Consider the following 66908-nt stretch of genomic DNA (forward strand, 5'->3'; position numbering starts at 1 on the left):
CAACAGATAGTTTGTAGTCTTACTCCCCGAGTAAGCAAAAAACCAACAATTTAAGACAAAAGACTGAGGGTTTGCTTGATGATTTTAAGACATTCTCTCTCTCTCTCTCTCTCTCTCTCTCTATCTCTCTCTCTCTCTCTCTCTCATGTTTATTCGTGGTGAAAATTCTTAGGCTACAGATCTGGTCTCGGACCAGTTTCATCTTCAATTGATTCCTTAATTAATGTTCACATTTTCTGAAAGCAAACTAATTTATGCATGAGTGATTTACCAGTCTCCTCCTCTCCCTCCCCCCTCCTCCCCCTCCGTCTGTCAGTGAATTGATATATTTGTCCGTCGCTGGGGGAAGGGTGGATGATTACTTCTATCTTACAAAACATTTATTCACATGAAGGAAAAGGACCTAGTCAGGTTTTGAGAACATTGCACCACGTCGATATTCTCAAAGATTAGCTGCAATCTCTCTCTCTCTCTCTCTCCTTCACTCTCTCTCTCTCTCTCTCTCTCTCTCTTCTCTCTCTCCGAAGTGAGATACCTAATTTATGCACCGAATGGATAATTGTTTCATGGAACTATTATCTTTGTAAGACTTTATGGAGAGTGAGAGCTGCGTTCATTTCGTTCATTACGAGCCTTTAGAAGTTTTTTTTTTTTTTTCTTTTTTGGTGTGGTTTGGGGGGGGGGGGGGTGGTCGTATTTCTCTCACCCTCTCTTTCCTCGAACTGCCACCGATTTAAAACTTTAAATTGACTTAGCACAGCTTATTGCAGATGCTGCTTCGTTTAGTGGAGCGAATCGTCTCTTCCCCGAGACACCTAAGATGCAATTAGGTATCCTCATTACGTTGCTGCCACAACGAAGTTGTTGCAGATGCAATGCGTGAGGATCGGTCTTCTCCCACTCTAATACGATTGCGTTTAATGAACATGCGTTTAGTTATGCATTCAGGTACATAAGAGCCTTCGGCATTGATTAAATCTTTGGTTCAGCAAATGAGTCTATAGTGTCGAACGTCGCGGAAGTCTATGACGATAAAATATCATATATATTTTTTAAATGGTTCCATTAACTTAATCATTTAAAAGAAAAATGAATGAGAGTGAAAGTAAGGCTAAGAAGCCAAATGCTAGTGTGAAGATAAAGATATGATTGTTTCTTTGCATGGTGAGAGAGTCGATTTCATGCGATTAGTAACAAGGTTACTTGAGATTATGTTATAAACGATTGTGGCGGTGAGATGAGGAAAGGGAATGTGACAGAACGAGAATTAACGAGAGTTGCAGGATAACTGCTAAAGGGATCCCGTGAGGAATTGCCGAGGGAACAGAGCTCGAATTTTCAAAGGGTTTATTGATCCACGATCCCCTTTGTGAGCGTGGAGTGTTGATGGCGAAAAGGAATACGAGAAGTTAGGTTTAGTACTTAGTACAACTATATCTTAGTTTAATCAGACCACTTAGCTGATGAACAAGCTCTCCTAGGGCTGGCCCGAAGGTTTAGATATTTTTACGTGGCTAGGAACCAATTGGTCACCTAGCAACGGGACCTACAGCTTATTGTGGGATCCGAACTACAACATACCCATAATCTAATTTCTATCACCAGAAATGAATTCCTCTGATTCAGCGTTGACCGAGCCGAGAATCGAGCTTCGGACCATCGAATTGTAGTAGAGCGCGAAAACCACTCGTCCAATGAGGAACTAGGGAATATGAGAGAAAGATGTGCAGGTTAATGAGACTATTGCACGCTTAGTATCCGTGACGTAATTATGGGTGAAGTAATATGAAATAGGAAATTGTGGAGATGCAGTAGCGAAGTCAGTATATGAGAAAGTATTGATCTCTCCAGTAAGGAAAGAGAGATGAACGTAAAGTATTTATAGGGCCGAAGGCAAGATGTTCTTTATAAGAGTATGCAGATAGCCTGAAAATGTTAGTAAAATACAGGGGAAAGGTGCAGCGGGCATACAAGAGAACAACAAACACTGTTGCTATGTTTTTCCTTGTAGCCACCCACCCTCACATGGACAGAATAAATTTTCAACCTGTTTCTCTTAATAAGGATAATCGCCATAGAGATATATCTTCTGTGATTTTTAAGAATAAGAGTAGCTCGTGGACTTTGCCAATGGCCATGCGATCAGCGAAATTAAACGACACAGGCTCTTGGTTGGGTTACCATCAAAGAAGACCAGAAACCGCCGGCGTACAAGCCCTCGAGTATCAGCGTTGGAAGGCGTGTGCCTAGCAACGTCATCCGGAGAGACTTCTAAAAACCAGAGAAGTGATAGCTCATGCGCTGCTCCCCATTAAGCAAAGCAGGTTCTTAATGTATACCGGTTACGTGCTTGTGGGTGGCTGCAAAGAAAACATAGCAACAGGTATACAGCCACGGCGTAGAAAAGTTCACCAACATATGCACATCCTCCCTTCGACCTTATCATATTTCTTTCATTTTTCTTTTAGGATTTTTCACAATGAATTTCCTTTTCCATTTCTTTTGTCACTCTTTACGACGCCCACCCTTTTTAGTTGCTTTTAGCATTAAAAGTTGGATGCAAAGCTTCAATCAAAACTAACATTTACCAGAGTACTAGGAATGTTCAGCACAGGGGGATTTTGTATGAACAAATGGTTTGTTTGTTTTACTCGGCGAAATGTCCAAATAAGTTTTAATCGTATACATGAGTAGAGACCACGAATGGGAAATCGTAGAATTAAAACTTATTTGGACATTAAATGTTGCTTCTGACTAAGGCTTTGTATCTAACTTTTAATGTTAAATGGAAGTAATAAGGGCGGACGTAGTAAAGAATGACAAAAGATATAGAAAGCACAGTTCACTGTGGAACGTTATGAAAAGATATTAGAAAATAAAATTCATTGTGAACATTCTGAAAGAAATATGAAACAAATGTGATCTGCATCGTGAGATGAGGGTGGCCAGAATCCTTCATGTCTCCGAAATTAGACTTTGGTGTTACGACTTACTTGAAATAAACAGAAGAAAATCATGACGGCTTAAATCGCCAATCAATCAGTCAATTCCCTCTCGCTCCCTTTCATCACCTATATTACACCTTCAGTCGCCAATGAAGCAATTTTCTTTCATTATCGCCCATCCGTTCACAATTTTTATTATTCCGTTTTTTTTTTTTTTATAGAATATTCACCTGTCTTTTATCTATATATAAGGGGTTAAAATGAACTCATCAGTCATTCGTTTAGAGCTTCGCTGCTCTTTTCGACCTGGAAATGGAGGGTGGGGACTGAAGCCTTTACGCTCAGTAATGTACATGAGTGATTCTCTTTTGCTGCAATTTGTAATAAGCTAGGAAATATATTCATAGATTTGTCATTTTTCTATTTGGTTCCATCAATCGTACATAGATTTCCCCTTTCGTTGCTTTTTTCACAATTCCGTCGTTCTGTGAATTTCGTCTCATTCTGATGTTATTCATTTCCATCCTAGGTTAGCGCTCAGAATATTTCTTTTTTTATTATCATTTACATCAGGTTAAACTTACTTCACGTGGACAGGTTTATAGTATATTTCAGAATGATAGTGAATTAGATATATATATAGTATATATATATATATATATATATATATATATATATATATATATATATATATATATATACATATATATATATATATATATATATGTATATAATATATTATATATATATATATATATATATATATATATATATCTATATATATATATATATATTATATAAGCGTTTATTCTGTTTTGATGGGACTAAAGTTTTCTGAAAAATCCTAATCTGTGAATAAATGAGAAATTAGAACCCAATTTCGAATATAAATAGCAAATTCGCATCCAATATATTCTCAACGTATCAAAAATATTCGGACATTACTTAATCTGGATCGTGCTTTGTCATAAGTCTCTCATGATGGAAAGGTATCAAATGAAAAATTGAAGGTTTTTTGGTGAATATGTCACAGAAATGCTGTGCTTAATCATTTCGGCTTATAAATTTCACCCCTTTACATTGTTTTCATGCCCTTCTCAATTTCATACAATTTTTTTTCCCCCGCCCCCTTTTCATTCCCAAATTGGAAAAAACTCACCATTAGTGGAACTCATCTATGAAACAACATTGAACGATAATAATGTGGGTTAACTACATCAAGCTAAAGGAGGATAGTATATCTTATCACCAATCGTCTTAAATTTTGTAACGCTTCGTTTACTTCTACTTCTATCGAGTACCAAAACTTTTCACTGAGATGAGCCATTAGTCTGGCACACACAGTTGCTTCTGCAAATATTGAACAATATGAAAAACTATAAAAAGCCTGTGGATAATTTCGATTGAACCTCTAGAAAAGTTTAAAGAATATTATTACCGTATTATGCATAAGTACGCACACCCATAGAAAATACCTTCGGACGAGGATTAAAAAAAAAAAAAGTTAATCACTTGCATCCTCCATGTAGGACTTTGCACCAATATTAGGCTCAGGACAATTCGTCGTGAACTGCAGGCGTCTCATTTTCTGAACAGCGATCTCCAAATCAGATCCGGTTCTTATTTCGTGCGAAATTAATTAAACGACAATGGATATCATCATGTTCCGAGTGGCAACCATGCAGTTGTTTAAATAATTTGTGATGCCCAGAACCCTCCTGGATTTCAGAGGATGACGTCAATGGAAGAACTTGAAATGTAGAATTTCGCATATTATCTCCTTCGATGAACGCTTTAATATAGATAAGGTGCCGTCATGAGGAAGTTGTATTTAAAATAGTTTCGTTTCCCGATGAGTAATTTTTCTCTTTGTATAATGTCTCTTTAGAGATTATAAATAACTAATAAATAAAATAAATATATATATATATATATATATATATATATAATATATATATATATATATATATATATATATATATATATATATATATATATATATATATATTTGATTTTTAGATCAGTCTGTGGCCGCAAATATCTTATCCATAAAAAAAAGAGGTATGTGCGATGGAGTTTCATTTATAGATAATTAACTTATAATGTACAAATGTTCTATCGCAGGAACGTGAGGGAAATGTATCTAGAATTGGGGAAATATAGGCGACAAAAGTTAAGCAGTAGATGAATATACACTTCAGTTTGGGAGAGCTGTACAAAAAGCCAATTTTAAATGTTAGCAATACATTATGACGCTTTTGTTTAATCTTGGATGATGGAATCAACGCATGCTTATCTAAACCGGCTATGATTATCTAATATCGCAGAGAATGGGTCCAAAATCTGTGACTGTCTCGTTATACTGCGAAATATTCAGATGATCCTGAGACCAGTAAAGCAGACCCGCTAGATTTACCCCGCTTTGACAGCGTTTGAGCGTTACATACTCAACAAAAATTGTAATTGACAATTGAGGCATAAATCGTTTGTGTAGTAAACAGAATTCTTTTATAAGTGAGTACGTATGTAACGAGTATATGTTTATGGTGGGAGGTTGAAACCAACATTCTTTGGAAGCCTGAATTTCAAGTCGATGGCCCCTTTGGTGTGCGTGTTCCATGTGAATTGGTGTCATCTACTGAAAATAAATAATAATGATAATGACAATGTATGCAAAAACCAGTAACTACCAAAATTCGGAATTTGCAAGAAAGATAAACTTTCTACGATTTTGTACATGTAAATATTTTTGTGTGTAGTGACTATTTTCATGAAAGGTAATAGACTCATGATCCTAGAAAGCCAATAAGTATCACATTTTAAGGTTAGTGACGTTTAACGATGCATCGCTACGCTGCTAAATGAATTATAGATAAATCCAAGGAGCAGAGAACACAACCAGTCGCTTCATACATCCACACAAGCGACCTACCAACATAACACTGATTTCCCCCACACACTGCACTATTCACTATTCTACTTCTCGCATTCTCAAATGTTTCTTCTACATTAAAATCTTTCTTTTCCAATATTTCTCATGTCGCCTATTAGTTCCATACATGCAGACCACCTCATAATGATCTGAGCCATACATTCCCCTGCATCTGTCAGTTGTATCACTTCTGCAAATCTGCACATTTCTCACCAGTTCAATTCTTTTGCAAAAGACTCTGTCACTTACATATTTTTGTGCTTTCTTTTCCAGAGACTTCCACCCCATCTCCAGCCTCCCGTCTCATTGGTATTATCCAAGTAAGTAGAGATTATCAACAGTTATGGTGCCTTTGGTGCCAAAAGGAGTCGGCTAACCCTGCCGTATAATATTTCTCTGAAAGTGGCACGAAGGACTCTCCCTTACTGCATCATTATCTCATCTGCGCAAGAAATGTTTTTAATGTTCCTCACTGTATCATTTCTCGTCATATCCAGTCATTTTATCCCAGTACGACAAAACCTCTTAGTTTCTTATTATGACACGACTCCTCTCCGCATAGGAAGACTGAAGGCGTCAGACTGACGCACAATGTTACGTCCATATGGAATTTCACTCCTTTTGGTTTCAGATCTCATTCAGTGTACCCATTGTTTGATTCGCCTGTGCCATACTTCTAATAATTCCAGATCAATAGAACCTGTATTGGATATCAGTGGTTCCAGTTACTTGAGGCTCGTGAATCCTTTCTCTACTATATGTATATACAGTCTCAGTAGTGTACTTGCTTATTACGCTATATGGCAACCTACATATGATGTTATGATTATATACAACGATTGGTACAAAAGAGCAAAAAAAATAAATAAATAAATAAATAAACTAATGAATAATGTAATGGTCCGATGTAGAATTTATCAGTTACAGTCATCTTTGCTGGACAAGTGAAAGAGTTACATTTTATGCACTGCGGACAAGACACAGCCTGGAACATTCAGTTTAAAAGAACATGGAACCTTGTTTAAGATGGTTTTCCAGCTAATAGAAAAATGACGTAGAGTGTGTCTACTTTAATTCATGATCTCGGTATCACCTTTCTCCACTTCGTTATCTTAAACATAAAATTATCATTAATCCTTTGCACACTTAGGCCTCAACACATTATTGGTGCTCAAATTTACATTGAATTCTCCAGTTATTTGCAGTAGTATATTCTTACATTGTCCCTTTGATCTAATCAAAGTTGTCGGGCACATATGACCCTAGTTTGTGGTTGCCCTTCCACAGCGTTGAAGCATCAGTCTTCCCAAAAAAGGAAAACGCCCCTTTAGATATTAATCGAACACTCAACTGAAGTCTGTTTCCATTTTGACCGCGACGTCAAACCACAAGACCCTGGAATCGCATCGCCTTATCATCGATGATATAATCCTTAACTGGGAGAAATATGGCCAGATGACCAATGTAAAACTAAAAGTATAATTACTATGAGACTCGATAAAAGTTTACTAAATTGTTATTATCTCTCTCTCTCTCTCTCTCATCTCTATCCGCTCATCTCTCTCTCTCTCTCTCTCTATCTTTGAGGTCGTGTTATTAAGCTCCAAAAGGAACCACGCAGGGCAGACTTACAAGTACCTGTATATCACGAGGCATTTTAGAGGTTCCGCCCTGTGACCACCGGAAATTATACCGTGATGGAGAGAGTGGGCCTGAGTTCATGACCTTATATAAGAAGGCAATGCGATCGGCTCTTATTTTATTCTCGCTAGAAAGGGAGCAGTTAACACGCAAGCTCTGACTCATTTATTAATGGTTAGTTATTGATTTAGTCATTTCCTTTATTCACTTGTTTACTTATTCAGTAACACCCGCTCTAACACGCCCTTGAATCACTGTTAGGAATAAAGTTATATATATATATATATATATATATATATATATATATATATATATATATATATATATATAAAATCAAAAGGAAATAAGGAAAAAACTGCTTTCTCCTTTATGGTATTGATAGCTTGAGAATTTTCAAGCATTTTTCCTATTGAGGATTTGTGTATCTTTTTATGTATAGTCTTACGAAAATGGGTTGCAATTAATATTTCTTTAAGTAATCAGTAAAATAAAAGTATATCTGAGTTTTACCAGACTACTGAGCTGATTAAACATCTCTCCTAGGCTACCCAGAAGGATGAGATATTTTTACGTTGGCTAGGAACCAATTAGTTACTTAGTAACTTGACCTACAGGTTATTGTGCGGCCAGGGATCCGAACCACATCACGAAATAAATTTCTATCACCAAAAACTAAGTTCCTGGACCCTGATATTGGTAGTCAACCACGTAACTAACTCGTCCAATGAGGACCTTATGCAATCAGTAAATCTCAATAAATGAAGCCAATAGCATTTTCATCAGTAAATCTAAAAAAAAAATAATCAGTAAATCTTAATACATAAAACCACTAATATTTTAAAAGAACAAGGCGTCATCCGACATCCAACTTGCTTGAGGTGCGTGCTAAAATCTATGGTCACATAAAGCATTGGTTCACCAACGAAAATCAAAATAAATACACTATATTTTATTAGAAATAATTTTCCTGTACTATTTAACATGCACATTATTTTTTATTTTTTTATTTTCATTCTAATATATAAATCATAAATATCCTATCCTAAAATTCCTGTATCTTTAATTTTACACCTTTTTCAGATATTTTCAGGCTTTCCTAACCACCCAACAAAAGGAACAACAGCAAGAACAACAACAACAACAACAAATTAGTTTGTAGGCTCACTCCCTGAGTAAGCGGTGTATTGATAGAACCATTTTCTATATGGTTTTTTTGTTTTTAGAGGTAGCAGAGAGAGAGAACTGCACATCTAAATATAGAAACCAGGGAGATTAAAACACACCCTTATATGAACAAGTACAAAGCAAAGAAATCTTAACGTAAAGTAGTTCACATATTCCGAAATATATATTCGAACATATACCTCTAGTCAGTTGGAATGATGATTATATTTTTATTGCTTACTCGGTGAGTAAGCCTAAAGACTACTTTCTTGTTGCTATTGTTGTTCTTGCTTGGGGGAATGGTTAGGAAAGCCTAAAAAGCTCTGGAAAGGGTGTTTCCTGTTGACTTAAGATAAAAGAATTTTTAGGATAGGATATCTGTGATTTATTTATTAGAATGAAAATGTATATATATATATATATATATATATATATATATATATATATATATATATATGATATATATATATATATATATATATATATATATATATAGTGCGCATGTTAAGCAGTACAGAAAAATTATTTCTAATAAAATAGTGTATTAATTTTAATTCTCGTTTGTGAAACAACTCTCTTGCATTTCCTTGAAACTTACATGTTTCTGAATCGTGATTGCTGTTGGTCTTAGAAAAAAGCTTGTTTTGGGGACATTTCATCATCACGGTTCCATAACCATTCACTAGTTAATTACCTGCCTTGGGTTACGACTCATTTGTACCCCAGGTCACTGGAATCAGGATTCCTAACTGGAATGTCTCAGGACACTAACCTGAGAGGAAATAACCCTCGTAGTCACGGCAGCTATAGATATATGTAGGGAATTTCGAAATCTTTTAGTATCTTTCTAGGGGGGAGTTTTTGAAGCCAGTTATGCTATGTAAGAGTTCACAACATCTGGAGTTCATTATGACTTCTTCCGGAGTAAATATAAGAACGTCGCTGTTCATCGTCTGGTGATATTTTTTTTTTTTTTTTTTTTTTTTTTTGCAGTTCTCCTCGGAATGGTATATAGCCGCTGAAGCTGTCTCTGGCTTTCTGTCAGTCACCCTTTAATACACACACACACACACACACACACACATTTTATATATATATATATATATATATATATATATATATATATATATATATATATATATATATATATATATATATATATATATATATATATATATATATAGATATATAATATATTCCTTTTTAATTAGTAACTTTTTCCATCTTGTGTACACCCTTGGAGACGCCATCTTCAATCAAGAATAAGGCATATAAGTCAATTCCTGGGATCAACGTCATTTTCCCAATAAAGCTCAGCCTTCCACTGAACTGACTCGAGATACCTCGGTGTGTGTGTATGTGTGTGTGTGTGGTGGGTGAGCTCGGTGGTGGCGGATGGGGCGTCAGGCTCGTTACTGTGTATACTACGAAGATGTTTGTGTTACGTGACTTGCATGTTTTATCACGGGTGACATGAATCGTGTTCGGCAGTGGATCGTTTTACACAAAATTATGTTATCTCTGTCTTTCAGTCTCTCTCTGGATGGCTGTCTCTCTTTCCCCAAAGAACCATTGGTAATAAACAAAGAAACTCTTATAACGAGATGAGAGCAAACACGGATTTTTGTTTTTTCATCGCTTGTTTGTTTTCTGAGAACATTTGCTTCAATTTATCTTTGTGGCCGTTGGCCTGCAGACGAATATTGACTCGGAAAACACCGAGGCCATTAGGAGTCAGCGAGTGACTACCAACTAGCTTTGTAATTCAATAAAAAATCCTTCTTCCAAGGTAGGAAAAAAGGATCTATTAGGAGAGAGAGAGAGAGAGAGAGAGAGAGAGAGAGAGAGAGAGAGAGAGAGAGAATAATGACTAATAATTTTTTTTTCTTTAAAACCCGAGCTGGTTAAAGCAAGACGCTACTGGCAACTTGTGAATATCTTCTTTTCTCATTTACATCTCATTATCTCACCTTACAGAAGAAACCTTTGCCAGAATCGTTGTCTGAACTTTGAGAAGCTCTCCTTAATTAACTATGTTTGACCTACTTAGCAATTAAACTAATAAAAGAAATGAAAATGAGAAATGAAATTCCAGTGAACTTAATTTTGAAAGCTTTGATGAGGGCATTAGAAATCTAGAGATGATCGGTCTATTAGTAGTATAACTCTTTTAATTTTGTGTATATATAAAAAAACTTTTACATATACACAAAAGGCTAAGGACTATATATATATATATATATATATATATATATATATATATATATATATATATTATATATATATATATATTACCCCATGAAACATGAAAAAGCGATTAATGATAACTTGTTTCTACCCAAAGCAAACATGAAAATTCACCCATCTCCCATTACTCTGTGATTATTGGTAATAGGGTAATTGGTCGATTCCCTAATTATTCACCATCCGTTCGTTTAGACATAGATGAACCATTATAGCTAGAACAGTTATTTAGCCTTCAACTGAAATGCCTCATTCAGGTTCAGTGCTCTATAATGCCTTATCATCATAATTATATCTTTACATAGAGAAGGTAGAAAAGAGGAGGTGATTTAGCAACTTTGTATTTGTTCTTAGTTCGAAATAATGGTTAAGTTTATCATCAGCGAAGTATCAATTTGTTCATCTGGTAATGCACAGGGTATGGCTCTGAAAACACCGTTTTTTTTCTTTAGGCTTTACTATTACATTATTATATGTTTATAAAATAACTTCACTCACTTAATGTAGGCAAAGTGTTTTTTTGAGAACACACTGTAAAGGTTGACGAATTTATAAGTGTTGTATGTAAGCTTGTAAATATCTACTAGGTATTTTATATAGTTTCGAATGGCTGGATATGATATAAAAATGCAAATAAAATCTTATTTCATATACAAATTGTTATGTATGCGGTTAAAAACCCTTTTTATATGTGAATTGTAAAGCAAGGATCTACATAACTACGTCATTTCGCTGAAATAATTCTGTGTAATAAATAATTTTTGGAGCTGTAAACAACTTCCAAATCGTTTTTTATTTGTAAAAGAATTGAAAATATTTTCGTTATATTTAGATAGCATCACTTCTACTTGTTGTTCTACATTTTCACATTAATTTTTAGAAGCTTTGAAAGAATTATCCCAAGTATGAAGTAAGTGCTTTCATAAGCCATGAAAAATATGTATACAATATATATGTATATATATACATACACACACACACACACACACACACACACACACATATATATATATATAGAAATATCATATTATATATATAAATATAGATAATACTATATATATGATATATATATATATATATATAATATATATATATATAATATATATATATTATAAGACATGTATATATAATAATAATATATTATATAATTATATATATAATATATAATTATATATGATAACTTGATCACGAAGTATATAAAACGTGATGCTATGTATAAGTAAAGGTTTTCTGCCACGAAGGAAAAAGTGAAAAAGCGAGATAGCCAAGTACTTTCGGTAAACTCAGTAAAGGGTCCGAACAGGACCGAAAGTACTTGGCTATCTCGCTTTTTCAATTTTTTTCCTTCGTTACAAAAAACCTTTATTTATATATATATATATATACTATATATATATATATATTTATATCTATATGTGTGTGTGTGTGTGTGTGTGTGTGTGTGTGGTGTGTGTGTGTGTGTGTGTGTGAGTGTGCATTTGGCCTAATTCCCTTTGTAACTTAAGCGGTAAATAAGCTCTACGGGCTTACCATACCCCATAAAATATATTTTTTGAAACTATCAATTATTACAAAAAGAATTCTTTAAACGAATGACTTACATGATGTACATTTTTACTCTACAATTTACCTGTAAAAAGTTGTTTAGCTCATTTGCATATGAAATGAGAATATATATATATATATATATATAATATATATATATATATATAATATATATATATATATATATATATATATATATTATATATATATTATATATATATATATATATATATATATATATATATATTATTATGTGTGTGTGTGTGTGTGTGTGTGTGTGTGTGTCTGCGTGTGTGTGTGTGTGTGTTTTATTTTAATTTACATGAAATGTGCAGCCATTATATAGAATACGAAGTAGATTTTTACTGGCGTACATACAATATATATTTGTCAACCTCTACAGTATGTTATCATTACTCACTGTTTTACATATTCATACATTGTGAGTAAATTCGTATATAATTATGTCTCGTCTGAATGCCATTTTATAATTCCCGAAGAAATTGGTTAGTCTGATGACGCTGAGTAATTAATCGACAAAAAGTCTGGGCCGCTCTTTCTCTTCTCAAATGTGATCTGGGAAAAATATAAATAAAACGGAAAGGACGCCCCTGTTTATCTCGTCTATATCTCTCATCTCATAATTTGACAGCCAGCGTTCTCATAAAAATGAGTTTGTGAAGCAATGAGGCCCGGGTCTCATTAGATGTGTTTACCTCACGCGGACGGGAGGCGTTTCCATTATTGCAAGATTGCTGCTTTGAAGCTTGAACTTACTACAATTCCTCTCGTGATAATATGTCGATGTTAACATAGAGAGATTTTAAGATACCAGGTGACATTCTTCAAGATGTTAATGAGAACTTTATGTGATTTGAAACCGCCTATATCAGTGGAGTTAAACACTGCACTGTATTCAATTTGAAGAAATTCATGTATATTTTTGGACGGTCATTTGAATGCTTGTTAATCTTTTCTTTTATTAAAATTTCTCAGAGAATAAATAGTACATTAGGATGAAATGTAACGATGCATTCGGTACCATCATACAAGTCAGGCCAAGTGATTTCCTAGTCCTCACTAACTCTGCACGACGTTCTCTTAAACGTTTTAAATGCAATAACACAGCGAGGGAGGCACTAGGAACTAAGATCTTATTTGTAGGCTGCTTCAACTGAGCGTTGGAGTGGAATTACAATTGTTTTACTAAACTGCTCTGACGTCGCAGATCTAGAGTATCCTCAAGATATAAGGTATTATTTGAAACTTAATTAAAGTCTCTCTCTTCTCTCTCTCTGGTTTCGAATAGAATTCTTTGGCAATTGATTTTTCTAGGTCAGCATACTCTGTTAATGTTATATCTGAAGATAATGTCAATTGCTTTACCATTGACCTTCAGAAAGCTTTTACAAGATGCCACCGAAGTCCATAATAACATTTTTTTTTTTTTTTTTATCTTTTATTTTTTTTTTTGAGGAATGAAACATAGTTGGTGATATGCCTTATATTTTTGTTTTATTGTTTGCGTTTTGCTACAATTTTTTGTTTCTGTGTTATTATAAAAGCAAATTTTCCCAAGATATTATTATTATTATTATTATTATTATTATTATTATTATTATTATTATTATTATTATTATTATTATTATTATTATTATTATTATTATTATTGTAAAAACCACTTTTTTTCAATATATAAAATCTGTGTCTTATGAGACTCACAATTAATTTTTTCTTCTATTCATTCATCGTGGAAAAAGAAATAAAATTAATGCAAATAGCAAAGCACACCACTAAGGCATGACCCGCACCATCACATATCTTCGCAGGGGTTGTTACGCTGAAGCTAAAACAACCAACGTTGATTGATGTTCTCTCTTCCCGTTTGAATAATTCATCAGATACTGCAACGCAGCGTTACCAAATCATAACGATATAAGGCCTGGAAATTTCAACTTTGGTTGTCAGGTTTTCCTTCCTCATTCTTTTGGTATTTTGAAATTTATTTTCTCTAAACTCTTTGCAGATGTACATGAAAATGGTATATTGCGTTTAATGTAGACTTGCTAACAGTATGTCAACATTTAAAAGAGCACACACACACACACACACACACAGAAAGAGAGAGAGATAATCCGATGTGATGAAGAAACCGAGTACCCACTGTAAGCTGTGTTGGCTAATTTAATTATTATGATAGGAGATTGATTTACCAATCATCACATAAGCCCTAATAGCAACCAGTTATATTAGGGCAATTTCCAAGCTGATTTTTATGCAGGATATGCGGCTACACTTATAGAGAAAATACACTTACATTTTTTTTTTTAATATATCCTGCATACTATGGTTTGTAAATTGAGAGATAATCAGCTTTTCTTTACAGGTTTGTAATGTTTACATGAGCAAATTGTGAATGATTTTTTTTCGGAAACAGACCTAACTTACATGACACAATATCAGTATCAGGACTCCATGGAGAATCGGGTTTTGAACACACACATATGTATACATATATATATATTTATATATGAATATATATGTACCTTATAAAAGTTAATGCTTGTGGTTATGTTTGTGCACTTTAGAAATCCGAACCGCTCAACCGATCCAGACCAAATTCGCCTCATGGCCATCATTTGACCCAACTTAGATAATAGAGACGGTTTTAAAACCATACCTCCTTCCCCTCCCCCTTACTCCCACCTCCCTTACATTTGCAACTTATGCAACAAATAAACTCTACGGTTATACCATACCTCATTTCACGAACTTGATACCATAGAATTATATTATTGAAAATGCTTTTTTTTTCCTTTGATTAATAATTCTGTAAAAAGGCTTGTGTTTAGGTTTATTGGCAGGGGAAGGGGGCCGTGTTTAGGTATAGTGGGGGTGTGTGTTTAGGTTTAGTGTGGATGTGTTTAGGTTTAGTGGGGGGTGTGTTAGGTTTTGTGAGGGGCGGGGGTCCTTTGTATATGGGATAGTCACAGTAATGTCTGGATAAAATGGACTGTCATCACAATAATACTTGGATAAAATTGACAGTCAGCAACAGTAATACTTGGGGGACAGTAACCAGAGTAACGTCTGGGTAAAATAGATAGCCACCACTGCAATATCTGGATGAAACTGATAGGTGAAACGCATCAGAAAGTAACCTGAGTTAACTGAACTTCAGAATCGAAATTCTTGTAAAATGAAAGAGCAGTGAGATGAAATGCATGAATTCATGTTAAAAGAACTTCGAATATTTCTGTCTCCGACTTCCGTTTTAGCCTGTCCCCAATTGCCTGGAAATTGTCCACGGTTATTCAAGAAGTGCTCTGAACCAATTGCATTCAAAGGTGATGACTCCTTCTTAAAAGAAAAAAAAACAAAGAGAACAAAGGCTGGAGTGTGTGTGTGTGTGTGTGTGAAAAGGGAACATAAGCAAATGTTGTCTTGGCATGAAGAATTCTGACGGTATTCAAGTTTTAAACAAGGAAAATTATGGGATTCATTTTACTTTATGCTAATTAAGTGAATTACTGAGGCTAACCGGCAATGTATTTCCTGCAGATCGTAGCTCTTATTTTTTTATTTCCCACCTACACCTCTTGTAAAGTTCCTTCGTTGTTTGATACACGGATTGTTTAAGCTATTATCTAGCCGTTAGGTTTTCCTTGGAGAGTTTACTGTGATTGAATATACGTATACACAATTGTATTGCTTTTCATTTCAGTTCATCTTTTGGTGTACACCGGTCATCACTGCGTTCCGTCTTATGTATAGTTTTCTTCGAGAGATGAGAAAAATTTAGTTCGTAAAATTTCTCAAACTCTACTTTTCCTTGAGCTGTGCTCTTCATTTTCCTCGAATCTTCCACAAAACAAACAATTAAGATAAGGATTTTAACTTTTCGTTAGTTACATCTCTTTAAGAAGAGTTGTTTACCGAAAGTTTTCCCGCAATTTAAGCTCACTGATTGAAATATTATACTCTTTTCTTAACCCTCTTGTTCTGCAGTTTTTTGCCTTGGACTATTTCGCGTTTTCTTTATATAAGACTAAAGTTTCGTGCTCCTTTACTTTTTGTAACTTTATGCTCCAAGTTTAGAGAATTGTTTTCTTGTAGTCAATGCCCCACATAAAAGTAACATGTAATCTGTTATGGTCAAAATGATCCCTACTTTAATATTCATTATAGATATTTTCGGCTACTGTGCATTTCATTGCTTTGTCAAATTGATTTTCGTCGATAAAATCATCCCAAAGTATCGGGTATGGATCGTATGTTGGAAATAGCAATTTAAAGCCACAGTGTAATTGGCAGAAATATGCAGTGATGTCTTATGTTGATGATTAAGGCACTTGTCAGGGTAAATCAAAGAAATTTAAAGGGAAACTTAGCTAAATCTAACAGACTCATAGTTAGACTCATCATTACTGAAGGCCCGCCCACTCATTAATAATGCAGTATGACTATTTTACTAGACCCCCAGCCCATATGCTTTATGAATGAAGACTCAGATGTTGTTAGAAGTAGTAAATGTAATTCTTATATTGTTTCACACACTCAAACACCTATTTATTTGTTATTTATATTCAAGTTACTCATTCTTTAAATTTCAAGGTCTTGCTTATTGTACAAGATGTCATAGTTTACGTCACAACTAGCCTCTCTCTGAGTTTCCCTTGTAATTTCTTTGAATACTCTGATAAGCGCCTTAATTGTCCACACTGGACATCACTGCATATTTTTGCCAATTAGGCTGTGGCCTCAAAAATGCAATCCATATCCCATGTTTTGTAAAGATAAATCGACAGTAATCTATTAGACACGGCCCTGAAACGCAGTCATCCATGTATTCGTTGTCTTTAACTATAAGACATTCATAAGAAATTTCTCCTATTTGTTTACCAGGTGGAAGCCCTACAGTGAAAGAAGCTACTGTAAACCTTTCATAGGAAAATCCATCGACCATGAGTAAGTAAGCCTTTCTGTCCAGGTAATATTGTTTGCATCAACTTATAAACACTCACGGGGGTATAACGGTATTAGGGGGTTGCAGATGGCAAAGGACATTTGGAGTATCTGGCATTTCTTTCATGTGCCAGACAGTCCCTACCTGTTACAGTAATCATCTTTTATGGTCAGGATAATGTTGGCAAAGGAAATGATTTTTATATATATATATATATATATATATATATATATATATATATATATATATATATATATATATATATATATATATATATATATATATATATATATATATATATATTATATTATATTATATTAAGAAAATGTAGTAAGTGAAAGTGATCTTTACTTGGGTGGTTAACTCTATAACAGTAATCCTGATTAAGAACAAACTTCGCCAAAGAAAAAATTTACTACCAATAACAGTAATGTATGATTTGCTGAAGTAAACGCGCTAATAGGCAGGAAATGGCAAAAACTTTTGTGACCAAAATCCTGGAATCACCCGTCCATGCGGCACTGAGAACTCCAGACATATCATCTGCAGTTGAATTGTTCATTACCCAAAAAATATTAAATTTTATTCTAGAAATTACAAACAAAACTTTAGTGGCATTTTATGAACTGCAACTTCAAGCAGGTGCTATTAAGATATTCCAAGCTATAATGCATATAAAAACATTTGTTGAAGCTTTGTAAGTTCATTATATTGAAAGACGAATCGTCTGGAGCACCAAGGATATGCAAGGACAAACTGGATTCCAATAGAGGTGTTCGGAATGCCTGGGTAGAGAGGTTCGTTCTTATGTAAAATACATCATCAACCGTTTCCTTAGATAAACAACTGGCTCCCTTCGGATAAAACCTGACAGATACAGCTCTGGGCAGTGTGTTACGCACTCTGAAGTATAGAATGGTCATAAAGATGAGTCAGTGTAATGTGAATGTGGGAAACATTCAAAGGAAGAAATGTATTCTGTGATAACTTTTCTTGCAGCTGAGGCTTAGCCAAGGAACTGGAAGCATGCAAGCAAATCGTCATTAAAATCAACGAGGCCCGATTGAGTTCTGCAACCCTAAAGGAAGAACCAAATACTCTACCCTTCCGTGGTACCATGAAGACGTCGTTATTTCATTTTGGTTCAGAAAATGTTATACTGGTAATGTTGCGTAGCGTGCATGATTTTGTAACCTTCACTGACAAGGGACAAAAGACACTCAATAAAAATGACTAATAGAGGTCAACTAATGTATTGTTGGGTATCTAGGCAAGCATGTTACTACTTTTGGATTGAAGCCTGCAAACCGTCAGACTAAGAGATAGCCTATGGTTTTGTTTTATTACATAAACTAATAGTTCTGCTTTTACTGTTTTCGAACTATAGATGATAGTGTAGCCAAACTGTGACAGCATTTTTTTCCCATTAATTTCGACTGGTCTTGGTACAACTACTTTTATTGTTTAGCCTTGCTTTGCCATTTACGCCATATGCACGGAGAGTGACTGAAATGGCAAGACCTTTGGTGGATGTTGACCACTTACAAAAGCTGCAATAATACGTTGCTATATTTTAAAAAATAACGAAAAAAATACCGGCAATTTGTTCTGTATTCAAGAAATACACGTAAGAAACAAAAGAGTAGCAACATTTAAGAGAAATAATTGTAACAAAATCCTGAACTTCAGTAATGTACGGTGGCTGGGATGGTGTGATCTAAATGAGTCACATCCTCGGAGCAGAGTCAGGGCATGCAAAATAATCAATAAATTGCTTAAAAAAAATCTCAGTTTAATGCAATGGGCCAATTTTGACTCGATCATAGTAGATGTTAGAAGATTTGGACAGAATAGAAAGGTTAATAAAAGGAATTAGTGAACCTTGTATATATATCAGGTAGTTTCTATATATCTGTTTCTTTCTTTGCGTAAATATTCGTTAAAAGATCGCACGTTTTCATGGTCGCCTTTTCTTTACAGAATTAAAACAAAATAACTCGTTCATCGCTCCTATTCCAGTAACATACCTTATGGAATTTTAGCAAACTAAAAATTATCCTTGCTTTCGTTTCTAACCATCTCATAAGCCACTTTCCCCCCTACTTTGAAAAGTGTTCTTCAAGAGCAGTATGCGTTCACCAACTAATCTTATTACTTCCGATAGGGTTCACCGACCTTCAACCTTCTTAAAAAACAATTGAATAATTCCCCCTTATCTCAGGCAAAGATGGTGAGACGATATTCCGACGTGACTGGGTATTTGCCGTAAAATTATTACATCTGCAATGCGATTCTCACTAACAAGGGCAGGGATCACTCATGTAAACAAACTTTGGTATTTTGTCAGGAACAACATAGCATTCAACCGAACGGAAAACCTTTGCTACCACCTGAGTCCACGCTAATGAAATGTAAATTCAGACGCCCTGAAATAACTCCTCTCTTCTTTGCAACAGGACACCCACGGATCAAAAGGGGATGACATCCGATTGATTGCTCAGTAAACTCTGAGTTTGTTTTGCGTGCTCAGCTGATTCTTGCCTGGAAATATTGTGTTCAGGATCTTCAAGTGGACCGTAATTTAATAGACGAATGTTAGTCGTGGCCTTTTTCATTTAGACCCTTGTATCTGTAACATGTTTAAGAATGACCTCAAACAGATAATTACTGGATTTTAAAAAAAAATCAGGTTTGCCTTAGAGTTATTTAAATTTTGTTGTAATGTATGTCTGTCATGTTTTGTGAATATGGTTTTTGTTTACCAAGTTCCGAATAGCCTGTCCACCTATAATCCTTTAATTGTCTGGAAATTGTATCTGAGATGATTGTCTTAAACCTTTAATTGCACCCATTGTTTATGCTTGTTTGGGAAGGTTTCTTATCTTCCAGGTGTGTCGGATTCTAGGTACCAAACGCCTTTATAATCCCTATCTGTCAGTTATACGAACCTTCTTGTATTGTCTTTTCTCGTATTTATGTCAGTATCTGCTCAGCAAAGGACTTTTAAAGTCGAAAGATCTTGCAGACCTCCTTCGTTTATTTTTCCTTCGTGGCATTTATCTTTATATATATATATATATATATATATATATATATATATATATATATATATATATATATATATATATATATACACATATATATTATATATTATATATATATATATATATATATATATTAAATAAATATAAAATATATAAGTATATATTTTTTTTTTTTGGGGGGGGGAGGTTTGGCGGGCGGGAGTGGGAGCAGATATTCTCTTTCACAATTTTTGCTGTAGGCGATCGCTTTTGGTGTGGCATTGACTCCTTTGCTACTGACTTTTTCCCGTTTTCTCACCCTTACTTTCTTCAAAATTTTGGGTACAGACACACCGTCGGTTGTGGTTTCCATTTATTTCACTTGCCACGGTCCGTTTTGCCTGTATCGCAGGTTTTGTCAAGCAAGAACTAAGGTACAATTACCTCCGCCATTCAATTTATAAGTACAAGATGGAAGGTAGTTTCGATTTGGGTGTTGCTATTACTTTTAATTACCATGCTTAGTTTACTAGGCATTGTAATTACATAAACATGTTGTTACATAGGGCAACTACATGATTGCATTAGTTTGAAATTCTACTTTTAGTTCTCTTATTGTTAATGAAATTTTTCATTTGTTTGGCCGGGTTCGTTTTGGTGGTGACCTTTGCCCGTCTCCTGTCCTTGGGGCGGTAAGAGGACGGGGCCATAACTCATTCTATCTGAACGTTTAACAGCTTCTGTTGTTGTATTTTTATTCTAGTGTTGTCTATCAGTTCTTGTAACGATGGTTCTTGTCGTGTTTGTCTGTGTCGTGTTGGAAGATGGCTCCCATGTTTCTATGCGCCATTAGCTGCTGTCTAAGGGTAATTGATGTCCTATATATATGAATTTTAAATCCCTATCCCTGTGAGTTAGGACGACTTAGGGCTTAAAACCGACTTTTACCAAGATTATATATTATTATCCAAATAGTTTTTTTTTAAATCCCGTTTTTGGGAAAAAACATCACCCCCGGCCTAAAAATTAATTTTACTTACCATATGAACTTTAAATTCCGATCATGGAAGAAAGACCTTCTCTGGTCCTGAAAATGGAATGAGGAATATGAATTTTTCATATTATTTGGGACAATGACATCTCACTGTCTAAAAATGGGTTTTTCGAGATCTTTGAATTTTAGAATTCCTTTCTTTAGGGAAAAGGAAAATTCCTGGACATATGAATTCCAAATTTCCTATTTTGCTGAAAAAAAGCCTCTTATCTCCTAAAAATCATTTTTACGAGGAATATGAATTTGTAATATAATGTTGAAAAGTTAATTTTTAGTAATAAAGATGAGGTAACTTCAAGATTGTCAGATATCCATCTGTTTTGCTAAAGCTTCCTCTCTCTCTCTCTCTCTCTCTCTCTCTCTCTCTCTCTCTCTCTCTCTCTCTCTCTCATAAATCTACGATGTATCGCATTGCGTAAGTTCCATTCCATAAGCAAACTATCCAAGATTACTATTTGCTGTAGCATTAAAGTCACCAAACCTTCTGTTACCGTAGGTTGTTGGGTTGCTCAGATATAAATAGATTTTTTTATATCAACAAACAACCAAAAGTGCCTTGCACACCTCTCTCTCTCTCTCTCTCTCTCTCTCTCTCTCTCTCTCTCATCATCTTATATATATTTTATTTATATATATAAAAGTGAATGTTTGTTTGTTTATCCGTATAGAAATCTGGACCGTTTGACAGACCCAGACAAAATTTGGCACGTAGCCCTTATGTGACCCCAGGAAGGTTATAAATCAAAATCAGCCCCCTGCCCCGTGACAGACATCAAACACAGACAAATTGAATGCGATTGTTGTGTTTTGTAATTCCTTCAGGTTTTCCCCTTCAATTGCCTTTTGGGTTAATGGTAATTTTTTGCCTGATCACTCCAGGTTTTCTTTCAGGCGCTGTCAGACGTATGATTAATCTGCAACAATAAATCTTCTGTATACATCAATTTTTTATCAGAATTTACGTGAATTTTATTCATGGTTTGTGATAATTAATAGTATAACTTATCATTTAACTTGATAAAATCAGCATTGAAAGCATATAACGATAATTTTTATAAGTAGATGTCCACTTTCTGCAGCCCAGAACTACTTCATCAGCACATTCATAGTAACTGCAGGCTAAACCTGCTGTGTAAGGTGTGCGGTATTTTATTTTACTTTCTTTTAATTCAACTGCGAATTTCCTCGTTAATTCGTTCGTTTCTTCTTCGTTTTTACCTTCGGAATTAGCTATAGCGACTGCCTCGTGACGTTACGGTGACATAGGGAGAACTACCAAATGGCCACCATTTCACTCGAAATGACCATTTTTTCTCTCGATATTTAATTGGTGAAACAACAATACAATTACATTTTTAAGCACACCATTCAAAAGATTAAGTTTCAAACTTTTGAATGGTGTGCTTTAAGATGTAACTGTATTGTTGTTTCACCAATTAAATATCGAGTGAAAAAAGTGGTAATTTCTAGTTAAATGTTGGCCATTCGGTAGTTTACCCGATTTTATTATAAAGTTTATAATAATGAGGTCAGAAATTAACTATCGGGTAGTGTGGCAACACCACCACCATGCACAGTAACTTCAACATGACACAACCACCTCTCTCTCTCTCTCTCTCTCTCTCTCTCTCTCTCTCTCTCAAGATATCACTGAAACAATCTGAAGCGAAATTTATCAATGAGGTTTTTAACTAATGCAAGAAAATTCATGCTTGCAATCTCTCTCTCTCTCTCTCTCTCTCATTTATAAATTCCCTTTATGAATGGCTTTAAATAATAAGTCATACTAGAAATAAACCTGATACTATATGCCACTGCAAGTCTCTCTCTCTCTCTCTCTCTCTCTCTCTCTCTCTCTCTCTCTCTCTCTAATTCACTTTCACCATTTCAATCAGATAAGTACCCGGATATATGTATACTACATGTAAATATCATGTTTATTTAAAGTAGTGAAATCAAGATAGAATTATTAGTCACAGAAAGAAAAGTATTTTCAATAATAGTAGTCCTACTTTACACAACAAAACAATTCAAAAAGGAAGCAGGACAATTTTTTCTGAGTTCTTCTAAGATCTCTATCTATCTATCTATCTATCTATCTATCTATCTATCTATCTGTACACACACACACACACACACACACACACACACACACACACACACATATATATATATTATATATATATATTATATATATATATATATATAGATTATATATATATATATATATATATAGATATATGTTTATAAATATATATATATATATATATATATATATATATATATATATATACTATATACATATAAAAGTGAATGTTTGTATATTTCTTTGCTATAGAAAGCCGAATCGTTCAACAGACCCCGACAACATTTGGCAACTCGACCCCTTTTGTGACCTTTGTGACCTCAGGAATGTTATAACTCAAAATTAAACCGCTTCCCCAGCCCCCACCACCCCCTGTGTCAGACATCAAACAGGACAAATTGAATAAATTTTCTTTTCACCAATTACGTCAGGTTTTCCTTGAAGGGCTTTGTGGGTTAATTGTCAATTTTCGCCTGACCGTTTTCGGGACTCATAATTATCAATTGGAACATTAAAGCCTTGAGAAAACAAATTTATACAATAAATTTCTTTCCTTGTTTAACGATATTAGGCGTCAATTATAATGTAAATATTTCTTATTAGTTATAAATATTATTGATTAATGTCATGGAGTGTTATAAAGGAGATGATATAAGGATTCGGTTTTGATAAATAGATATTTGTAAGTATTACTAGAGCCAGTGATGCCAAGCGTAGGGGATTCCCTTCTGTAGAAGAAATCTGGTGTCCGTAGGGGTAGGGGAAACCTGCGGGGGATATGACCTTTGTTTAGACGGATATAGGGGAATTTCACTTATTTCTCTTATAGTATGTTTTTACTTCACTATTCTAGATAAAAACAAAATGAAATATTATTAATATAAATCGTATCGGCGCTAAATATTAAACAGCCCTGCATAGCAATGATAATATTAAAAACCAGTATTTCCTCATTTTTAAGGAACATCGTGTTTCAGGTTCAGACTTGTGATTTTGAATCTCAGTTTAGCTTCAGTCTAGCCAGTTTCCGATGAGGACTGTGAGAGAAGCTTTATTATTAATCACATAGACGTTGTATTGGGATATTTTGTAATTACGGCTATAGTAACTGATAAAGGTCACGGTGCCCAAGGATATAAGAAGGACTGGGAAGAGGGGAGCTGAAGTTTAGGAAAGGTTTCATTGCAGAATATGTGCTAAAGAATTTGTTTCAGGATAATCGGAACCCATCGTTCAAACGAAATCGGCCTCCCATATGCGTTCTGCAAAAGAAGTGACTACAAATCTGTTAAAGTGACTGTTTATTGAAGTAAAGGATGACTGCGGGATCAAAGCAGAATTAAATACTGCTGCAATAGTAGTTAGAACAAAAAAACTTTCGTTTAATTGTCCTGCAATGTCAAGGTTCTTTGAAAAATATGCAGACAGTGAGATTAATTAAATTCTCAGTGATTGAAGAATTTTTTTTATAATGTTACATCAATACTTTTTAGTAATAATCTATAAGTGTATTAACATTTTTCTTATTAACGTATTTTCATAGGTTACAACTATGAGATTCAGGGCCTCTGTAACACGGTTTTTTGGACTTTGCTCCTTGTCAAAGCATCGGATGTAGCTGAAAATTGACAATGTATATTTTACAACCACGCACAAATTTTGTCAGCATTATCAATAACCTAAACCCAATAGTTTAAATTTTTATAGAGTAAAAATTATCTAGCCGACGCCATGGCCAATGATTACGAGCCAAGAGTCGAAAAACATTCATTACGTAAGCAAAGTAAACACCTTTTGACGAAATGTTGCCCTGCCCATCCACTAGACAGAAACTCATTCTCTTTGTTCCATCGGCTCTGAAACCCGAAGACTTTATGAATGGCGGAACGATACATAGTAGATGTGGGTGGAGTATCTGTGCTAGCATAATAATACTACTGTAGCAGTAGTGCCGCAACAGTATATGCGTAATATACATGAATTAAACGTTTAGGACAATTGCTGGGATCTTTGAGAATCATTTAGCACTTCTTACAACTACTCGAGAAATGAGTTTTTATAGCCAGAAGTTAAATTTTGTAATCCAACAATGCCCATGATAGCCTTCAGTGTTATCCTGAATTATAACGAGGCCAAAGTGGGTGGAGCCTCATGAAGTTATCATTCTGACGATAATTACTAGTGAAGGTTTAAAGCCAAAATACAGTACCGGCTATTTTTTTCAGTAAATAGGTAGATAAGCCAATAATAAAATTGCTTGACAATTGGATATAGCAGTTATCAAATCAAGCTTGTCTACTATGTTTTTGAAAATTACCAACTATTCCCTACATCTTGTCAATCTGATTGTGGCCTATAAAGTAGACTGTAATTTCTTAGGAAACTTATTTTGGGAGTTAGACTAATAATCGAAGTGTTTTTGTATTTATTAACATATTTTGTTGGTTTGTTCATTATGAAAATTATCAGTGGAGAGGTTTCAGAGTTCATAAAGGTGTGCTGCATTGGTTGTATTTAAATTTGTTTGTCATTGTTGCCAGAGGTATAGCCTTCGTTACGTATAGCCAATCATCCATCGAGAAAGAGGGAAGAAATACTGTCATAAGTTACGTAACGAGTGCGTTCGAAACCTTTTCACTGAGTAAGTTGGTCCGTCTTAAAAAAAAGTCACCTTTACATTGTAAGTACAAAATTTATTCAACCTGCGTAATGCAGAATGCAGTCAAAATTTATGTGTACATATAATGTGTATTCTTAATAAGCTTTATATTTATGAAATGCATAGATAAAAAGTTATTGCGAAAAAACCGTGTTACAGAGGCCCCGAATCTCATAGTAGAGTACCGTCCCTGTGTCATTTCTCATTGATTAAAAGCATTGCTGTTTTGCAGTAAAACAATCTATAACCTGTTTACATGCATTGTAAATTCAATATATGTGTATAATTGTTCTTGAATCTAAATTTTCCTCTTTAAAGTATACAAAGCTCTGTGACTAATTCTTAGAAGTGACTATTTTTTTCGGAGTGAGATAATTTACTATCCATTTCCATTTCATATAAATGCATTACATTTTTAAATACAATTTCTTTACCGGCGTTAATTTTTTTTACCTTAGAGTTAGAATGGTTACTTTCACTGTAAATTTAAACTAAAACTAATACTTCATTTTCACTTGTCCTATTATTACATTTGGTGCTTAGGGAATGTAGGGGAAAATGTAGGGGAAAACGGTTTCCGTGACGTGGCACCAAAGACTGGAAGTTTGGAACGGCCACAGGCCCACAACAGAACTGCAGAGTCTCGTAGAGTCAGGCTGCGCTCCTCCACCAAACCTTGTAATCTTATCTACTAAAATTTATAACATCAGCGTCACGATAATTTCGGAGAACTCCTAAAATAAGGGTAAGATAAAGTATCTATGCCCGCAGCTCCTGTATATGATTTTCGGTAGCTATTTTCATTATTCATGATTTTACATTTAAATGGAAAAGTTTAAGTAAGAGCCTAGGACCTTGGGTCACCACCCTTGCGACATAAGGAGTCAATAATAATGAGTTATGTTCATGTTTTAACAGGAAAAGGAGAGGTTAGGTAAAAACTGAGGAACTTATAATAATTAGCTATTTTCATGGTTTTACACGAAACAGAAGAGTTCAGGTAAGAACCTAAGACCTTAAGCCAACACCTTAACATAAAGGTTAGTACCAAGACTGCCTTTTTTTTTAGGCTATTTACTTATTCCATTGCATAGGGTCGCACGCAACATCTATATTTGCGGTCATAATAAGGTTTACTTTTGGTAGCTGCCATGAATTCTTAGGTTACCACTCGAGGTTAGGTAAATACGAAGGTTGTCATGTTCAATGTGATTTTGATATTCAGTTACTTATATTTATTCTTGAAGGCACCAAATCATAGATAAAGTTAATTGTGAAGGTAATGTCTTTTGTAAAATATCTTGAATTTAAATGCAAAAATCTAAATCATTTGTAAGCCTTAATATATCAGTGATCCATTTATTTTCCAGAAAACCTACAACAGGCCTTCAGACTGCACTCTTCTACAAAACACTGTGGGTACTAATTTTACTATATACATTGAAATTTGTAACATCAGCATCTGGGTAACTTGTTAAACTTCTAAAATAAAGGTAAGAAAAGTATCTATATTTGAAGGTATAAAATTTTAGATAAAGTTAAATGTGATTGCATTTAAAATGCGCCATTGCCATCGATTTAGTGTTCAGGTTTAGGCGTGACTTCCAAGTGAGTTTCTTTTGGCCATATGTGTCTCTCATATTTGGGTAGGCTGTTATGAACCTTAGCATACCACCCTAGGTTAGCAATGCATGAAGGTGGTCGTATTAAATGCAATTTTCACATACATTTTACATAGAATTGCTTGCAGTATCTGTATTTGAAGGCACCATAGCTTAGATAATCTGAAATGTGAAGATATTTACTTATTTTCATGATTTTACACGAAATAGACGAGTTTATGAAAGAGCCTAGGACTTTAGGCCAACACCCTAGCTTAGGGGTTAATTCAAATGCGGCCATTTTCTTAGACCACTTGCGTATGCAATTACATAGGATTGAATAAAGTATCTATTTATTCAATTTCATTAGTTATTTTCATGGTTTTACACGAATCTGAAGAGTTTAAGCAAGAGCCTGCCACCTGGGGCCAGCACCCTAGCTTAGGAGTTAATACAGATGTGACCATTTTCTTAGGCCACTTGCATAGTCATTTGTTCATACTTACCTGTCAGATATATATATAGCTGTATTTTTCCGAATCCGACAGAAATTTAAACACTTACGACACACGCAGTGGGAGTCAGGTGGTTAGTACCCATTCCCGCCGCTGGGAGGCGGGTATCAGGAATCATTCCCATTTTCTATTCATAATTTTTTCTGTCGCCGGTGCTGGAAACACCTGTTTGCAGCACCTCCGTCCAGATTTTGGAAACTTACTAGCTACTTGAGTATCCCTTTTGGTTTTTCTTTGGTATCTGAATTGGATCGGTGGCTTGGCACACGTTGACTTTGGTTTGATTTGAATTTGGTATTGATTTTTCTTTGATCAAGATGTCAGGGTCTAGTTCTGCTAGCGCTAGATTTTGTTCCTTGTCTGAATGTAGAGGTAGGCTACTGAAAGCTTCAGTAGACCCACATTCTGTTTTGTAAAGTTTGCAGGGGAATGAATGTACGTTTGAAAGTCGTTGTAAGGAGTGTGAAAGACTAACAGAGTCGGAATGGAAGGCGTATGAAACCTATCTTAAGAAACTTGAGCGAGATAGGTTAAGGAGGTCTTCCTCCAGGAGTGTTTTTTCAGGTAGGCAAGATTTAAATTATTCTGCCTGCTAACCCCTCCTTCTGTAGATTATGCTCCTACCCCTGTAGTGTTGCCTCCGGCCCCTGAGACAGTGTCGGTAGAAGGTAATACATTATCGCTATTTCTTGAATCGATTCGTAACTTAGAATCAAAAGTGTTAGCTCTGGAGAGCAAAAGTGAAGAGAAGTGCAGTGAAAGTGCCCCTTGTGTAGTGGAGGGTGCGTCAGATCGGCCTCATTCCGCCTCTAGACCTAGACCTCTGCTTGACTCCCAGATTACGGGGAGAGAGCATGTCGAAAGTCGAAGGAGGGTTACGAGGAACCCCCACCGATCTGGCGTGCCTTCGGCAGCTTCTGACGAACATACCCAGACTGCCAAGGAGCGTGCGCGTGCACGTCTTCTCAAGGAGTGCTTTTCTTCTTCTGAAGCTTCCTCCCCTCGCAAGGGGTGGAGCTCTCATACCGCATCACGTCCGCTGAAAAGGACGGCTCGCGTTCGGGACGCTTCACGTCCAAGTTGTTCTCCGGAACTTTGCTCGTCGCCTGATAGTGCGTTTGCTGCTTTTCCTCCGCAGAAGAAGCGTAAGGATTATTCGGAGGCGGAATCTTCCCTAGATGTTTTTTTCTTTCGAGCGCCGCAGTCGCTCTAAGGTCGTGAAGCGGCGGTTCCTGGGAGTAGCAAGAAGGCGTCCCCTCGCCACTCTCCTGCTCACAGGATCAGCCCCTCCCCAGAAAAGGAGGCTTCACCTACAAGCAAGATTCTCCAGTCTCTTCAGCAGCAACTCGAGAGATGTTTTTCCTTCGAGAGAGACTGTTCCACGTCGCCGTAAGAAGGATGACAATCTTCCTGTGAAGAGGTCGAGGCGTTCTCCCTCTCCCTCTCCTCGCACGTCTCTCTCTCCGTTTGAGTCTCCCTCTAGAGTTCGTTCTGCTCCCCAGCAAACTTTCTAGAGGAGGCGAGAAATTAGTTTCTCGCTCTCGTTGAAGCGGTTGTTTCCGCTGCTACGAAACTTGTAGATAAGAAGCGAGTTTCTTTAGATGCCGAGCGCGCTTCTGTGAAAGTCAAACGCGCTTTAGTGGACGCCGAACGTGACTCGGTGCAAGTTTCGCGAGCGCCAGTGGACGCTCAGAGAGTTTTAGTGGACGCTCGCGTGCACCAGTGGACGCTCGGCGCGCATCAGTGGACGCTCGGCGCGCACCAGTGACGCTCAGTGCGCACAACAAGTGGACGCCAGGTGTACACCTGCGGCGTTTGAGCGCGCTTCTGTCGGCGCCAGTAGATTGGCTTCGGACGCCAAACGCGCGCCTACGGACGTCAGTTTTCCACTTCCGCAACGCACAAGCGGAGGCGGGAACTCTTCCTGTTCGCCGTTCTTTCTCTTTTGAGAAAGCTCGGGACTCTTCTTTACTTCCTCCGACTTCTCCAGTGTCTGAAGAGGAAGTTAGTGACGCTTTCGTCGAAGTGGACGAAGAACAGCAGTTGGCTCCAGTTTCGACGGACTACAAGGTTTTGACTCGTTTACTTCAGTCAGTCTTTGCAGACACTTTCCAACCTGAAGCTCCACGTACTCCTCCCTCTCAGTTTTCGTCTTCCAAAGCTGCTAAGATCTCGGGCTTTGTGAGAATGAAGAAGTCGCTTTCTACGAAGCAAGCTTTTAGAAAGGTCCATGATTGGATGGAAAAGAGGAAAGCTTCGGGCAAGACCTCTTTCGCTTTACCACCTTCAAGACTCGGTGGCAAAGCTGGTATGTGTATGAGACGGGAGAAAACGTCGGAGTCAAGCTTCCAGCCTCAGATCAAGGAGACTTTGGTAGCATTGTAGACGCCACCAGAAGATCTTTTTTGTCTTCCTCGAAGGTCTCGTGGACACATAGCGAGTTTAGACTTTCACCTTAAAGGCCTCTTCAGGACACTAGAGGTCTTTAATTTTCTTGACTGGTGCCTGGGAGTATTGGATGCCAGGTCCAGGAGTTCTGATTCCATCAGTCTGGGGGAGCTGTCCAGTGTATTGTCTTGCATGGACAAGGCCGTCAGGGATGGTTCTGAGGAATTGGCTGCTCATTTCAGCACGGGACTGCTTAAGAAAAGAGCACTTTTTTGCAATTTTACTGCAAAGTCGGTCTCACCAGCGCAAAAAGCGGATCTTCTTTTCGCTCCTTTCTCAGAACATCTCTTCCCCCAGTCTATGGTAAAGGACATAGCTGCTAGTCTCCAGGAGAAAGCAACTCAAGACCTTCTGGCACAGTCTTCTAGGAAGCCTGCTACTTCTTCGTCTTCTGGGTCCTCTGCTTTGAAGAAGTCGAAGCCCTTTCGATCCGCTTCTTCCTCGAAGCCAGCCCCTCGAGGAAGAGGCTCTTTCAGAGGCAAGACTCCCGCTCCTTCCAAGAGCAAGAAGTGAGAGGGAAGTCCTTCAGACACCGGTAGGAGCCAGGCTTCTACATTTCGCGAAAGCTTGGGAAGAGAGAGGTGCCGACGCTTGGTCTCTGGACATCGTCAAGAAGGGGTACAGAATTCCTTTCCTGATGTTACCCCCGCTGTCTTCGACACCAAAGGATTTGTCTCCGTCGTATCAGGGAGAAAAGCAGAAAGTGCTTCACGATCTACTAGATCAAATGATCGAAGCAGGCAGTGGAACAGGTCTTCGACCGGAGTTCTCCGGGGTTTTTACAACCGTCTGTTCCTAGTGCCGAAGCAGTCAGGGGGGTGGCGCCCCGTTCTGGATGTCAGCAGTCTAAATCGCTTCGTTACCAAGCAGAAGTTCAAGATGGAGACACCTCAATCCGTGCTTGCAGCTTTAAGACCGGGGGATTGGATGGGTCTCGTTAGAACCTTCCAGAGGACGCATACTTTCACGTCCCCACCCCATCCATCCCGATCAAGGAAATACCTGCGGTTTGTCCTGAAAGGGAAGATTTTCCAATTCAGGGCACTCTGCTTCGGTCTCAGCACGGCGCCGATGGTGTTCACCGTTCTTATGAAGAACGTTGCGAGGTGCCTCCATCTTGCGGAAATAAGGATCTCTCTCTACCTAGACGACTGGCTTATTCGAGCCTCATCGCAAGGACAGGTGTCCTGAAGGACCTTCACACGACTCTGTCGTTAGCGAAGTCCTGGGACTCTTCTGGTGAATCTCCGAGAAAGTCGCATCTGACTCCTTCTCAATCCTTAGTCTACTGGGGATTCAGATGGACTCAGTGGCTTTTCGGGCTTTTCCGGGGTCCAGGGGCGACAACTTCAATGCCTGGACAAGTGTCGGCCTTTCTAGGGAAGGAAACATGCTCGGTGAGCGAATGGATGAGTCTGCTGGGGACCATTTCCTCACTGGAGAAGTTTGTTTCTCTGGGAAGGTTGCACCTCCGACCACTTCAGTTCTTCCTCTCAAGCAATTGGTCACGCAAACAGGATCTAGAAGAGGTCTTGTTTTTGACGGAAGAAGTGAAAAAGCACCTCAAATGGTGGTTGGATCCAAAGAAGCTTGCGGAAGGACTTTCGCTCAAGCTTCGGAACCCCGACCTAGTGTTGTTCTCCGACGCGTCCTCCACGGGTTGGGGAGCAACACTGGAGGGAGAGAAGTGTCAGGCACCTGGAGAGGGGAACAGGTGTCCTGGCACATCAACCTAAAAGAACTCTCAGCGGTTTACCTCGCTCTAAGGTTCTTCGAGGAGGAAGTCTCCAGCAAAGTGGTTCAGATAAACTCGGACAACACCACAGCCTTGGTTGGCATACCTCAGGAAAACAGGGGGGAACTCACTCTCATTCTCTGTTCGTCATCGCGAGGAATATCCTGATTTGGGCGAAGTCGCAAAACGTCACGATTCTGACAAGGTTTGTGTCAGGCGTGGAAAAACGTGCGAGCGGACCTTCTCAGTCGGCAAGGACAGCCTCTGCCGACGGAATGGACCCTTCATCATGAAGTATGCCAGGCGCTATGGAAGCTGTGGGGACGTCCTCATGTGGACGTTTTCGCAACTTCCCGAACGAAGAGACTTCCGCTGTATTGCTCCCCAGTTCTGGACCCGGGAGCAGTGGCAGTAGACGCCCTACTGTGGAATTGGTCGGGACTAGACATTTACGCTTTTCCCCCATTCAAATCCTCGGGGAAGTAATGAGGAAGTTCGCTGCATCAGAAGGAGCGAGAATGACCCTCATCGCCCCCTTCTGGCCAGCGGCCGACTGGTTCACGGAGGTGATGTCCTTCCTAGTAGACTTTCCGAGGACTCTGCCCCTAAGGAAAGATCTACTCAGACAGCCCCACTTCGAGAGGTACCACAAAAACCTCCCCGCTCTGAGTCTGACTGCGTTCAGACTATCAAGAAGTTGGCCAGAGCGAGGGGTTTTTCAAGACCTGTGGCAACGGCGATTGCCACCGCAAGGAGGCCCTCCTCAATCGCAGTTTACCAATCAAAGTGGGCTGTCTTTAGAAGTTGGTGCAGAAGGAAGGGCATTTCCTCCACCTCAACCTCTGTGAGCCAGATAGCAGATTTCCTTCTTCACCTTAGGAAAGAAGCGAAACTAGCCGTTCCCACGATTAAAGGCTACAGAAGCGTGCTTTCTGTGGTCTTCAGATAGAGGACTCGACTTAGCGAATGATAGACATTCATGATCTCATTAGATCATTTGAGACTGTGAAAGTTCTCCAACCTAAAGTACCATCGTGGAACTTAGACGTGGTACTGAAGTTTCTCATGTCGAGTCAATTTGAACCGCTCCATTTAGCCTCGCTTAGGAATCTTACTAAGAAGACCATTTTCCTAACCGCTCTGGCGACGGCGAAGAGGGTTAGCGAAATTCAAGTCATAAGCAAGCATATTGGGTTCAAGGATCATAGTGCAGTTTGTTCCTTAAGTCCTACGTTCTTAGCAAAGAACGAGAACCCTTCCAACCCTTGGCCGAGAACGTTCGAGATCAAGGGGTTGTCGGAGCTAGTGGGACCTGAAGCTGAGAGTCCTGTGTCCTGTCAGGGCTCTCAAGTTTTATTTGCAGAGAACCAGAGCAATGCAGAGGTTCTTCTGAGAACTTGTGGTGCTCTGTGAAAAAACCAGATCTTCCGATGTCGAAGAATGCACTGGAGTTCTTCTTAAGAAGTACGGTTAAGGAAGCCCATGAAAAGTGTAGTGAAAGTGACATGGAGCTTCTGAAAGTGAAAGCCCACCGAGTTGAGGGCTATTGCTACTTCGGTGGCTTTTCACAAAAATATGGCAATCAAAGACATTTTGGGCGGTCCACTTATTGGCGAAGCAATTCGGTGTTCGCTTCACACTACCTGCGGGAGGTGAAAGCAACATACGAAAAATTGTTACTCGCTCGGACCATACGTCGCTGCAGACACTGTTTTGGGGGCAGGAGGTAGCGCTCATCCTATCCTTAATGGTTTAGGGGAGTTTTTAACTTGTGTTATGGTTGTGGGGTTGACCGCCTGCGGCGGATCTCCCTTCCATTAGCTTAGTCTATGTGGGATACTTTTGGTAGGCTACGCCAGGTGGTGTTTTTGGTTTTTACTTCGTTGCCCTCATTTGTATGGTCAAATGGTCATAAGTCACGTCGTGGTCTCGCCCCCTGTTGACAGATCATCTGGAGTGCACCAGCTATATAGGTCTCTACCTCGCTGGCAACTCTAGTAGCACAAGCAGACTTACGCGGCAGTAACCACGAAGTCAGCTATGCTAACAGGTAAGGAATCAAGATATCAATTATCTGCATATATATGTTTCCTAAAATCTTCTATTCTGTCTACTCCCACCACCAAAGGTGGGCATTCAGCTATATATATATGACAGGTAAGTTTCATGAACAAATGATATTGTAATGATACAATTAAGTTTGTTCATACTTACCTGGCAGAATATATAATCAAGTACCCACCCACCTCCCCTCAGGAGACAGTGGAAATAAAAAAATTATGATAGAAAATGGGAATGATTCCTGATACCCGCCTTTCCCAGCGGCGGGAATGGGTACTAACCACCTGACTCCCACTGCGTGTGTCGTAAGTGTTTAAATTTCTGTCGGATTCGGAAAAATACAGCTATATATATCTGCCAGGTAAGTATGAACAAACTTAATTGTATCATTACAATATCATATTGCATAGGATTGCATTGCAACATTATTAATGAAATTTTCATTAGTTATGTTCATAGTTTTACATGGAATAGAAGATTTTATATAAGTAACTTACCCAGTAATTACTTAGCTTAGAGCTTCTACTCGACGACAGCTTAAATTTTTTTTGAAAGCGGTGGAGCGATTGGCTTTTGTTCATGTAGGTGACTGGACACCCCACCCATTTTTGGGGTAGGGGAGAGAGGAACAACTCGGCCAAGAGCTCCGCAATTTCAGCTGGCTTCAGACCAACAAGGTGTTGGAAACGCAGCTTGCTTATGGTTTTTGGCAGTTCTTCCAAACTTCGTAAAGTATTCTGTGCCTCGGTAGCCTTTGGCTTTTGTTTTTGGGAGGGATTTTGATTATGGACCCTCCATGATTTTTGACTTCAATTATTGCCAGAAGACGTACCAACTTTTGGTCCTTTCCTTGACATCCGTTAGTGGATAGTTAGACATATCTGATTCTAGTGCATCAAGTATTAGGTATTGCACTAGGTTCACTAAGGCTGGCTATGACCCACATATGTTAGGCACAACATGTAGGGGTCAAGTTTGCACTAAGAATTTGATTTGTGAGGAGTGCAGTGTATAGGAAGAAAAACAGTGGAAGACTTTAGCTTCACATATTAACGAGTTAGAGAGAGATTATAAAAAAAAAGCGGCTTCTAGAGCTGGGACTAAATCTTTAGTTACGCAAGATGTGACTAAGAAATCAGGTGCTTCTGACATTTCTTTTTGTCTCTCCCTGTGCTAAACCAATACCTCCTATTCCCAGTCCTCCTCCAAAATCACTGTCTCCTATCCCTGGTTCACACCCCCGAACCAGATCGCTACACCAGCCTCAAAGAGCTTCCACAGTGGCCCCAGGTGAAGGTCACTGCCATACTCTCTCAGCTCTGGGAGGAGGCATGCTGGAGGCCCAAGGGAGGTTGGTCTGCTCATGGGCAGTCGCCCCATAGTCACACCTGGAGCGTCCAAGGTGCCGACAAAAGACGGTTGTTGGAAAGGCATCATAGTGAGATGATATGCATCTTTTTCCACAGAAGACAGTAGAGGAGATAGCTTTGCATTTACACAAAAAATCAATGCAGGATACTGCTGCACCCAAATCATCCTCTCTGTTACAACTTCCCCCTTGCGAGGCAAGAGACAGAGAAACCGTCTAAGCCTGCAACTCACAATTGAGGGTCCTATTCTTCATGCACCGGTGGTGACAAGACCACAGTCGTTTTGGAAAAATTGGGAACAAAAGGGTGATAAAAAGTGTTAAAATAAGGGTATTCCATCTTCGGGAACAGCCTCCCTTATCCAGCACTCCTATTTCATTAACAGCCTACTCAGTAGGATCAAGGAAGTATTTGGCCCTCTCCAAAGAAGTCACAGATCGTGATAGAGTTAGTCGAGAACAACTCTGGGTTTTCATACAATCAACTTACCTGTCAGATATATACATAGCTAAGACTCCGTCGTCCCCGACAGAAATTCAAATTTCGCGCCACTCGCTACAGGTAGGTCAGGTGATCTACCGGCCTGCCCTGGGCGGCAGGACCCTAGGAACCATCCCCGTTTTCTATCATATTTTCTCTGTCGCCGGTGGTATCAAACATTGTTGCTATTACCTCCTGACTTAGATTCTTATTTCATCCTTTGATCATCGTTTCTCGGCTTTTTGGTGACGTATCTGGATCGTGTTTTTGGCATTCGCTACTGTGGACTGTTTTTTTGAATGAATGCTTTTTGGATTTTTTCTCAGTATGTCTGATTCAAATGTGAGTGTGAGAATGTGTGTGAATGTAGGCTGCAGGGTGAGGATACCGAAAGCTTCGGTTGATCCTCACACTGTATGCCGTAAATGTAGGGGGTTTCAGTGTTCTGCTAATAATACTTGTAATGAATGCGAGGGATTAAATGCAGAAGAGTGAAGACTTTAACTTCTTATTTGAAGAAGTTAGAGAGGGATAGGGTTAGACGTCTGAAAGGTGTGAGTTCAAGGCCTATTGAGCCTTTTACTGATAATTCTAATCCTCTGATTTAGATTCTCCCTATGTTTCTCATTCACAAAAGTGTACTTTCGGAATCGGCCTCGGAAATCGCCGATCTGAAAGCTACGATTCGAGACATGAAGTCCAAAATGGCGGACTTACAAGGTAAGGCTAGTGGAAAGTGAGCATTACAGTGAAGTGAGTTCTCCCAGTGTTGTGGAGGGGGGCGTTTGATCGTCCCTGTGACGCTCCCAGGCCTAGACCTCTTCCAAGCTCCCATGCCCAGAGGAGAAGGAAAGTCGAAAGCCTTAAGGAGGTCGTGGGGAATCCCCAACGGTCAGACGTCCCTTCAGCTAGCTCTGTTTCGTGCAGGCTGCTCAAGGGCGCTCTAGAAAAAGCGTCCTTCGTGAGTGTTTCTCATCCTCTCCCTCTCCCTCACCTAAACGAGGGTGGAAGGAGTCGAATTTATCGAGACCTCTGAAGCGTCATATGAAAGAACCCGAAATTGATTCGAGCCCAGAGCGTTTCTCAGATGACGCTCCCTCTTCTATTAAGAAGGCGAAGGTGGCGTCAGCGTCACCCGACGAGTACGCAGAAGTACACTTTCCTACTTCTCCCCCACGAGTGATGACGAAAGGCGTCATGCAGTTGATGTGGGAGAAGCTTCAAGGAGAATTATTATGGCAGTTCAAGAGCAACTGACCTCTCTAGTGGGAGTTTTTTTAGCGCCTCGTAGGAAGGACGTTTCGCTTCCAATCAAGAAGTCTCGTCCTCTCTCCCCTGCTAAGCGAGAAGCGTCATGCAGACGTGAAGCTTCTAAACATATTACAGAAGCTTCGGGTTCGAGAGCAAGATCGGTTGCTTACGAAAGTTACGTAACGCCAGAGAGACGTGAGACGTCTTTTAGACATGAAGCGTCTTTGAAAACTGTTGGTAGACGTGAAGCTCCAACCAATATTTTGGCGCCAAGTAGGACGCCTTTTGAGAGCGGAGCGTCTTCCAGGCGCGAGGCGTCATCCGGACGTCAGCAGCCAAGTAAGCGGGAGGCGTCAGCCAGGACCGCTTGGCGGACGAGAAGCGTCATCCAAGCGGGAAGCGTCTTCTATTTATCAAGAGAAGCCTGAGCTTTTGGCACCTTCCAAGGCCTTCCCAAGGTATTAAAGTCCTCCAAGGCATATAAAGGCGAACGAGGAAAGAATATCATTCCCTTAGCCCCTCTCCTATTAGGAGTTTGTCTCCTCTAGAGGAGGAACGTACAGAAAGGGGAGCGGAGACTCATTTAGATCCCGAGTTGGAAGGAAAAACTCGGACTGAAGAATATCAAGGAAGAGAAGGACTGTCGAACTATAAAGTTTTGACTGCCTTGCTTCTAGAGGAGTATGGAGACGAATTGACTCCTGCCGCTCCTCCTTCTCCGCGCTCTCTGTTTTCGAGTGCTAAGACGAAGAAGTCTTCGTCTTTTTCTCAAAATGAAGCCCACCATTTCAATGAAGAGGGCTCTACAATCCTTAGACTCGTGGATGAAGTCTAAGAAAGACTTAGTAAGAACGGTCTCTGCATGCCTCCAGCGAGACTAGCTGGTAAAAGAGGCATTTGGTATCAGACGGGAGAGAATATGGGTATTGCTCTTCCCGTCTACGTCAGAAGCAGACTTTTCGACCTTAGTTGACGCTTTCACGTCGACAAGGTCTCAACTCGGCACGGATTACGTGGGGCATTTCTGAACTGGACCATCTCCTCAAGGGACTCTTTCATGTATTGGAAGTTTTCAACTTCTTAGATTGGTCCCTTGGGGTGATGTCCAAGAAAGCCCATGATTCGGAAGGAATCGAACCGGAAGCCCTTTTGTGCATATTGTCTTGTATAGACAAAGCGGTACAGGATGGCTCTTTTGAAATCTCCTCTTTGTTTGGAGCAGGTCTTCTAAGAAGAGGACGGTATATGGTGCCTTTTTAACCAAGGCAGTCTCCCACGCTCAGAGGGCAGCGCTGCTGTATTCGCCTTTGTCTGACTTTTTGTTCCCTTCTCAGTTGGTGAAGGACATTGCTCATTCATTGACTGAGAAGGCGACTCAGGCATCTTCTGACGCAGTCAGCAAGGAAGAAGAAGCCTGCTTCTACTCTGACAAGAAAGGACCGAGTACATCGGTTCAGCCCTTTCGAGGTGGTCCGACCTCCAGACCTCCCGCAAGAAGGAAGGCTCAGGAGAAGAGAGGTAGGTCTGCCTTTCGTCCCTTTAAAAAGGGAAAATGAAGCTTCTCTCCTCCAAGCACCAGTAGGTGCCAGGCTCCTGGGATTTGTGGAGGCCTGGACACTTATAAACGCAGACTCGTCATCATTGGCTATAATAAGGAAGGGATATCGTATCCCCCTTTCCTGAACACTCCTCCCCTAACGTCAATACTAAAGGGAACTAACAGCCAAGTACAAGGATCCTGTGCGAGGGATACTCTTCGATCGATGGTGGAACAAATGTGGGACAAGAGAGCGATAGAACTAATACTAGATCAAAACTCCCCGGGGTTTTACAATCGCCTTTTCTGGTTGCGAAAGCCTCGGGAGGCTGGAGACCAGTACTGGACGTCAGCTCTCTGAACAAATTTGTTCGGAAGGAGAAGTTCTCCATGGAGACTTCTGCTTCAGTCCTGGCGTCATTACGACAAGGAGATTGGATGGTGTCTCTAGATCTCCAGGACGCCTACTTTCACGTCCCGATCCACCCTTCATCGAAGAAGTACCTCCGTTTCATGGACGGGGGGAAGGATCTTTCAGTTCAGAGCCTTGTGTTTCAGCCTGTCCACAGCTCCTCAGGTCTTCACAAGCCTGATGAAGAATGTGGCGAGGTTTCTTCACCTCAAAGGAGTAAATATCTCTGTATCTGGACGACTTGACTCCTCAGGGCCAGATCAGAGAGACAGTGCTTGGAGGACCTGAAGTTAACTTTAGATCTGATCAAAGCGTTGGGATTGCTCGTGAACCTCGAGAAGTCGCAGCTGACCCCCAGACCCAGGACTTAGTCTATCTGGGGATTCGGATGGATTCTCGGGGTTTTCGAGTATTTCCTTCGCAAGAGAGAATCGCAAAAGGTTTGCGGATAGTCTCTCTAATTTCTTAAGGAAGGAACATACGTCGGCGAGGAATGGTTGAGCCTTCTAGGGACCCTTTCCTCGCTTCGAACAGTTCTTCCCGCTAGGGGGGGGAGACTTCATTTACGTCCGCTTCAATTCTTCCTCAAGAAGTCTTGGAGTTGGAAAACTGGACAACTTTCGGACGTCTTTCCCATTCCAGTGGAGATAAGATCGCACCTGGAATGGTGGTTGCCCCCTCTGGTAAGCGGAACAAAGGGATCTCTCTAAGGACACAGAACCCAGGACCTAGTGTTGTACTCGACGCGTCGGAGAAAGGTTGGGGAGCAACATTAGGCTCGAAAGAGGTGTCAGGCACCTGGGAACCAGCACAGGTGACTTGGCACATAAACTGCAAAGAGCTCTTCGCCGTGCATCTGGCTTTGAAGAGTCTAGAACCTCTGGTGTCGACAATGTAGTGCAAGTAACACGTGGACAACTCCACCGCACTTGCATACATTCGAAAACAGGGAGGGACTCACTCCTCGTTCCTTTACGAACTGACGAGAGACCTTTTGCTTTGGACGTCTCACAGGAACATCTCCCTTCTGACAAGGTTCGTGCAGGGAGTAAAGAATGTGAGGGCGGACAGACTCAGCAGGAGGAACCAGGTCCTTCATACAGAGTGGACCCTACACGAGGAAGTGTGTCAAGATCTCTGGTCGCTGTGGGGGACACCTCATGTGGATCTCTTTGCCACATTCATTTCCAAAAGGCTGGCAGTCTTTTGCTCGGTCGCGGAAGATCCAAGAGCTCTTATGGTAGACGCCTTCCTGCTAGATTGGTCTCGAGTAGACGTATATGCTTTTCCTCCATTCAAAATCCTGGGATTAGTAATGAAAAAGTTTGTGGCGTCAAAGGAGACGAGGATGACATTGATAGCCCCCTTTTGGCCGGCCCAAGATTGGTTCACGGAGGTGGTAGAGTGGATCGTAGGACTTTCCAAGATCCCTACCAAGAAGGACGGATCTTCTCAGACAACCAAACTTCAGAGGTACCATCAAAACCTCCCGCTCTCGCTCTGACTGCCTTTCGACTATCGAAAGACTCGTCAGAGCGAGAGGGTTTTCTCGCGAAGTGGCAAGCGCGATCGCGAGAGCACGCAGAACCTCCACTACGAAAGTATATCAATCGAAGTGGGAGGTTTTTAGAAGGTGGTGTAGATCTAAGAAGTTGTCCTCCTCCACTACCTCTATAGCGGAAATTGCTGATTTCCTTCTATTCCTGAGAGAGCGATCTCATCTAGCTTGTATCCACAATAAAGGGATACAGAAGTATGCTCTCGGCTGTCTTCAGGAATAGAGGATTAGATCTGGCAGATAATAAAGATCTCCACGATCTCATAAGGTCATTTGAGACTTCAAAGTCAAAGGAACCGGTCCCTCCGAACTGGAACCTAGACATGGTCCTCAAGTTTCTTTCATCTGAAAGATTCGAACCTCCTCATCTGGCTTCGTTTCGAGACATCACCAGAAAATGCCTATTCCTATTATCTTTAGCTACGGCAAAGAGAGTTAGTGAATTACATGCTCTGCAAGATAAAGTAGGTTTCAAGGGAGACTCCGCTATTTGCTCGTTTAAGACACTGTTTTTAGCTAAGAATGAGAATCCCTCGAATCCCTGGCCTAAGTCATTTGAAGTCAAAGGCATATAGAGTCTCGTAGGAAGAGAAGCAGAAAGATCTCTATGCCCTGTAAGAGCTCTAAAGTTTTACATTTCAGAGAAAGCATCAGATGGGAGGCTCTAGACAAGGTCTTTGGTGCGCGGTAAAAGACCCCACAAGACTGATGTCCAAGAATGCGCTGGCATTCTTTGTGAGGAACGTCATTACAGACGCGCATAAGGTCTGTTCTGACGAACAGTTACGACTGTTGAGAGTTAAAGCTCATGAAGTGAGAGCAGTAGCGACATCTCTCTCGTTTCATAAGAATATGTCGCTTAAAAACATCATAGATACGACATTTTGGAGATGCAACTCAGTATTTGCATCTCATTACTTGAAAGACGTTCGTGTGACATATAAGAAGTGTTTTTCTGCGATGGTCCTTTTCGTATCGGCGGATACGATTCTGGGTACGGGAGCCGACACCAATCCTTAAAAGTATATACTTTTCTTCTTTTTGGATATGGGTCTGGAGTCTCTTCGAACAATGGAGGACTTGGTTTAGCACGGGCGGCCGTCTATGTGTTCAGTAAGAGAATCTTGTCATATCTAATTAGATGAGTATAATTTTTTTTTTAGAAATTATGTATGTGTGCGTAGTGGTTTTGAGTTACGGTTGTTGTGACGAGTTCGGGGATAACTCGGAACAATCCTTAGTTCTAACATATGGTTAGGATCAGGTGGTCGGATTGGTTGTGTGCTCCTTCATAAGGTGTATTGTCATATAAGTGGATCAGCACCCATTGACAAAGTCCTTTCAGGCTCTGCCGAGTAAGCGGATAAGACCCCATCGGCAGACCCACAAGAACTCTTGGCCATAGATCATATATCTCGCTAAAGTTTCTTGAGGTGATGCAGACTACTGGGCAAACACCCACGAAGTCTACCACCTATCAGGTAGGAAACCAAGGTTTTATTTATACCTACAACATATGTTGTTTACCTGTCTATTCCATATAGTAGCTGTCTCTTACCCTCCACCGAAAGGTGCCAATCAGCTATGTATATATCTGACAGGTAAGTTGATTGTATGAAAAATGATATTGTTATTGTTACAATAAAAGTTTCATACATACTTACCTGCAGATATATACAATTAAAGGCCCACCCAGCCTCCCCGCAGGAGACAGGTGGAAGAGAGAAAATATGATAGAAAACGGGGATGGTTCCTAGTCCTCCGCCGCCCAGGGCAGGCCGGTAGATCACCTGACCTACCTGTAAGCAGCGATGGCGCGAAATTTGAATTTCTGTCGGGGACGACGGAGTCTTAGCTATGTATATCTGCCAGGTAAGTATGTATGAAACTTTATTGTAACATAACAATATCATTTTTACAACAGGCTGTTTGTGGTACCCAAGGTCACAGGAGGCTGGAAGCCAGTAGCAGATGTAAGTGCTCTGAACCTGTACCTAACTAAACTTCAGTTTCATAAAGAAGCAGTAGTCAGTCAGTCCTGGCATCCAAACACCAAGGGGGCTGTATGGTCTCTTTAGACATGAAAGATCCCTTTTCCATATTAATATTCATCGGGATTCATGGAAATACCTAAGGTTTGTGTTAAAAGATAGTGTTCCAATTTTAAGCCTTATGCTTCGGGCTATCAACAGTAGCACAAGTTTTTACCACAGTACTTGCCCCATTAGCCAACTGGCTGCATATTCTGCGTATAAATATATCCATACACCTGGATGGTTGGCTAATTCTTCGCTCTCAAAGGCCAAGTGCATGAAGGATCTTCAAAAGACAATTCTATTAACTTAAGACTTAAGGTTGTTTCTAAACCTTGAAAAATTGCTCCTGACTCCATCTCAACAGGTGATTTATTTGTGGACGCAGATAAATACTCAGTTTTTGGGCTTCTCCCTCTCCCCAAAGGATGTGAGACTACCTGAAGACGGTCAACCATTCTCACCCTCAACAAGTGCTCCGCCAGGCAGTGGGTGACCCTGTTGAGCACTCTAGCATCAGTAGAACAATTTGTGAGGTTGGGGAGGCTCTTCAGTTTTTCTTAGGTGCCAATTGGGATTAGAAGGCGAATAAAGATCTGCACTTTTTGGCATAATGCAGGAGATAAAATAGGATCGGTGGTGGTGGAACTCTTAGGACAGGGTGGAGGAGGAAAAATCTCTTAGTGTTGAACCCCGACCTGAACTTTAGCTCCGATGTCAGGGATCAAGGCTGGAGACTTTTCCTGTGAGGAAAAGAGATATTAGGAACATAGTCTCATCAGGAGAAGAGTTTGCATATTAACTTGAGAGAGGTAAAGGCATTTCTTTTAGGTCTGCAATATTTTTCGGAAGTCTGTGGCAAGGTACTAGTGATTCATGCGGACAACACCATGGCCTTAGCTTATATCATTGTCAAGGGGGGGACCCATTCATTTTCCCTTTGCAATACAACATAAAGCCTCTTGATTTGGGCAGACCAGAATTGAAGACAACTGATATCAAGGGTCATTCTGGGCAAGTGCAATGTTATCGGGGTGAGCTAAACCTTTGAAAGCAGATACTTCAATGGAGTGGAAATTGGACCATCAAGTATATGCAAAACTTTGGAAGTTGTGGAAGAACCAAAGTTGGATTTACTTGGAACATCCAAAAATCACAGTCTCCCGCCATTGTTCTCCCTTTCCCGACCCGTTAGCATGGGCGACAGATGTGTTGATGTTAGATTGGTCAAATCTGGACCTATATGCCTTCCCTCCCTTTGGAATAGTCACAGAAGTTCTTATCAATCTACTAGTGGACCAACCAAGAGACTTTCTGTCGATTCCAAGTCTATTCAGACAACCCCACTTCAAGAGCTTTTGCCAAGAGGTGTCCACTCTGGCCCTGACAGGCTTTCGACTGTCTACAAACTATTATGAGTGAAAGGCTTTTCTAGAAAGGTGTAAGAAGCTACCGCTAGATGTAGATGACATTCCAATGGTAAAGTCTACCAAGCGAAGTGGGCAGTCTTCAGATGTCGGTGTAAGGAAAATAGGGTTTCATCTTCTAATACCTCTATAACTCAGTTAGCAGACTATTTTTACTCTACCTGAGAGTGGCCAGGAACCTGTTTTCATCAATCATTAAGGGACATAGAAGTCTAGACCTTTCTTCCAACCAAGATCTCTCTTACCTTATTAGGTCTTTTGATACGTCTAAGGATGTAAGGGAGGAGACATGTTCTTAGAACTTAGATGTGGTTCTAAAGTGGCTCTTGTTTCTCATTTGAGCCGATGCAATCGTCCTCACTAATGAATTTGAAAAAAAATAATTTTCCTTGTAGCCAATGCCACGGCAAAGAGAGGAAGTGAGCCCCATACAATAGACAGAAGATATAGGGTTCTCACAAGGGAATGCCATTTGTTCCTTTATTCTGGGTTTACTGGCTAAAAATGAGAAACCTTCTCAGCCATGGCCTCCTCGCTCTTTTACCATTAAAAGCCTCATGGATTTTCTAGGTCTGGAGGCAGAGGAGAGATAATTATTCCCAGTAAGAGCGTTAATGTATTATAACCATAGAATGGAGAAAATTAAGAGGTCCAGCGAGCAACCTTTTGTGCTGTGTTAAGAACCCATATCATAGTACACTCTTCCATTCATGAGGTTGAGACAGAGAGACGAGTGGGCAGGGCTTCTTTCTCAACTCTTTAGCTAAGCCAAGGACAGATGTTTGGATATCTACAACGAATGTTGAGGAAATTGAAAAAGTTCAAGAGCAAATTGCTTTAATCAATAAATTCTGGTACTTCATTATACTGCCCAAAATTACCGAAGGGTCTAACAGATGCTGTGCCAAAATATCAAGAAGATACAGCTTATATATAAAAAGATATTCAAGAAAATCTATGCAAGAATGGGCTTGAAATGGTCAGTAAGTAATTACTGGGTAAGTATATAATATGTAACTCCTTTTATTATAAAAATTTCATTTTTAAGTAGGAGCCTAGGACCTTAGGCCAGCACACTAGCTTGGGGTTAAGGGGTAAGTATAAATGTGGCCATTTTCTTAGGCCACTTACATATTCAATTCTATAGATTTCAGTAATTATTTCCATGGCTTTACACGAAATGGAAGAGTTCAGCTTAGGTAGTTTCAAAAGAAAATCTGTAAAATTACAATTTTAGTAAGAAACATATTGAACATTTACAGTTAACACAAATAAATCTAATAGTTGTAAGGCTGAAATGTTTGTTTGTTAGAATTAAATTTGTCAGGAAAACTTAACTTATTCCGTAAAAATGGTGACGCTAATGTAGTGTTTCCTTTTCTGGTAGTACTTCATAAACAGTGCTTACAGTTCACGTTATAGAGCAAAGGAAACTTACTTGATTACAAACCAAGAGCAGCATGTACTTCAAGGTGAGCATAGACTTTTACCTTTGAACATTAGTAACAATGTTCATAGTTGCTTATAGTTTGTACTGTACATAATTTTCAATTGAGGTTTTAAGCTTTCATTTGTCAGTCTAGTAAACTTGTAACATTTTAACGGATGCTACCTATCAAATAAGCCCATTGCCAGTTTTAATACAATACTGAATTTTTGTTGTTGATCTGTAGGCTTTATATCCTTAATTATAAGTTTAAATCAATAATTGGCTTTTGAGATTTAGGATTATCTTTTATTATTTCAGCAAAATTACCATATTTGGTCTTGTATCCGCTTAAAACCTAATTTGAATCAAATATTTGATCCATCAAAGATTCGCTTCAGAAACTGTAATCACTGCAATGGAGACTACTTTCATGTTTGGTCATTTGCTCAAGAAACAATCATTACATTTACTCTTCAGTTCTGGGAATGTTTTCTGTTCATGACTTATATTAGGTGCTCAAAATGAAATGTCGTAGCCAGAGTTATGTCTTGCTCTCTCTCTAGTTTTTTGAAGAAATAATGTATTATGAGGAATGTTCGTTTGAGGGGTATGATTGCATTAGTCCATTAACATCCAGCGGTGGTAGAATTTGGTCTGGGTTTTCCTGGGTGCTCTGCAGAGAGCAGATTGCTTACCCTGGTCCCTAGTTGGTAGTCACTAGTCTTGGCGTCTGATCCAGTAGCTTGCCACCAGTATCATGAATTTCAGAGCATGAGAAGGTACTGTAGATATGGTGCTTGACTGCGCTAGGAGGCTTTGCAGTTGGTATTGACACTGCTCAGATTATTGTTAATTATAACAAGGTGGGGATTTTCATGGCCTGTCCACACTACTGGGCATGCCCATCTGTTACTTCAGTTGTTTATATTTTCTCTTGCTTCCGAAGCAGTGTTACCAGACAATCGCTTGTTCAGTGTAGTAGAATGGGTTATGGGAACAGTGTTTTTGCCCATAAGACAGTGCCTGCTTGTGTGGACAGGGCTTTAGTTATTTGTAATTATTTTTTTCCTCTATAAGTTGGCAATCTGATTTTGAGAATTCAGTTTCCTTTTTATTTTCATATTTCTTTGTTGTATTTTAGCACTGTGGTTTACATGCTTACATCTGCTGTAGGTGCCCGAATGAATAAGTTTGCCAGAATTGTCTGCTTTTTGGTTTGAGCACTGGCCGCCCAACCTTCCTTGTATGAATCATGGAAGATGGAGGGTTGTTAGAAAGTACTGAGGGTGGTGTGCCTCTTAACATGCTTTGTTACAGTGCTAGAATGTGGTCCAAAAACATTAATGTTATGACATTTTTGTGGCTTATTGGAATTTAACAATCTGGTCAAGTAAGCATAGCCTAATTTGTTAATACTGTATAATGATTAAACTCAGCAATGCATCATTGTCAAGTTAAGGGCTTATGTGCCAGGTCTTTCACATTCCAGTTCATGCCAAGTTAAGGTTATATGAGTCAGCTTTCTTCCATAACGATGTTCAGTTGTTTTAAAGATTGCAGCCAGGATCTTTGCTTGATTTCCTAAACGTTCAGTGACCATTCAATTTGCTAACTGAATGTTTTGTTTCCATTATTGGTCAGAATTGGGAGTTGGTCTTGAACTCTCATAATTCTGAATATGCTCTTGCAAAGCTTAATTAAATCATGTTGGTTTTATAACATTGTTCATCTGAGAAATTAGTCTGCTATTCCTTGACCATGTTTGTACTTAAACACGTTTTTTTTTCTATAAAACTACTCATGCTGTGTTTGTACCATTTGAAGCACATTTATTCTTCTATATAAAACTCCCTAGTGTGGAATTGTCAGAAATTACCATTAGAGCAAATCTTGCATTTCACTTTTCATTGGCTCGCTGCTGTGGGGTTTGGTCTTTCTGCCAGTACTCATACTTTTCTCCGATTCGTTCTTCCGTATTTCTTACCAGTAATGTGTACTCTTATACTAATTTTCCTTTGTTCGTTCTTTTGTATTTCCAGCCAATATTTCCTGGATGTGCCAGGAATTACCACTGGAACCTCCCTAGAGTGGATTCTGATCTTTTGCCAGTACTTGTATTTTCTCCTTATTTGTTCTTTTTTTATTTCCAGTATTTTCTCCTTATTTGTTCTTTTTTTATTTCCAGTCATTATTTCCAGAGTGTCAGACATTACCACTGAAACAAATATTGTCTTACCCTTATACAATACCTCTCTTCTGTGGAGTTTGGTTTCCATTTATTTATTATCATAGAGTATTTCCACCAATTATTTCCTGAGTTTTAGAAATTGTCACTGATAAAAATAGTCTTAAAAACTTTGGATAGCTTCCTACTATGGAGTCTGGTCTTTCTGCCAGTAATTATTTACTTTTTCCCCTTTTGTTTTTGTGTATTTCCAATCATTACTTCCAGACTTAAAGAATAATTTTAAATCTTAAATGTTTGTGATAATCCCAAAGAACAACATTTATTGAACTTTTGAATATCTCCCTACTGTGTGGATATTGGTCTTTCTGCCATTTCCCTCGATTCATTCTTTTGTATTTCCGACCATTATTACCCGAATGTCAGGAATTTTCCTAAGTATATTAAAATTAAACTGCAATGCAATTTTGACTGTCTTGCAAGATGTAAGGTATTCGATAACTAATCAGATCTTGAGAGCCTGTCATGAGCTGGCAACTGCTGTATTTGCTCAGATTTATATGATATTCACAAAATTTTCTCATTATGGGATAATTTTGCAATCATGCAGCCCCAGGTAAACTTTGTTGCAACTTAATTTGTATAAAATTTTCTTACGTTTTCAATCTTATGTCAATATCGAACTATGTTTTAGTTCTACCCGAAGTTTATCACCGAAATGTAAAGGTATTAAAAACCATAGAAGTTTAAAGGAAGTTTTATTTTGAATATTCTGACAATCCAATTTGTTTTTTTGCAGTTACTAGAGGTAGGATGTCGACAACAGGGATACAAGAAGAAACAGGCAACGTTAGGTGTTTCTAAAGGGGAGAGAGGATTAAAAGGAGCACCATTGAACACTTGAGAAACAGAACACTAAGCAAGGAAAATAAGCTGTTTTTGAAGGTGAAAGAACTATATGAACACAAGCTATATCTGACTGGGAGAGAAGTCTACAGGGATTGTTACGGAAGAAAGAGAATAGGTGAAGAAACAGTCTACAGGGGATGTTACGGAAGAAAGAATAGGTGAAGAGAAACAACTAGCTTCTGAAGGGGACCGAAGTCTACATAAGTTGCTGTTCCTGTAGAAGAGACTAGTCGAAGAAGAAACTACTAGTTTGCGGAAGGGATTGAAGTCTACAAAATGTTTTAATGAAGAGAATTGTCTAAGAAACGCAACTAGTTTGTGAAGCTCCTGTATTAGAGAAGTTAAAGAAAAGATAACGAGTAGTTCTTGATGGAGATGGCTATATAATTGCTGCTGTGCCAGAACAGAATAGTCGAAGAAGAGAAGTTACCATAAATGCTGCTGAGCCAGAAGAGAATAATTGAAGAAGAAATACACGAATAGTTCCTGTAGTGGACAGGGATCAAATATCAAATACATTAGCTATTAATTCTGAGCAGAATAGTAAAAACACAGTTCCTGTAGAAAAAGATCTAGATCTCGAAGGGGATGGAATTCTATAAATGTTGCCATTCCTGGAGAAGCCAAGTTTTACTGCTTACTTAATTAGAGCACCTTTTGGTCTTGCGTATGTTAATCGTTCTTCCTGGCTGCTATCTCTGGGAACGTTTCATATATACTCTGTGACTTAGAACTTTGATTTACCCCAGGGTGATTACAGGTGAGTACAGAAAGAATGATTTCAGCTTCATTTTTGCATATATACTCGAATTAATATATGATTGTAACCTAAGATGCATATATATTCGGTGTCTCGGAATCTTCTCTTTAACCTGGAGTGTTTACAGAACGAATGATTTCCCCTCCATTTTCAGGAGCATTACCTAACAGAGCTTGCATTATGTAAGTCCAAGATGAGATTCTTTGCTGCATCTGCAGGGCCGTTACCATATACGTCGACCAACCTGTCTCTCGATTTTACATTTGCAACTAACCATGATAAATTTTGCTAGATCATGAAGCTGCAATGTATCCAAGATGAATTAGCTGCATCTTCTAATCGCCTTCAGGAATGTTGTACAAAGTCTTCTAAAGTAACAAATGCTGCATTCTGCAACATTACACAATCTAAAGATGAATCTCTGCTGCATATTTCAATCATCTTCAGGAACGTTACAAAAAAGTTACATTCTATCCACAAGAAAGAATTTCTATAATTTTGCTTGCTATGGAACACGTTTCTGAAACTTCAAAAGTCTCGTCTTGTTCCTCCGTAATATAAAACAATTCAAACTTGTAAATGATAAGCATAATGAATCATTTGGAAATTCCAAACATGAAATAGCTATACCGAATAAATCTTTTCCAATCATGAAATAGGTATATTGAATGAATCTAAATCCTTTGGAAGTTCCAAACATGAAATAGCTATATTGAATAAATCTTTTCCAAACATGAAATAGCTATATTTAAGTATTAAAATGTGGGTAATTATTTTTTTTATTGCACTAAAGAACTTCTGTAACAATAAAAATGCCTAAATTCCAAAAACATAAGTATATTGAGCTTGATCCGAAACATATATAGTGTGACACAAAGGCATTGTAATTTACAAGATTTAAAATTCAGTAAACTATCTACATTTAAAATTAAAGTTTTTCAAGCTAAATTATTCGACTGCATAAAATGTTCTTCCTTATACTATTTCTCTACATTTAAAATTAAAGGTTTTCAGGTAAAATAATTTTATTCCAATGACAAGCAAATTAACAATGGCTTAAAAAAAGCGGTGAAACTAATTTGGGTATTAAAATTTCGATTAACGTTATGTAAATTACTAAACCTGATTATTCTAAGAGTTGCAAATTTTGCTTAACTGGCAAATAACCTACAACTCGACCTACAAAACTTGTAATTCTAACGTATTAAACCCACCTTTTTTTTTGTAGCAGCTAGCTGGTGAAAGAAAGGTCACATGACTGACTTGATTGTTCAAGTTGGCGTGGCTTTGCGAATAGTTTGCTCTCAGAAGACTGAGAAAAATCTGTAAAAAAAATATTAAATTAGATACAGGAATAGGAAAGTAAATCCTTATACTGAAGTAGACTGTGCATACTTATCGGATATCTTGGTTAGTGTGTAACATCTGTCAAGTTAATATCATTGGAAAAAAAGTCATAAGAAGGCGTGCAAAAAAAATAAATTACAGGGTATCAATGGTACTAAGTTCTTTAAAACCATTCCAAACTCAACATCAGTTTTGACGAAAATTAAGTTAACAGATTGCTGAAGAAAAGTGAGACAAGCAAGAGGGAACTTTGTGAGCAAGGTTAAAAACTGAAATAACAATTGAACTTAAAGGATGTAACATCATAATCAGGTATTCAAGCCTTCATTTAGGTTTAGGGCATCAAAGTGGGCAAAACTGCTGACCAATAAAACTGTATGCAGCCTTCACTCAAGCTTAAAGGCATGATCGGCGGATTTCCCCTCTAACGGGCACACTTTACGGGCAAACCGTCAAACTGCCCGATGGGTCTTTTAGCAAAATCACCCTGGCGGTGCCCGATGGCTTGAGCTTCAAGCCTGGCAGACGTATGTTAACCATATAAATTTCTTTAACCGAGCCATTCTTTTCACCATATTCTCCTCTTCTTTCTTTTTATCACACACAATGCAATTATCATGCTACACTATCTTCTTTTTTGCGGAGGCACCGTATTTATCGTACCACACTGAACACACTGGCATCGTCGCACGAGCCCACCTCTCCTTCGCCGACAACATTCACAGGTAAGCCTGTCAGAATTTGTCCATCAACACCAGAGCACGCCGATCAGGCCTGCTAATGTGGACAGGCCTTTAGGTATCAAAATATGGCCAAAGCAATGTATTATTGAAAAGTCCAAGTCGACTATGAATAATCACAGGTATATTTCTTATATTACATCAAATACACAAGTGTAACCACCAATAAGAGAATCACAAACCACTTTAAGGGTAGGCTCCACTTTGGGGGGTGCCGATCGTAAAAAATATTTGCCAAAAATACACTAATCAAGACAGGCTAATGAAATTTTCAGGCATTATTAGCACTATAATAATGCATATTCCCTGTGAGTTTTATCATCCTACAGGGAAAAATTAATGATTTTATGAAAAAAAAATGTGAAAAAACTGAAATTTCCGGCCCCTCATACTGAAGGTTATTTGGTGATTGGTGAGAAACTACAGTCTTGAATAGAAATTCGGTCTGACAAAATGTTGGTATATCCACCTGGAACATGCACAAAAAACATTATCAAAATAGAACAGTAAATAAGCACGTAATAACAAAAAAAAAAGCAACAACTTCGTAAGTTCAGCGAAAGCCTGCCAAAAAATCAGACTATAGCTAGGAAGAAATATTCAGGAAAAATTCAAATCTCGATTTAGGGACAAAACCTTTTGAGAGAGTGTAGTTAATATGTCACTTGATAGCCTAAAACATCTAAAAATTATATTATTTAGGACAATCAAAGAAAAAAACCCACCCCACCCTTTTTTTTTTTTTTTTTTTTGGAGGTGGATTTTGCTTTGACTGTCCTAAATAATATCATTTTTAGATGTTTTAGGCTATCAAGTGACATAATAACTACAAACTCTCAAAAGGTTTTGTCCCTAAATCGAGATTTGAATTTTTCCTGATATTTCTTCCTAGCTATAGTTCTGATTTTTTGGCAGGCTTTCGCTGAACTTACGAAGTTGTTGCTCTTTTTTTTGTTATTACGTGCTTATTTACTGTTCTATTTTGATAATTTTTTTTGTGCATGTTCCAGGTGGATATACCAACATTTTGTCAGACCGAATTTCTATTCAAGACTGTAGTTTCTCACCATCACCAAATAACCTTCAGTATGAGGGGCCGGAAATTCAGTTTTTTTCACATTTTTTTTCATAAAATCATTAATTTTCCCTGTAGGATGATAAAAACTCACAGGGAATATGCATTATTATAGTGCTAATAATGCCTGAAAATTTCATTAGCCTGTCTTGATTAGTGTATTTTTGGCAAATATTTTTACGATCGGCAAAAAAACACCCCCCAAAGTGGAGCCTACCCTTAACTATTGGAATCGAGCTATACAAGAGCAAAATATACACTGATCCAATAAGTAAAGCATTTTCTGGTCCAATGAAGTAAAGCGTTTAAGGGACGAACTCTCCAATAGCTTCCAATTCCATAATCAGCCATTAAAGTAACCACACAAAATTGGTCTTCAGTTATGAACTGCCTAATGCCACGATCACCTAACTAATCTGCATACTGGTAGTTGATCCTTTATATTAGGTCGATTTCTACGTTGACATCAGAAAGCATTGAGTATTGTCATACAAAGGCTTCCTCCAACTTCCCATTTCAAACCATATCTGAATTTTGAATGATCCAGCATCTAAAATTGCAATGTATCTTACAGCCCTCCAAAGATTGGCGAGATGAATCATCTCTCATGATAGCAATTTGCCTATTTTTAGTGATGGAAAAATACCGTTGAAAATCACATCTGAAGCAGCCAGTGTGACAAACTTACCAATCAACAGTGCACAGGCTTCCTGAGGTCTCATTTAAAAATCCAAGTGAAATTCTCCTGTAGCTTGTATTGATCATGCTCCAACCTAAATCAAGCTGCATGCGTCAAAGAGGAAAGTAAGGAACACCAGTGTATTTATAAGGAAATTCGGTCTAATTTAAAGTGACAGCTACCTAATTATTTAGTAGTCAGTCAAGTCTCCCCAGATATGAAAAATTTCACCTTAAAAGTCTAGTTTAATTGCAATTATTAAAATAAAATCCTAAGAGCAAGCTTGACAAATACAGCAAAACTTGAAAGCAGCTATTTGTATAGGCTAGCTAGTTAAATTGGTTAACTGGTTAACAAGACATAGAACACAAAGAATCACGAAAATATTACTATCTCAAGCAAATTGGGTTTTCATAGATTGCCAAAACCTAAAAATCTGAAGGTCACTCAAATGGGTAATTTTAAATTAAATTCCAGCATTTACCTAACATTCAGTATTTAAGAATTTTCATAACTAGGGAAAAAGCTGCCATCTACCCATGTAATTTTTGTTCAAAAACTAAAATTCTTATTCTATAAACTACAATTACTACTTAAAACTGATATGGTAGGTTTGTTTGTATTTGTTTGTATGGTGTTTTTAAGTTGCATGGAACCAGTGGTTATTCAGTAACGGGACCAACTGCTTTACGTGACTTTCGAGCCTCGAGTGTGAACCACCACCAGAAATACACCTCTAACCCCTCAGGGGAATGGCAGAGAATCGAACTCGCCGCCACAGAGGTGGCAGGCCAAGACCCTACCGATCACGCCACTGAAGTGCTCTGATATGGTAGATTCAGTACGTATTTGTTATTTTCAAGGATTCTGTAATACATGCCAAGTAATACATTGGCCTACGAATTGCCTAAAATTACAAATTAAATTATAAAAAAACTAACTACAGTTCACAACTCAAAACTTAATTTTAACCTTACACTTCACTGCAATTACCTTTCCACATCTGATTATAGTACAGTTTTATTCACAGTGCTGTCATTTCTATTAAAGTTGAACGTCCATTTTAATAAAGTTGTTGAACAGTCAATTTGTTGCAAGAAGGATTTTACCCCGCTTGTTGGCTAAAATCTGTCCTAATCAGGCATTCAAGACTTCCTATATCAATTATTTTTCCATAATTTCATCAAAATGGCCGTAGTTTAATATCTTAAAACTGGCATTTTGACATAAGTTACACTGCCTAAAACAACGACTAATAATTCATGTTCTAGAACCAGAATGGATCTGGTCCACTTCCAAGATCAGTACTGTATCTGTAAAGTAACTAAGACAAACTTTACCTTTTCCAAACCTTACAAGCAAACCTTTCAAGTTCATAACCATATCCATTTAGCAGGCATCTTACGTAAAATAATTTTAAAAGGTTATCTTAAAAGCATTTGGGTACACTTTCTTTGCACTAAAGTAAAAGGATATATAACAAGAAAATCCCAATTACCAAGTTCTACAAGTTCCCCACAGTTCAATTTCAGACATCCACATACTTATGTATCCTTTATTTTTTTTATTATTATTATTTTTTTTTTTTGACCACATACTTTCAAAAGTAATCTCAAGGATAACTCCAAACTGCATTCTTGGCAACTGCAGTATTTCAACCACTTAAATGGATGGTAATATTTTCTAAATTTAGTCCTTTGCTAAAATGCTCCTCAAACTTCACTGATCTGCGATCGCCTCAATGAAAAAGCGCATGGTTATGCTTAATATTTTCCTTAAATATCGCATCCTGTTCCATAATTTTCTTGAGCCAGTTTCTCACTCAATTTCCCTCAGCAGATTCGCGTTATCCTCCACGAAACTTTCTTTGCAGTCATATCTTGAGCGATCTTTGACGTGACCCTTTCTTTAACAAGACATTGACCAAACATTCCGTTCTTAAGTTGGGTTAAAATGACTGGTGCAGGATTTCTTGCAATTACTCAGAAACTGACACGGCTTGACATACCTCAATACTAACTGCGCCTCCAAGTACCCTAATGCTTTAAGTTTTTGTTTTCTTATAGTTATCTGTAAAATACAACTTTTCAAATCTATTAGTCTGTCCGGCAGCACTTTTTGATCTCAATTTTTCTGTCCGCCCCCCTAAGATCTTAAAAAACTACTGCAGCTTAACAGGGCTGCATATTGGTATGGTTACATCTCCCTCCAATCAAGTATACAAAATTGCAGCCCTCTAGCCCCAATTTTATTTTTATTTAAGTTTAGTCGGCCCATGATCGTGCGTCTGGCAAAGTTTATGACATCACAGTGGCTGAAAATTTCATGGGACGCGGCTCAAATATAAAAAAGTTGCGCATATTTTTCAATAACTTTGGGAACTGTTATAATCAGGTTTTTAATGTACCCTGGGGGCCGAAACTTTAAAAATAGATACAATCTACCCTTGACTGGTTATTAAAATACCTTAAGTTTCTTTCACTTATCCTTAAGTCACCTGCTTTGTTTTTCCTGACCTTATCCGTCATTTAATCCAATCTATCTATGCTCAAAGTCCTCATTTTTCAACCCAACATCTTCCATCTGGCTGTTCCAACCTCAATCTTATCACGCAAATCTTGAGGCTAAAACAATTATGGATCCCTTAGATTACACCAATTTTAGTACATTCTAACACCACTGAAATTTAAATACTTATTTTTTGGTATGCATGGTTTTAATGTTCTCAAAAAATCCATGAACTAGTCCTCATCTACACTCGGCCCGTGTTAATATAACAAAGTGAACTATTACATGAAAGAAAAAGTCACTGCTCCGTTGACTTCACCTTTTTCCCTTCTGGGCTAAAGTTTAGCAATAAATTACCTACTGCATTTTGTCTGCGAGGCTAGAAATTTATTACTAGCAGCTGTTCATAGTGAAAACCAGCAGTCACTAAACACCATAATTTCTCGCCAGTTTACGAGAGAAAAGCAATTTAAGACTCCTGGTTCAATGGAAGTTTTAGAAATTCCATACTCTACAATTCCTCTTCTCAGTGAACTTATGCTTAGTCTTGGTAATAATCTGGTATTCATGTACGGACTATAGACAGGCTATTGAAATAATTTATCCTAACAAAAATCTAAGTTTCCTTAGAAGATCAAGGACCTATTTCCTTCAATTCAGGCCAAATGTAATGTTAAGTTTCATAATAAATTTCACTGATAAAAAATTCAAGGGAGCTAATTACTAAAGTTATCTAGCACTTCATTAGTAAATATCCTAAAATGACAAACTTATTTGAACATTCTTACAATCACGAATTCAATCTGAAAAATTAAATCCATTGAATCTTAATACGTAATGAAAACTGGGATCTTTACCTTTAATCAACTCTCGATAATGATACCAAGTCTTAATACCTTTAAAAACTAAATGCACAACTTTACTTAAAATTCAATCAAGACAAACATTATTAATTAGTGGCAATCACAGAAAAAAAGTTACCTTAAACAGCACAAACGAAAAAGTTAAAAATGTGGTTCACACACTAGGCTAAAGGACCTATTTCCCTGGATTAAGCAAGTTAGGTTTAAATTAGAATCTACCCTTTATATTTCGCAAGCTTTTAATAATTTCTTTCAGATTGTTACCTTGACGATGATCAGCACGTTTACGAATATCGTGATTTCCACTTTGCCTATCAATCTGATTAAGCCACTGCACTTTTCCCACTCGCCAAAATTTACTTGTCTTCTCAGAGTTCTTTAATCAGCATTGGAGACCCGGGCTGCGAGAAATGATTTCCACCACTAATAGTAAACAGACAAGATGCTCATTCCCTTATAACTGCTTTTAAGAAAATTGTTACTAACAAATAACTGCTATTAAAACATCCACAAAAATATGCTTACCGTTATATTACAAATTGCTTTGACAAAAAAGGATATGTAATTCACACTGTTGAACCTCACGACCATACTTGATCTTAAAACTTATAATTTATGTAAAAGCGCAAACCTCTGTAGTTTCAGAGTACCCACTTGAGCTCGAGTCAGTTGAATAAAATTTTCCTAAGTGTTTCGGCAAATTCGGATTCGGAAACCAAAGCCAGAACGACCCACGACGAAGAGCAATGGCGAGTTGAAAACCAAGGACTCTAAAGAACAATATCTCCTCACTGCCAAGAGACGTGACGTCACGCCGTACACGAGCGACATCTGTTACAAGTTGAGTTACTATGAACAAAATTCAAATTCAAATAGTTATTGATATAATGATGCATCAAAAGGATTATGGTTGCATGTTGACAGGTCCACTCTAAAACTTCTCTAACAACGAGAATTTTTAACTATATTGTGAAAGCTGAAATTTATACAACATGAACCTCTTTAAGTGGATAGAAATGCACAAACAAATATTTCCAAAATATTAGATATCAGTATGACGAAAATTACATTTTTGTGATTGAATCCGCATAAATAGGTTTTTTCTTTACCAAATGTATCGAGCGCTTAAGGTTACCCATGGTAAAACTAGTAATTTTAGCACACCATTTCCAAGGAATCTGAAAAACGTATGTTAAGCAACCCAATTCTATCTTCTATTTATGGCACTACTCTTTATGAATCGTACCTTTTCGTGATTACCTATTTTCGTTAAAATTAAGTATCATAAAAAAGACCATTAAGGAATGAAGGAATGCCTGTTAAATGGATAAACTTAAGAGTTTCGTTGGAGTTTTTTGAATGCCAAGAAATGGCTAGACTATAAAAGGCAATTAAGTCAACACGAAACAAAGTAATTGGTCACCTACAGTGACGACATATGGTGAATAATTGCCTTTGAAAGAGATTTTCTCTTTTAATGTTTGCAAATTAACGGTCCAAGTTTACTTTTGAAGTACAAACGAACTAAGACGTCCAAAAGGTAATGACATAAATAGTGGGGATTCATGAAAATTTTTTCGTGAATTATGGTTTTGCTGTTCAAATTTTCTGTCCATTACCTCAAAATTTTTCAGCATTTTACAGATTTCCCTCTCTGATGTGGGACCATTGATACTATCAATATTCCTGCAACAACATGTCTGTCATCCTGCTTAAAAAGAGGGGAATTATTGATACAAATCTTATGATTCAAAATATAGTGAGAAATTGTGACCCCATAACTACTTACATAAACAGGAATCCTATTAAACTCCATATGTAATGAAACTATTCAATGAAAGTTAAGAACATTAAAGAAGTTCTGAAGATGAACTGACTCAACTCACACAAACACATATATACGTGTTTCTATATGATATATATATATATATATATATATATATATATATATATATATATATATATATATATATATGATGTATATATATATATATATATGTGTATATATATATATATATATATATATATATATATATATATATATATATATATGTGTGTGTGTGTGTGTGTGTGTGTATAAATATATAATGAAAAAGGCATTTTCGCAACGGAAAATTCATTAGTAAAATTTAAGCAACGAGTCTTTTAATTGAAAATGTTTCTAATGGCAGCATTTTGCTAACAGAAGTACCAGTGCGTTGTTACCACGGATACTTTCGTTTTCGTATGTATAAGCAATCAATCTCCATGGAATGTAAAAGAAGGACGCAGTAATTTTCACAATACAAAATAAAAAAAAATGATTGAAAGTGATGAGATGGGAAAATGGAAAAATATGTCTATGCAATAAGAAGTCGAGATTAAGATGAATAGATTACAATATAATTAAGCCAAGGATAAGTGTTGAGAGCCAGTGAGGGTTATTCGGCGCTAAGTGGGAACTGAATAGCAAAATCTCTTAAATTGTAGTTGTCAGGATAAAGTGGAAAGGATGATGGAAGAAAGTGAATGAAGAACGGAGGTACCGTAAAGGAATGAAATGGTTTGCAGCTAGAAAGGCTGCAAGGAACCTCAAGTGATGCCCGGAGTGCACTTAATGAGGTATACACTGACGGCACAACCCACCCGCCAGGTCCCCTACCCCTCCCACACCTACAGGGGAGATTGAGAAGGTCTGGGCATGTGGTCAGAATTAGAAGGTCAAGAGGAATTGCTTTTGATAGGAATAGTTGAAGATGACTCTTCAAGGCAACCAACCCTTCAACATAGGGACGGCGGTGGGGATGAAGACGAATCAGAATGCAGAAGGAAAATGATCCTCAATAGTCATGAATTAATAATGAAAATGCATCTTTAGAAGACCTGCCTCGTTTATCGTTTCGAAATTTCTCTCGGTTTCCCAGGTGGCGTCTGTCATGCCGTGATCAGCCTCCTTTCAAAGCAGGTAGATTTCCTTGGATCGTCTTCTGAGGTCCTCAGGGCTGTATTCTCGGGAACTGGCCAGCAGATGTCGAGATAAGGACGAGATAAATATGTCAATGCAACATCATTTAAATTATCATGAAACATGAATAAAAAAAAAATAATTAGTGAGAAATTTTCCAAAATTATTTTTTCTTGCATGTTTTTAGCATGAGAAAATATAAATATAATCAATGTTCAACAAATACCCTTGTGTGTTTTAAAACTACTTATTAAAATCAACTTGTAAGTTTTGAGTTTATTATTTTGATACTGGATCCCGGATACGTTTCAGCTCTTGCAATTCATAAGTTTTTTCGATGGTAATAATTACACATAGATAATATATTATATTATATATATATACATTATATATATAATATATATATAGTATATATATTATTATATATATATATATATACTATAATATATATATATACAACCCATACATATATATACATATATTAGTAAAGGGTCCGGAACAAGACCGGAAACGTACTCCGGCTATCTCGCTTTTTTCATTTTTTCCTTCGGTGGCAAAAATCCTTTATTTATACATAGCATCAACTGTTTATTTTATTACTTCGTGATCAAGTTATTCATATATAATATATATATATATATATATATATATATATATATATATATACACATACATATATACATATAGTTAGGGTGGAAACAGGGACCGACAAGACCGAAAGTACTCGGCTATCTCGCTTTTTCATTTTTGTTTTTTTCCTTCGTGCCGCAAAAACCTTTATTTATACATAGCATCACGTTTTATATACTTCGTGATCAAGTTATTGCCATATATTATATTTATATATATATATATATATATATATATATATATATATTAACAATATCTATAATATATATGTGTGTGTGTGTGTGTGTGTGTGTTGTGTGTGTGTGTAATGGTGAAGGAGGCCCATCAAATCTATTTTAATCCAAATGAATATATATAAGAGTAATTTTAAGCTGGCCTTTTCTGTAATGCAATTATAATAAAACATGTACACTGACAAATAATTTTCAGTAGTTGTAACTTTTATTTCTCTTTCTGAAAGTGGGAGGCAGAGAATGTACTCTCGGAAAGTGTTTAATTAAAAATTTTCAGTTTTTTTTTTCCAAATCTTAGTGGGCTTCCTTCAACATGATAATTAAGAATACAGACATGTTTTGTATTTTGATATATATATATATATATATATATATATATATATATATATATATATATAATATATATTACGTTAACCTCTCAAAAAATAGCTACCTATATAAAAAAAAAAAAAAACAAGGCTGATCTTTTTCGAAACATTCAGCAGACTATTTTTGATTCGACGCGCAGTTGCCCAGATGTCACCAAAGCAAGAGGGAACTCTGCTATCCACACTGATCAAGTCCAGTAGCCTCATCGTTCTCGCACGAAAGACCAGTCAGTAATTCACCACCGATTAAAGAAGCATTTTCATTCTTTTTCGCAGGAAAGGGAGACAACATACTCAGCTGCTCAGTTCACTGGTGGCAGTTTTGATTGGCAGATTCTTTGTAAGGCGTCTATCGTTTTCTAGGTGATGAAGAAAGATCAAGATAAAAAGGAATTAATGTTTTATTTGATAGTGATGTACCTCCAAGATACATATATATATATATATATATATATATATATATATATATATATATATATATATATATACATCATATGATGCATATATATATATATATTATATATATATATATATATATATATATATATATATATATATATATATATATATATATATATATATACTATATATACATACATATGATGCATATATATATATATTATATATATATATATATATATATATATATATATATATATATATATATATACATATATATGTATCTTGGAGGTACATCACTATCAAATAAAACATTAATCCCTTTTTATCTTGATCTTTCTTCATCACCTAGAAAACGATAGACGCCTTACAAAGAATCTGCCAATCAAAACTGCCACCAGTGAACTGAGCAGCTGAGTAGTTGTCTCCCTTTCCTGCGAAAAAGAATGAAAATGCTTCTTTAATCGGTGGTGAATTACTGACTGGTCTTTCGTGCGAGAACGATGAGGCTACTGGACTTGATCAGTGTGGAATAGCAGAGTCCCTCTTGCTTTGGTGACATCTGGCAACTGCGCGTCGAATCAAAAATAGTCTGCTGAATGTTTCGAAAAAGATCAGCCTTGTTTTTTTTTTATGGGTAGTTATTTTTTGAGAGGTTAACGTCGTATTGCACATTACTTCAGGAGATTGTACAATTTAAAATAACCCACCAGCTTGAATACTCTGAATGACTTCTGCTTCCAGGGCAGTATTGAAATGGTTACCACCTACCACTGACATTAGGCGTCAAGTTTGGGTTCAATGATGACCATATGATTTAATTTCAATGAAAAGCGTAACACTCTTCTATCTATCGTTTACATTAGAGTAAATGTAGGACCCAACTTAAAATATAACACTCTCCTAACTTACAATTATACGAAATACTACAAAAATCAGAATCTAATACTCTAGAATTATGATTACCAAAACATACCAACAGTTAATTTTTCCTCATTTCAGTTTCCTGAATCCCTGGCTCTGCTAGAACTACTTTTTATAACTAATTCTCTTTTCAGTTACCTTAATTCATTTCCATACCAGAATTACTTTAAATAAGACTATATTTTTTAGGCTAAAATTGTTTCCGAATATTAGTGGCATTCGACCTTTTGCAGACACCTCTGGAAAAAAAAAGAAGAGATGTTAGTACTATTTCCCAAGAATTGACGATATATTCCCTATACAGAGGCAGATCTTTGCATTTTGCAAGTTTAATATTTGCATAATGAGTAGACCATCTTATCTTCGAAAGATAACCAGAGACTTTCAGCAACAAATACCTTTTGGAGTCTAATGCCGCTATAGTAATTTATTATACATACATAACAAATCTTGCAAGGAAGGTATAAGAAATCCATGAAATACGCTGTGACCTTTTCCCCGACCTGCGACATTCCATTTATTATCCATTTCAGCTTTAGATCTCGGTGGGGAGAAAAGCAGATTCACAAAGGAATAACTTCACTTCAGGATGATGCAATCGAAAAGAAAAGGCAGATTTCGCTCTGAAGACAATGTCACAATGGAGTTGTGATATTCCAGTTTTCTGCTGAAACGAAGAATCTTGTATTAAAAAAAAAGAAGACACATACCACTATTAATATGCTAATTAGCTTCAAGATGTTATTGCCAAGCAGGATATGAAAATATGCTGTTACTTAAAATACTTTGCCTATAATAAATATTGATATAGCAACGATACAAAAGTACAAATGTTTCTCGTTGTTTTTTATATATCCTGCTCTTGAAGACTTAATCATATAAAAAAAAGATTTTAGGTAATTAAACACATTTCAGTGTTATCATAAACCCTATTAGATGGAGCTTTATAAGAAGCTCTTGCGCACGTTATATATGCAAACTAAGCTCATTAAAAATGTTCAAAACAACATTATGTACATAGATGTACAACCTAATGGATAAAATATTACTTTTGAAATGTTTTATGGTACAATGATTCTTTCAGAGAACTAGAAAGCCTTCATTAAAAACCAATGATGACATTATTCGCAAACTTGCATAATCAATTGTCCTGTTTCTTTTTCAAACTAGTAATTTCGTGAATATCCTTTATAAGTGAAATTTATAAGAGGAAAAGCAATCACATTATAATGACGTTTGGGAATAATGTTTATGCTGGGTACCAAGCACCTTCATTGAGACGCATTTTGCTTGCTTGTGACAACTAATCTTTTAGAGACTCCCATTCTGTCTCTTTTCATTTATTTATACATTTATTTTTCCTCTTATCACGTCATTTTGTCACTTTTATTTTTTATATCTAACCTAAATACTCTTACGGAATTAAAGGTCTTGTCTAATTCAGCCTTGTTAATGATTGAACATTATTTAAAACAACAATGATGATAATGCATCATATTGACATTATAACAGAGAAAGTGATACTTGAAGCCTTAAGTTAGCATTCCTGTTCCAATATCAAGACAACTATCTGGGAAAATTCTTTATAAGTATGTGCGCGAGTATTGTGTGTTTGTACGTTATTTGTTTCCCCGTTTTTGCAGAGGAATTCAAAAATTATACGGAAACAGGAAGCAATTTTAATAAACGAGGAATGTCCTTAGCGATGAACAGTCAATTTATTAAAACTTGCGCAGTATGCCTCCTTTCATAAATATTTGGCTCCAAGTCATTAGTTATACAGAGATATTAAACTCATAAGCCGAAGCTCTGAAATGGAAAAATACTATTAATATGAACAATGCATTTATATATACCACTCTACATTGGATTCATCATGCTGTATTAAATTCTGCTTTGAGATTCTTTTCCCAATTTAAAATGCTCAGCTTTTTCATATTTCATTTTTGTTTATCTTTTCATATTTTCAGGCTCCAGGAGATCAATTTAGACTATATGAAATACAACTGTTTGTTGTTGCTGTTGTTGGCGTGGGTTTAGGAAAGCTTGAAAAGGTCTGAAAAGGGTGTTTCCCATTGTGTTAAAGATACAGGCCTTTTAGGACAGGACATTTATCATTAATTTATTTCAATGAAAATGTAAGAAAATAGATAATATGCATGTTAAACAGTACAGAAAAATCATTTCTAATAATATATGACATTATTTTAGTTATCGTTGGTGAAACAACGCTCTATTTAACCTAGGATTTTTAGCACGTTTTCATTTACGTTAAGATATTGTGTTCACAAGTTATGCTTGAGGCAAAATCTTGCACGCATCCCAAAGTAAGCTGGAGTCGGATCATGCCTTGTTAGACTTTTATCACATATCTTGAAATTAGAGCAACAACTCTGTTTACATTTGCAGTAACAGCTAAAACTTCTAACCTTCTAAGTTTATATAGTCAATTATTGATCACAATATATACAGTTTAATTAAGATTCCTGATGTTGGGTAATTTTATGTAATGTTTAACATTCTGAATTTTCATTCGGGTAGCGAGGAAGATTTTGACTCACCCCACAAAACTCGACTATGATAAATCACCATTGATCAATTTCTCATTGTTGTGATGCATGTTAAACAAATTTCCCGCTTTTAATATAGAGTGTATAACTAAGACTATTTAAGTTATGGGCTGTATCGAAATAATATGCTGTTGTTTCTCTCTCCAGACTGAGAGGCGAAAGAGAAATCTAATTCTTTGAGATTTCGTTATTAAGTCTGTAATACTTTCAAATGAGATTTAATGGCTTCGACAACGTGAAGGACAGAGAGAACATTAGACATTCAACGACAAAAGGCAAAGCTTTTGTTGTTGAATACTTTATATTCTCTTCCAGTCACGGCGTGGAAGCTATTAATTGATCTCATTTGGAAAATGTTAAGGGGTAAGAAGGAGTACTTCAAGTAATGACTTCGATTATTCTTTGTACCGCGAGTTCTAAAAAATTGCTTTGGTATTTCAGTGAGACTGAATGAGTTGAATTGATTTGAATATTGTACTTAGGCCAAAGGCCTAGCGATGGGACATTTTGGATGTACAGAGGAACTTTTATAACGGCCATTAATGCCTTCCATCCAAGTTTTTGCGGATTTGAATCACATGCGAATTTGTTTCAATAACAAATTTCATTGCTGATGAGAAGTTACAATAACATGTTATCAAGTAATTCCTGGCTACGTGTTATGATCATTTATAGAAATCATTACATTTCACTTCGAAGCATTAAATAATGAAGTATACAGACGTTTCATAGACGGATTAACTCCATTAAGTTTCCAAGGAGTTTCCTTAACTTAAAAATCTCCAACAAACAAATAGTAAAGTTATCTAATATCGACTTCAAAAATAAGCTTTATATAATCTTGGCTGAAATAAGTAATAAAAGATACTTTTTTCTCCGCTATAGCCTCTTATACATGATTTCTTCAATGTTTTATAAATTACCGTAGTTCCACATCGTTCCGTTTCGTTCACTGACATTGACTGACCTTAGCTTTTCCTGAATGGGTAATCTTTATATAAGGCTATTTGGTTTCTGTATCATCTTGGTTGAGAGAAACAAATGTTATGTTACTTGTTCCTATTTGACAATACCATTTCAAAAACACAAAAACTTTTATTGTACTTAGAGATGGCAGTTCCGAAATTTGTGTCAGATAAGTTTTTATCAGTATGATAATTGGTATGCATTGAACAATTACGCTCTGTCCAAGGCAATTTTATTGCAACGGACAAATCTTGAGTATGGCATTGCTATATCAGTATTGCATATCATCAGCTAATATGCCAAAAGATACTACATAAAGAGCTGTTCCCTTTTTTTTCTTTTTGTTTTGTATTGTTAAATCGCGTAAACGCCAGAAGACCAAAGGTTAATCAACCATACATCTTCAGTAATCATAAAATTGACAGAACTATAGGAAGCTTCCACAGCATCTTTATTAACGCTACCTATCAGTTTGGTAAAATCTGCATGGCGAAATAAATTTTGCGGCATTTTAAGTCCCGTTCATCGAAGTTTCATCACAAGTCTGGTTATCACAAGACCAGAGAAGAGTTGCGACTTATCATGAAAGCTTTTTTCGTATTAAAGCGGCTGAATGTGTAACGTTGAGTCAGAAGACGGAAATAATGGTTCTTTATTCCTCGGTTCCCAGTCGCTCTTCAGAAAATTGCGGT

General features: G+C 37.5%; 1 long non-coding RNA gene across 1 annotated transcript; it reads left to right on the plus strand.

The window, feature by feature from the left end:
- Positions 1 to 26884: 26884 nt before the first annotated feature.
- On the plus strand, positions 26885 to 50337 carry LOC135221395 (uncharacterized). The gene is made up of 4 exons (XR_010315925.1): positions 26885 to 27004; positions 27178 to 27299; positions 27630 to 27752; positions 49101 to 50337. It is a non-coding gene; the product is annotated as an uncharacterized LOC135221395 (long non-coding RNA).
- Positions 50338 to 66908: the final 16571 nt, after the last annotated feature.

This window comes from Macrobrachium nipponense, chromosome 2 (genome assembly GCF_015104395.2).
Source record: "Macrobrachium nipponense isolate FS-2020 chromosome 2, ASM1510439v2, whole genome shotgun sequence".
Classification (NCBI taxonomy): domain Eukaryota; kingdom Metazoa; phylum Arthropoda; class Malacostraca; order Decapoda; family Palaemonidae; genus Macrobrachium; species Macrobrachium nipponense.